This window comes from Chiloscyllium punctatum, chromosome 16, assembly GCF_047496795.1.
Source record: "Chiloscyllium punctatum isolate Juve2018m chromosome 16, sChiPun1.3, whole genome shotgun sequence".
Taxonomy (NCBI): Eukaryota; Metazoa; Chordata; class Chondrichthyes; order Orectolobiformes; family Hemiscylliidae; genus Chiloscyllium; species Chiloscyllium punctatum.
The window spans coordinates 75,145,828-75,217,916 of NC_092754.1; the positions used below are offsets into that span (position 1 = coordinate 75,145,828).

The 72,089-nt window shown below is 41.3% G+C and overlaps 1 long non-coding RNA gene across 1 annotated transcript; it reads left to right on the top strand.

The window, feature by feature from the left end:
• The first annotated feature begins 33,376 nt into the window (after positions 1-33,376).
• LOC140486872 (uncharacterized) lies at positions 33,377-51,086 on the top strand. Its single transcript, XR_011962656.1, has 3 exons — positions 33,377-33,762; positions 50,478-50,547; positions 50,971-51,086. It is a non-coding gene; the product is annotated as an uncharacterized lncRNA (long non-coding RNA).
• Positions 51,087-72,089: the final 21,003 nt, after the last annotated feature.

Consider the following 72,089-nt stretch of genomic DNA (forward strand, 5'->3'; position numbering starts at 1 on the left):
CCAATATGAAATTCTCACTGACTCTGATGGAACTGCTATCTTTGCTGTTTTCTAATGTCAGGAATTCAGATTCAATTTAAGATTTTCGTAAGGAACAACAAATCTCTTTTCACTGACTGGAAATCAACATTGGGAAATAGCGGTGAGAGAGCTGAATTTCAACCCTTTCTTCATCAGCTTCCTTCTTCTTTCTATTAAATGGTTTAGATTCCAATACAGACAAAAGGTGCAGGTTGCGGAAGTCACGTGTTTGTACTTTCACTGACACTCTGTCTCGCCGGGAACTGCAGACCTCCTCCACACTGATTCAGACTGCACTGTCCTTCCTGTGACATGTCCCATGGGGAATGGAAGGACAGGCATTAATAAACCACATTTGGCAATGGAGCGACGCTTTTAAAACATTTACACTGCCCCAGCGAGAAATCGAGTTCCTATCTCCCGCATAACATGCGACGACATTAACCACTATACTAACGAGGACAACAGTTTCCAAGGAGACCCTTCAGCCAGTTGTGGCTCCATTTGTCAAAAACAACTGCTTAACGACCAGAATCGATTGGCCCATAGCCTTATAGGTATTGGCAGAACATATTCACATGTGAATATTTCTTCAGGTTATAAGGGCTCCCACCTCTCTGACGCTTACAGATAGTGTGTTTCTAATTCCAACACTCGCCGGCTTATAACACTTTTGCACACATCTACTTAAACCTTTCTTTCTCATTAAATTTCTGGCCCCATGTGATCGATCTCTCCATCGATGGAAACGCTTCTTTCAGTCTACCTTATCCCTTATTTTGTACATCTGAACCATGCCTTCTCACAAACTCCTCTGCATGGTGACAAACAACCCTGTCTCTCTTCATGATGGAAACTCTTTCACCCAGACACTATCCGAGTGAATCTCTCCTGCACCTTTCCCAGTGCGATCACATCCCTGGAGACATGTGAATTGCAGACAATCGTTTAGGTAGAGCCGGATAACCCTTTCTACATTCTGCAGCTTTTGTTGCCTTGCGGTCTGGAGTCACATGGAGGCCAGACCAGATAAGGTCTGCAGTTTCCTTCCCTCAAGGACGTCAGTAAAACAGGTGGGTTTTTTCAGACAACGGATTTAGCATGTTTTAATTCTAAGTATTTATTGTATTCACATTCTATCATCGTGGTGGTGGGGTTGGGATCGACCCCATCTCCCCAGAATATCACCTGGTTTTCTGTCTTAACAATCCAGCAATAAGACCACGAGGCTATCGCAGAAAGCCAGCGAAGCTGAACATTTCTAATCGTCTCTTTTCCTCTGTGCCCTTTTATTGAGCCTCACACTTCAATAATCTCTGCTCCATGTCAGTAAAAGCTTCTAAAAGAGGATTGATCTCACAGCCACGATATCCAAACAGAGCAAAAGATTTGAAGATGCCAATGAAGAGATTGGGACAAGGTCATCCAGCAACAGTGAGTGCAATGGCACAGACTGGACGGTATCAAAGCGTATGTTAGACTGTGCTGTGCCTCAGTCAAATGGAACGAGAGACGGAAAAGAGAATGAGGGAGAGTGGGAGGGAGAGACATCTTCAAGAACTTTTGGGTTTAAATCCTGATACATGAAACACAGAAATGTCAAAGAAGGAAATTCGATGGAAAACAAAACATCACTTCGAAGAATATTATCATGTAAAAATAATTAACTTATTACCATGTTTAAAGAAAGTGAAACGTTGAGAGAACTGACCGCCATGATGAGGATTCGAGCCGAGGTCGCTGCAATTACAACGCAGAATATGAACTACTAAACTGTTCCAGCATCCCACAGACCACGCTTGCAAATTGCAACCAGTGTGGTAGCAGAGGAAATGTCAGGGTGAATGTACAATATCAGGACTTAGCGACAGGCATGTGGAAACGCAGAATGGGCTGAATCTTTAACTTTTACTTCCTCAGAGACTGTGAAGATTCCATGAATGAGAGTATTGGAGAATGGGATTAATGAAACTCTCCAAACTCATGGGACAGTGCAGGATATTGTTCAAGCGTATGCTTCAACAGCATTATAGTTTAACATCGTCTACTTCATCACTTTGCCTACACAAGGCAGTACCAACTGCTGCAGGAAATTACACATAATTCCAGTTCCAGACCTGGATCAGAGAAACTGTGTGAAGGAGCCACGAAGAACCAATTGGAAATTGGGATGGAATAACAGGAGAGAGACGCGTGTATTTCCGAGGTTGAGATTGCTCCTGGTCAAAAGCAGGGCGGAAGCGAATACTTGCCAACATTTATTATATTATAGCCATAAGCAGTACATGTTGCTGAGACAGCCGATTGGCGTATCGAAAGCGTGTTGACTTTTGTGTGGCAAGGTTCGAAATTTCATTTTCCTGTTTGGATCAGTGTTTTTGACATTGGCAGTAGCAGCTGCTTTTGCTTGCATCAGCTCAGAATCAGTTTCTTGTTCCCAGTAAATGCTGCAACCTAGCGAAGGTGGTGTTGTGGTTAATAATAAACGAGTCATCCTTGGGGACTCAGACACGTAACTGGTAATGTTAAAGTTTGACGAATAAAACCTGGAATGAAAGCCTGACCTCAGGTACAGAGAACATGCCTTTAATTTCCTGAAATCCCATTCATGCATGTCCCCTATGCAGTGGATGCTAACATCTTTGCCCAATCCTGCCTACTTCTGACTCCAGGACAGGAACAACATAGCTGACCTTTAATCCGAGAATGGCGACCGTGATGGGAAGCAGGCCATCTGGCCCTTGCAGGCGACACCATCCCTCTGAAGCACATTTTATCAGACCCATACTCCATACCTATTCCATTCCCCTTCATTTCCCATGACTGATCCCAGTAACCCGCACACCTTCAGTCTGTGGGAGGAAACTCACACAAACAAAGAGAGAATGTGCAAACTGCACAAAGTCACACGAGACTGGGATCGAATCCATGTCTCTCGACCAGAGAGACAGCAGCGAATCAGGATGAACAACAAATGCTGTCCGGACCAGCGACATCCACACCCTGTGGTTATATTAGGAAGAATAAAAACACATTCACAACATGGACAACGGGATTGGCATCTGCGTGGACATAATGTGAACCCATCGTTCATCCTGGGTAGATACAAGGACACAGATATCACAGAGAAACCAGGGCAATGCGGGATTCAATTATCTGCTGAAGTGGAACTCATTTACTCAGTCAAACTGGGGACAGACTGTTAAACAGTCCCGTGTGTGGGAAGGGCTCAATGAGCAAAATAACCTCGAGAGTAACCAACAAGATTATATATCCCAGAAGGAGATCAATTAAACTGTCACTGCTGCTGTTAATCCCAACCAGCTGCCTGTTCCAGAGCGTCAAAGTCATAGACTCAAACAGCATGAAAACAGGCATTTCACTCCAACCAGCTCATGCTCAACATAATGCCAAACTAAGCGAGCCGCATCCGACGGCTCCTGTAACTGTTGAGTGTTAATAATGACATTGTGATATCATTACTGCATTGTTAATATGAATGCCCAGATATAACTCTGTGGACTCGGGTTCAAATCCTGCCATGGCTCATGCTGGAATTTTATTTCAATAAATACCTAGACTTGAAGAGTCTAATGATGATGTTGAATCAGTTGTTATAGATATGATTCACTAATGCCTGATAGGGAAGGAAACTGCCATACTTATCTGGTCTGGCTGCATGTGACTTCAGATCCTTAATATCGTGGTTGATTCTGAACTTTCCCCTGGGCAATAAATAATGGACTAGGCATGAATGAATAGCTTTTTAAAATCCCACCGAAACTTTCCAATTCATTTATCGATCCAAATATCCTGTAAATAGTGTAAATTGCACACATAAGCCATCCTCTGTTACAAAAGCCTCTCATGTCTTATTTTAAATCGCTCTTTTCACCTAAAACATTTGCCTTCTCTTCTTGTAGTTACCCCTCCTTGGAGAAAAGACGGTTACAGTTAACTCTATCCGAACTCACAATAATTTATAAATTTCTATCAGGTAGCCTATCAACCTTCAGTGCTCGAGTGAAAATATTCTCAGCCTATCCAGCCTTTCGTTATAACTCAAACATTCCCCACTAGCAATACGCTGGTATATCTCTTCTAAACCTACTCCAGCTAAATAATTTCCTTGCTATTACTGGACGGCAAGAACTGGACGAAGTATTCCAGAAGAGGCCTCACCCAATGTCCTATCAATTTCAACATAACGTACCAACTCCTACGCTCAACGGACTGAGCAACGAAGGCAATATGACAACTTTTTTTTAACAATTCTGTCTATATTTGGAGCAAACAAAAAAATAATTATGTACCTGCATCCCTGGCCTCTGTGTTCCACAACACTACGCAACGCCCTATCACTAATTGTATAAGCCCCACTCATATTTGATGTAGCAAAATGCAATACCATCCATTTATCCAGATTGATCTCCATGTGACATTTTTCAGCCCAAAGGCGCATTGGATTAAGATCCTTCTGATATCTTGGATCACCTTCTTTACCGTCTCTAATTCTGTTGTCCTCTGAAAGCTTATGAATCATGGCTTCTATGAGTTCCATTGTTTTCTCATATAGGTCCATGATTTATACTTATTTGTGTGGCCATCATTTAGCAGGTAGCAAATCATGTAACAAGTACTCATGTAGTTAACCATGAGGAAGAAAGCCATAGACTGAAGGGAGATTGGAAACAATTAGCAAGAAAAAGTGCTGAAAAGAATTGAATCCAGTGAAATGGGTGATAATGAATTTGGGGAGGAACAATGATAAAAGTTTGAATACTGACTGGTTTACAGTAATAAAAGAGAAATTGGAGTCGGCATTCACGAATGTTTGAAGGTGATTGGACAAGGGATCAAGTGGTCTCGACGCTCTGGAGATATTTTCTGTTCTTCACTGCAGGTGGGAAGATAGAGCAGGGAAATAATGTGGAACTTTAGCAAATGCCTGTTCAGAGAAGAGTCAGAGGACCGGCCGCAAGTCAGGTCATTGCATTAATCATTTTTTCGGAAGAATGTTAAAATAGAAGAAGGAGGGCGGAAATAGACAATTTGGCCCACCAACTCTGAATCAGCACTCAATCAGATCTTCGCTGACAATGCTGCACATCAGACTGGCACGTTCCTTGGAGTGGAAGTTTCAGATGGAGGTCATTTGATGCATAAGTCCGTAAGACAATAGAGCAGAAATTAAACCATTCAGGGCAGTGTGTCTGTTCTGCCATTAAATCATGGCAGACATCTTTCCAAACCCAATTCTCCTGCTTTCGGCCCAATGGGCGGCACGGTGGCACAGTGGTTAGCACTGCTGTCTCACAGTACCAGAGACCCGGGCTCAATTCCTGCCTCAGGCGACTGACTGTGTGGAGTTTGTACGTTCTCCCCGTGTCTGCGTGGGTTTGCTCCGGTTTCCTCCCACAGTCCAAAGATGTGTGGGTCAGGTGAATTAGCCATCCTAAATTGCCTGTAGTGTAGGTAAGGGGTAGATGTAGGGGTATGGGTGAGTTGCACTTCGGCGGGGTGGTGTGGACTTGTTGGGCTGAAGGGCCTTTTCCACTCTGAAAGTAATCTAATCTAAAAAACCTTGATCCTTTTGACAACCACGCTGCTACATATCTCAGTCTTACATTCAATCAAAGACCTGGCTTTCACAGCCTTGTCTGGCAATGAATTCCATACATTCACCACTCTCTGGCTGAATAAGTGTATCTTATTACTTTTCTCAAATGTCTTCCCTTTTCTCCAAGGCTTTGACTTGTGGTTGTAATCTCTACTAAAAATGGAAACACCTTCCCAGCATCCACTCTGTCCAGACCATGCACGATTCTATAAGTACCATTTAGATTTCCTCTTATCCTTCTAAACCTCGTCTAATATAGACCCCGAGTAGTCAAACGTTCCTCATGTGTCAAGCTTTGCATTCCTGGGACCATAATCGTGAATAACCTCTGAACACACCCCAGGACCAGTGCATCCTTCCTGAAATTTGAGCACCAAACGTACGCACAGTAATCCAGATGTGGTCTGACCAGACCCTTATAGAGTCACGGAAGTGCATCCCTGCTTTTATATTCAAGTTTTCCAAAAATAAATGTCATCATTGCAAATGCCTTCCTAACTACAGATTCGACCTGCAAGTTCATCATGAGAGAATCCTGGGCAAAACACTCCAGTATCTTTGCACAACAGACATGTGAAATTTCGCCCATTTAGACAATAGTCTGCATCTTTATTCTTTCTACAAAAGTGCATCACCTCACTTTTCCACACTATGCTCCATTTGCCATTTTGTTTCTGACGCTCCCTACATGTCCATATCCTTCTGCAGCATCCCCGCCTCCTCAATGCTACCTGTCCTTCTGCCTTTGCATTGTCTGAAAATTGACACACATTGCCCTCAGGTACTTTATCTCAATCGCTACTGGAGAAAATGAAATGTTGTGCTCCCAACACAGCCTTGAGGAACGCCACGTGTCACAGCTGCCATCCTGAGAAGGATCCTTTTGCTCCCAATCACTGGTTTCTGTCCTGCGAGCGCACCTTGCCTCTGAAACCATGGGCCCTTATCTTATTCAGTAGCCTCCTATGCGACAAATATCAAAGGCCTTCAAGAAGTCCAGGCACATAACATCCATTTGCTCTCCTTAGTCTACCTTCCTCATTACTTCCTCTCGGAGGAATTCTTGCAGATTTGTCAAGCACTGTCTCCCCTTGGGGAAACCATACGGATTTTGCGTTATTTTGACATACACTTACAAGTATTCAGAAATTTCTTCCAACGCAATGGATTCCAGGACATTATCCACAACCAAGATTCGGCTGATTGGTTTGTAATTTGCCAGCTATTGTGTTGTTTCTTTTTTAAACTGGGTGTCATGATTGTGATTTTTCAGTCCTGTAGTCCCGTTCCTGATTCTATCGATTCCTGAAATTTCTCTACCATAGAACTATGGGGGGTAATCCATCTGATCCAGATGATTTATCCACTTTCAGGCCATTCAGTGTTTCTTGCAACTTCTCAGTGATGGCCACTCGACTTACGTCTGTTCCCCTATTCTTTGTAGGTTTGGGTATAACTCATGTCTTCCACCGTGAAGACTGGCACAAAATAATTTTTCAGTTGCCCCATTATTTCTTCGTTCCATGCTACTATCTGTCAAGTGTCATTTTCCAGTGGCCCATTGTCCACGTCTACCTCTTTTTTGCGTTTATATCAATAAAGAAACAACTGCAGCCTTCCTTTATATGAGTAGTTACTTTAGATTTAGTCTTCTCCCTCCTCATTGGTTTTGTTGTTGCCCTTTGTGGGTCTTTGTGAGCCTCCCAATCTTCTGATTATTCACTGCCCTTCGCCACATTATATATTTTCTCTTTTGCTTTTATGCTATCGATGACTTCCTCAGTCAGCCATGGTTGCCTCATCCTCCCTGCACCATGTCTCATTTTCCACAGGATGTGTCTCTGATGTGTCTACCGAATTACGCTCGGACACTTCTGCCATTGCATTTCCACTTTCCTGCATTCTGGCGAGGTTCCTCTCCTCACCAATTTCATCCCGCTCCTCCCTCATGCCTCTGTAATTCTCTTTATTCAACTTTAAAACCGTTACCTCTGATTGTATATTCTCCCTCTCAAATTGCAGGGTAAATTTAATCATGTTATCATTACCGCCTCCTAAGGGTTCCTTCATCTTCAACTCCGTTGACACGTCTGCCTGATTGCACAACTCTAACTCCAGTATTGCCTGTTACCTACTTGGCTCCACCACAAGCTGCTCCAAAAATCCATCTCGTCGACGTTTCACAATTGAATTGAATTGAATTTAATGTCACTTGTTCTGAGGCACAGTGAAAAGCTTTGTCTTGTGATCAATACAAGCAGATCGCAGTGTTAAGTAGCATCGATGTAAACATATAATAGGTTGGCCTTTGTGATTGTCCGGGCCGAGTTCACCACTCGCTGTGTCTCCAAACTTGAATGGTACAGATGCCATACCAGGTCGTGATACATCGAGATAGATTGCTCTCAATGGCGCCCCCATAACAATTTTGGCAAATATATTCACAGTGGTGCTTCAAGTGATCATCATTTCTGAAAAAAAAAATTCCACCACCTCTCGCAAGATGTGATCATCACACATATATCCCTCTCCCATCCTGTCCGCCATCCACAGGGACCATTCCCTAGAGGAAACCTTGTTGCACTTTATCTTCACTCCCAACACCTTCCGCAACTCGCCCCATGGAGTCTTCCCACTGCATCGTTCCTTTTGTGACACATAATTGCATAGAACCTAAAAACCGAGCAGGAGTGGGCTGTTCGGCCCTTCAAGCCTGCTACGCTGTTCAATGACATCATTGCTGATCCTTCTAAAGACTCAAATCTGCTTACGTGCCCTCTCACTGTATCCCTTATTTCATTTATTGTTCAAAAGAAGTATCGCTTTTAGCTATAAAAACCTTTATTGAACGAGCATCAACTTTTTCGCTGGGCAAGGTATTCCATATATTAACATCTGTCTGGGTGAAGAAGTTCCTTCTGAACTCAGTCCTAAATCTGCTCCCTCTAGTCCTGAGGCTATGCCCTCTTTTCCGAATTTCACCCGCAAGTGGAAGCATTATTTTCAATTCTACCTAATCTATTCCGTTCAAAGTAAGATTCCCCGCTCATTCTTCAAAATTCCAAAAGAAAGTAATTCCTAATCTACGCAGAAATTATAGGCGAACCCCCTCAACTTCGGAATCAATCTCGTAAACATTCTCTCCACCGCCACCCCCCACCCCGCCCAGTGCCAGTATATCCGTTCTCAAGTAAGGGGATCAAGAGTGCACGCAATACACCAAGGATAGCCTCACAAGCACCTTTTACAGCTGCAACGTAACATCTCTGCTTGAACCTTCATGAACCTACGTTGAATCTGTCCAACTTGTATTGAGGAGGCCCGCTATTTCTTCCTTGATAATAGACTCAAGCATCTTCCCCACTGCAGAAATTAAGCTAATTTATCAATAATTCCCAATCTTTTATCCACCTCCCTTTTTAAACAGTGGTGTCACACTAGCTGTTTTCCAAAATGGTGGGACTGCCACGCAGTCAAGTGAATTTGAAAATTGCCACTAGTGCACTTGCTGTTTCTCCCGCCATCTCCTTTCATACCCTGAGATGCATTCCCTCACGGCCAAGAGTCTTGTCCATCCTCAGTTCCATTAGATTTCCTAACACTACCTCTCCTGTAATAATGTTCGTTTCCAGGTCCTCACCTGCATTTGTCTCTTTGCCACTTCCTGGCATGTTATTAGCATCCTCCACTGTGATGACTGACACAAAATACCTGTTCAATGTCCCTTCTCATCTTCGAAACGACCAACCTTTATATAACCACTTTTTTTTTGGTTTTATATTTTTATAGAAACTTTTGCTATCCATCTTTGTGTTCTGTACTAATTTGTTATCCCCTCATGTTTATCTTTAAAGTTTTCTCAATATTCCAGTTTCATGCTGTTCTTGGCCACTTGGTATGCCTTCTCTTTCACTTTGATAGCCTCCCATATTTCCTAAGACACACAGGGCAGATTATCCCTTTTCTAACAGACCTTCCTTTTCAGGTGAATATACTTTTGATGAGCACGTCTACAAAAACATCGTTTTTGGAAGTCGTCCACTGCTCGATATCTGTCCCACTATATAACCTTTGCTTCCAGTCTACTTTAGCCAAGTGCACTCTCGTTCAATTGTTGTGCCTCCTGTACATGCACAGGACCCTGGTATTGGATCTTCTCTTAACACTCCCCATCTGAATTCTAAGTTCTGCCATACTGTGATCACTCGTTCCAAGAGGATCCCTAACTGTGAGATCATGAATTATTATTGTTCCTTTGCACAGTACCAGATCGAGGGTTGCTTTCTCCCGCGTCGGTTCCATTGCATATTGTTCAAGAAGACTATCACGGGTACTCTCATCAAACTCCTCCTCAAAGGTACTGTGACTGAGCTGGTTTGACCAAGCTACATGTAGGTTAATATCCCTAATAATAAAAGCGACCCACTTTTACAGGGATTGCTTATTTATTTGTTTATTGCATTCACCAGTGTGATGTTATTGTTTGTTGGCCTATAGAGTGCACCTATCAGTGACATTTTTTTCTTAGAATTTCTACTTTCCACGCAAATTAATTCAAACCCATTCTCCGTAGAACATATATTGTCTTTTCACACTGCCCTGATGTCGGCCTTGAATAACAGAGACACGCCACCTTCTTTAAACTGCTGTCTGACCTTCCAAATAGCTTCCTACTCCTGGATATTTTACTCACATTCGTGGCCATCCTTCAACCGTGTCTCTCTAATGGCTTTTAAATCATTTTCATTCGTGTTGATTTGTGCCATTAACTCTTCAACCATTTTATAAATGTGACGAGCATTCAGGTGAAGTGTTTTTTTTGTTAGATTTCTTGTCCTCATGATTTCTCTAATAATATCACCTTTTGCTTCTTGTCTGTCCTCACCTGTCCATTAACATCTTCCCTCCTTTGATTCCATTGGCTCAAACAGACCTTCCAGTCGAAGAAAAACATGAACTGCACTTCACGCAATCCACTCTGCTACAATCATTACTCGCAAAATGGCTTCCACTATCTTGGGAAACGAAGTATGGACTGGGTGACCAAACTGCAGAACATCCAAGGTCTGTCTTCAAGAAGTGTTCCAGCGAATCACAGAGGAATGCATATCAGGCCCTAGTCGGAAGGGCCAGGACGAAATACAATCCCTAGGGAAACGGGACTCTGCCCAGAATGGGTTAATGTGGGCCTTTGGGATCCCACCTCCTTAGGGAGATCTCAAGAGGCCCCACACAGACACAGCCACACATGGGAACCCTCCTCCCTTTCTCCCAGGAAACTGAACCTTTAGACCCCACCGCTGACCAATCGCCCAAACCAAATCCTATGAATCCTGTATTTACCCGGCGTCAAACAGCTGACGGTCACATGACACACGCAACACCCATTGCAACCACACAGCTGTTGGGCAGCAACAGAAAGGGGACTCTCCTTGATTCCACCTCAGACCCTGATACTTTTTTGAATGGGAACCTCCGGCAATCTGACATTCCCGGACTGGACACTGAGGAACAAACCAAATTAATCATCATGTGCCTTAATCCAGCGGACCAGTCAGTCCTACCTGAGGGCCAGCAGCGAGGGAGGGGGCCCCTTGATGAGATGAAGACAGTGGTCCTCATTGTTGTAGGGCAGGATAAGGCAGGCTCCAGCGAGGTGCTACACAACTGAGGAACAACAACAAGGGGTATACCCTATCAGTTTCTCCTGGCGACTCTGTGTCCAGTTTTTTTATGCGATTTCGGGGACATGACACACACTCTCTTAGCAATGAGAAACTGGTTCCGATGCCTTGTCTCCCATGTCTCAGAAAGAGGGAAGGACACATGTCTGGCATTTAAATCCTCCGACCCCTCATAAAATGAACTTAATCCTCCACAAATTAATCGCTGCATGGGAAAAGGAGTTAAGCAGTCGAGGCTTCTTATAGCCCCCACTTCAACCTGGAGGACCAAATGAAGGGGCAGGAATAGAGCACGGAGCCCAGCCAGACTCATTCTCCATACATGTCTCCTGCCCCCCAAGACGAAGATAATTCCCACACATGATCTGCAAAATCAAACTGTACCATGTAACCAATCCCAACATTTCATTTCTGACAGCTGGATACTTTAATTTCCCACCAAGTACCGGGAAGTGCAGGAAAGAGGGCAGCCCCTAGGGTACCATCATGGCAGTAAAAGCTGGAGTGGAACAAGCCTGCAACATTTTCAGTAAGGATGACCGGGACAACCCCGTAATGCAAATAGCCTTAAAGCTCTCCAGTGACATGCGTGCACAAGCCGCCACGTGACAACCAAATCAGGAACAGCTCTTGTCTTTGGGAAACATCGATATACACCCTGGGGGTTATCCCAGCCCTCTCCAGCACATCCTCCACACGGGGCCGACTTATTGTACTCTGCAAGGAAGGGGACTGCGGCCTGGAATGAGTGACAATTAGATTATTTGATTTTTTTAATGCTATGTAGAACACAATGTCAGATAGTGGATGAAGATATTTATAGAAACTACTCTTGTTCTCTGTTTCGCCAGTACACTGGAGCGGCTATCACAAGGTGACCTTCTGGAGTGTTTATTATGTGTTGTGTATGAGTTTTATAATAACTCTATGGAAAGGTGTGGCACAGGCCGAAGGTGGAAGAATTTACCCAGCATCCCTGCGGTATGACTCACCAGGCAGAGCGGTGTGCGTTGGTGGGACCCTCTAGGTCCACTCTGCGGAATCAGTGGGATTTAGGTGGAACTATCACCCTGTGGTGTACAGAAAACCCCATGGGATTCCCACATTGAGTTACAGGAGAATGAAAATCAAAGGCAATCCTTGGGGATTCCCTGAGAATGGGTCCATGGCGCTAGCATGCAGCCCAGACAAAGGGTCAGAGTTCAGACAACGATATCCTGGGAAGGCCCGCCAGGAAGAAGTCCTTGGGAACAAAATTATAATCCGGTTGAGATGAGGAGTGAAGTCTCGTCCCCCAGCTTGTCCCACATACACCCGGCCCTCGCATTGGACTCATCTTTAAACTCCCAGGTAAAATCCTGCTCAATAACATTCACCACAGACTAATACCAATCGTAATCATAACATCAGGGTTACAGTTACTGGAGTGGGGTCCATCCCCATTAAAATAATTTCATTCCCACCTGAGCCACACGATAACGGAATGTCAGACAGGGAAATATGAGGGAATATCCAGACCAGCAGCTAACAGACGAATTATCTGGCCACGGTACACGGGGCAAGAGTGTTACCAGTCAATGGCCTTGACTTGGCGAATTTGGAAAATAAACTCAGGATCCTGACCCAACAAGTTATCCGAGCCCTAGAACGACTGAACACAGACAATCAACAAGAGACCATAGGACAGCCCATGGAGAATTCGGCTAGAAATCACTTAGTCACCATCCTGGAGGGTTACTCCAAGAAAATTAACCAGTGTGTCAGTGTGCACTCAATGGGCTGAATGGCCTGCCTCCACACTGAAGGGATTCGATGATACATTTCTATGATTCTATGATATCCCTTCTCAGGTGAATGACGAGTGGTTTGACCAATGTACCGATAGGATTTTGTACAAACACCTGGCTGCCCTGACAACAAGCCGAACCAAGTTTTACAATTTGGTTTGAACCACATTTGCATCAACGTCTTTCCATTCAACAAGGGGAACAAGTAGCAGCCTACTGGCTGTTAAAACACGTAAAGATGGTCAACTTTCGCAAGGAATTCTGGGTATATTGGCCAAGAAAAACTCCCAAGTCAGAAAACCCAGACACACTGCGAAAACAGCAGCCAGGTGGTAATGACACCAGTATAATGTGAAAGGTAATAGTTATCCTGGACAGGCACATCTCCAACAAATTGGAGGTGTGGTGGATACCGAAGAATGTTATGTCAGATTACAACGAGGTCTTGATCAGATGGCGCAATGGGCAGAGGAGTAGCAGATGGAGTTCAATTTAGATAAATATGAAGTGCTGCATTTTGATAAAGCAAAGCACAGCAGGACTTATACACTTAATGATAATGTCCCATGAGTGTTTCTGAACAAAGAGACCTTTGTGTGCAGTTTCATAGCTGCTTAAAAGTGGAGTCGTAGGTAGATAGGATTGTGAAGAAGGCATTTGGAATGCTTTCCTTCATTGGTCAGAGTATTGGGTTTATGGGTTGGGAGGTCAGATTGTGGCTGTACAGGATGTTGGTTAAACCACTTTTGGAATACTGAGTACATTTCTGGTCTCCTTCCTATCAGAAGAATGTTGTGAAACATGAAAGGGTTCAGAAAGGATTTACAAAGATGTTGCAAGGATTGGAGATTTGAGATACAGGGAGAGGCTGAATAAGCTGAGATTGTTTTCAATGGAGTGTTGGAGGCTGAGGGGTGATATTATTGCTGTTTATTAAACCAAGAGAGGCATGGACAGGGTAAATAGACAAGGTCTTTTCCCTAGAATGGGTGAGACCAGAACTTGAGGGCATAACTTCTGGGTGAGGGAGAAAGATATAAAAGAGACCTACGGGGAATCTCTTCCACTCAGAAGGTGGTATGTGGATGGAAAGAGCTGCCAGAAGAAGTGATGGAGGCTGATACAATTCCAAAATTTATAAGGCATCTGGATGGTTATGTGAATAGAAACGGTTGAGAGGGACATAGACCACATGCTGGGAAAAGGGACTACATTAGGTTGGAATATCAGGTCAGCATGGACGAGTTGGACCAAACCGTCTGCTTCTGTCTACATCTCGATGACACTGTAACTTACCCAGCAAACAGAGGAGGGCCCAGACTGAAAGGCACTGGGTCCTATTACACAAAGACACAAACAGTAGCAGGCCGTCCAAATGATTGGCAATGCTTCAAACTAGTATCCGATTCGACTGATTTGCCAGAATTACAGAAAGTTCCAAAAAAAAAACAATAAGCAGGGTTCACTTGCAGATCGTTTCTTGAGTCTTCTGGAGGCCACTTGAGGAGACCAGCACAGCAAGTGGCAGAGACCAGATGATCACCTAGAGAGAGAGGGAGAGAGGGGGGATATCCGGCAGAGAGAGATAGAGAGAGAGAGTGAATGGGGAAGAGAATGAGAGAAGGTGAGTGGGAGAGGGAGAGAGAGAGGGTGAGAGAGGAGGGTAGGGAGAGAGAGAGAGGGAGGTAGAGAGGGAGAGTGAGAGAGGGAGGTGGAGAGACAGAGAGAGAGAGAGACAGAGGAAGGGGATAGAGATCGAGGGTGGGGAAGAGGGGGAGAGAGAGGGAGAGAGAGAGAAAGCAGCTTCACAGACCCAGAGAGAGAGAGAGAGAGAGAGAGAGAGTCAGAGCGAGGGAGAAAGCGAAAGAGCAACTATGTAAACTTACAACTGATTCGGGAAGTATTGTCAGCTTAAGGAGCCCAATAGGATTATACGTGGTATGTCCACTATTAAAGGGTATTGTAATAATACAATAATGAAGAAGGGACTGGTTCTATTGGTATCTGCTTATTTCAGACTGATTTGACCTTTTCAGTATTGTGTGACACCTGGGCACATTCATGAAGAACATTCGATAATTCATCGAACATGTTTGAAGGAGGAATTGGATTACACCTACGTCTCTGGAATTATCTCATAACCTTCCACTGAACCACCTCCAATGCAATTACGTCCCTTCGCAAGTAAGGAGACAGATATTGTTTGCAATACTCCAGCTGAGGTTGCACTAATGCCTTGTACCCTATCAACTACACTTTCCAACGTTTATACTGTATTCCTTTCGTAATAATGATCAAAATTCCATCTGCCTTCCTTGTTAGCTGCTGAAGCTGCAATGGAAGACTGTTTTCAGTGATGTTAGTCGATAGGCAGTTACAATAAATGTGAGGTTCGTGTTGTATCAGAATGTACAGGGACAACAAGGGTGAGGTTAATAATGTATTTGTATGGACAGGAAAGCCAGTGTGTTTGCCTCACTTGGTCCTTCATGTGACTCCGGATTCTGGGAAGTAGGGAATGGTGAATAAATGCTGACCTCAGCAACAATGCACACATTCAGTGTGTGGGAAGAATCACATTTCAATAAGTGAGTGAATTGTTCTTGTTTAAAGAAGGCAGCTCCTAACCTAGAATGCAGAAGGACAGTGCTGGAACATATTTTCATACTTGGAGTAAACAGACCCGATGCAGAATTGAAATAATTTGTGATCGGGTTCACGGCGTTTAAGTGGACAGTATTATTGACAGCAGGTTCCAGATTAAATTTTTGTTTTTTTCTGTATGACGTACTGAACATCAACACTCCTTTATAATTGGGATTAAACTTATTATTGTAATTCGTTTGTTCTTTGACACAAATTTGAAGAACAGCAACAAAGGTGAGCAATGCTGTCACCTCAATCTCCCCAAGGAGCTTCCACATAGAAGAAAGGCAGCGTCTCTGGGAATGCAGTAGCTCAGAGTCTCAAAGAAGGAGCTTGTCAGCTGCCTGACCACCTCACATAGAAAGATGCATCTACTAATTGATCAAGTGGATGAGGTGTTCAATACCATCCTCGCTTTTATTGGCGTCCCTGGTATGGCATTATGAAATTTGCAGTTGTTTTTGTCTGCTGCTGATCTGCTCTCTGGTTTTATCTTTTGAACACTAACGTCTCCAGCTCACTGACTTGTCAGACTTATCCAGACACCAGGTCAGTGACAGCAATTCACTGAGCATTATTCTCGGTACAAATCTCTACTGACAGAGGCTCCCAACGTTACTGCTGCTGCAGCATTCTTTGATCTCAGTGTTCTGTCATCTGTTCTTGTTTCATACATTGTGAAGGTATGAGGAGAGTTCAGGCAACTTAGTTCTGAAGAAGGATCATTGGTTCCTCAATATTAACTGTGCTTTCTCTCCGACAGATGCTGCCAGTCCTGCTGAGCTATTTCTGTTTTTGTAATACAAATGAGGCCTGTTATTTCCAGAATTGTAAAAGGTTAAGTTATGAGCTGAGCGGTGTCCTACAAGAAAATGGAAAAACTGAACGATTGTAATTTGATTGGGAATTGTGAGCAATGGATCAAAATCTCTTCTCCTCACTATCACTGGTCAGTGGATTAAAGCCTTGACAGATTTCCCTCCTGCTTCCTGCACAATGAGATATTTGTGATGTACGGATGTGTAGAATAACAGTGTAAATATCACAACAGTCTGAACATTCACACATTGTCACTAAGGGAGCCCTGCATGCTCTGTTATGCTGCACTTGTGTAAGTCACACAGTGTAGATTTATTTGAAATCTTACAATGGTTCTTATGACCTGTTTCCTGGTTCTGTTGAGGCTATGATCAGGGTTTTGTCCAATGCTCAGAGCAGGGTCTGAACTGATCCACGTGGAAGGGAAGAGTTTGGATTTTTGAGTGCCCAATAAACATTCCAATGATGCAGTTGGGGTCAATGTTTATAACTTGGTTCTGTATTTGCTAGAATTGGAGCTGAGAACTGTAAGAATCTATTATCATTCCCATCGTTAACTTGCAAGCAAATGAAATCACAGACTTCCTTGTGGTCTCCTTGGAGGGGCCATGAGCTCAGTTTCTGTCAAAGTGCCATAGTCTCTGCAGTGATTGGGCGAGAGGGTAATCTGGAGTGGGTGTGAAAGTCTTAAAATCCAACCACTGGCAGGCACAGAGTAGATAGGGGTTTGTTCGTAAAATCTTTATTGTTGCTCTCTGCACTAGGAAGGGGGTATTTCTGATCAGGGGGAAATTAACTACTTCTTTTCCTATTTGGCTTCCACAGTTAATTTTCTGGCGATTGTTATCCATTCCCAGGGAAGGTGTGGCGTTTCCCCTTGTACTACTCGGTACCTGGTGGTTATGGGTGCTGCTGATCTGATGGTCATTATGACTGAAATTATACTGTGGAGATTTCGCCGTTATTATTACCCACAGTGTTTCCTGGACATCACTCCTGTGTGTAGTGTTACTGTGGTCCTGTGTCGTGCAGCCAGGGACTGCTCTGTCTGGTTCACTGTCACTTTCTCCTTTGACCGATTTGTGACCGTTTGTTGTCAGAAGCTGAAAACAAAATAGTGCACTGAGAAAACTGCGACTGTAGTTCTAGCAACAACCTGCACCCTACTCTGTTCAAAGAACATCCCCTTCTATTTTCAATGTGAGACTCGGAGTATAATCAACAATGTGCCATTCTACTGTCGAACAAAGTCAAGCTACTTTACTGGGACTTGGTGGGTGGCATTTGATTGGTTTGATACAGTTTTGACCCGTTTACTACGAGTCTCACGTTGAAAATAGAAGGGGATGTTCTTTGATCAGAGTAGGGTGCAGGTTGTTGCTAGAACTACAGTCGCAGTTTTCTCAGTGCACTATTTTGTTTTCAGCTTTGATTCTGTTGCTCAATGCTCTGACAGTTAGGCACATTTTAGTGACCAGCCGAGTCCGGAAGAGGCTGAAGGGTGAGAGTAAAGGAGAGAATCACAGAGACGCAGAGATGGAGAGCAGAAGAAAATCTGTGATTTTACTGTTGACCATCTCTGGGAGTTTCATTCTCCTGTGATTAACCTTTGTTGTAGATATCTTATATTATGTAATTCAAGGAATCAATCCTGCTGAATACTCACCTTTTCTAATTAACTTCAGTGCTGTTGGGTTGATGTTGCGGAATCTAAGTTGTTGCACAAACACATTTATTTATGCAGCAACATTGTCCCGGTTCAGAGCGAAGATCAGTAATGCATTAAAATACCTGTTTACATGGATTCCTTGTGTATTCAGAAAATAAATCTCCTCAGTGAACCCCGCAGGAAGGGGCCTCTTGTTTCCAGACATTTCTTTTTATTCACTGGTGGGATCGGGGACATCACTGGCTGGGTCAGCATTTTTTACCCGTTCTTAGTTGCCCCTTGAAAAGGTTAGAGAGAGTTGCCTTCTTGAACCACTGCAAACCCACAATGCCCTTAAGGACGGAATTCCAGGAGGTGGACCACGCAACCCTGAAGGAACGGTGATATATTTCGAAGTCAGAATGGTGAGATGCTTTGGAAGGAAATTTATTCTGGTGTATCTGCTGCTGTTGTCGTTCAAGATGCAAGTGATAGTGGCATTGAAAGGTGCTGTCTAAGGATCTTTGGTGAATTTCTGCAGTGCATCGGATAAATAGCATAGAGTACTATGTGGAGGTGGGGGGCAGTGTGGATGTGTAGATGTGGTGCCAATCAATCAGCTGCTATGTCCTGGATGCTGTTGAGCTTCTGTACTGTTGGAGCTGCACCCATCCAGGCAAGTGGGGAGTGTTCCATCACACTCCTGAAAGAGTCCTATCCCAGTTCAGGGAGCATGGAATTGCAGATTCCCTAGCAGGGCAGAATCTAAAGGAATTATTCAGAGAATTTGAATTTCCGACTGAATATTTCCAATCAGCTTGGAACTCTCTTTATGTCTGTATCAAAATCAAATCCTTCAGAGGTTTCTGCTGAAAATTAATAGAATAGTTGTTCAGAAAATGTTCCACTATTAAATACATGGTCTCTGCACAATTCAATATACCCCATACCAATGTCACAAGCAGCGACCTATGAACTGTTTCAACGTGAGAAATTGTGGCAGGCAATTACATGACACTATTAGAACTCAGCTACTAAAAAACTAATTTCTGCAACAAAATTGTCTCAATGCAGAGCAAAGTTCAGGTTGAAAGTAAAATGCCTAGTTGCACGAATTCCTTGTATTATGAAGAAATAGAACTTATTACAAATGCCTGGGATTCCTATTTTCCAGCATTAACCTTCCTAATTCCAATGAGCTGCTCCCTCAATACATTCCCAAAACAGAAATTTCCCCTCGTGGAGTGAAGAGTCGAAAAAGTGTAACATAACTCCATTGAGTTGAAAGTGGCGCAATGCCACCCTCTGCTGGCTACACTACGCCATTGCGGAGGTTTTGTTGGAGGTTGAAAGCCCTCAAGGATTCAATCACTGAGGGAGAGAGAGGGCAGCTCCTCAGAACACCAAGAAAATTGACAGACCCAACAACACACCCACTATCTCTCACACACACACACAAACACATATTCACAAGAGGCTGGTGTGGATGGGGTTGCAATTCGACTGAGAAATGAGGTAATGAGGAAATGATTTTTCTTTGAGCAGCATTCATGACATTATACACATCAAATAGAATGTCTCCACTGCAGTTGTATCCAGGCATTTCCGAGTGAATCATTTCATGAGGAGACAGGCTGAATTCTCCAGCATCGTTTGAAGCTGACATTCTCTTTCACTGATCCCAAATGTTAAAGATTAGATTCCCTACAGTGTTGAAACAGGCCTGTGGCCCAACCAGTCCACACCGACCCTCCGAACAGTAACCTACCCAGGTACGTTTCCCTTTAACTAATGCACTTAACACGACTCACAATTTAGCAAGGCCAATTCACCTGACCTACACATCTTTGCACTGTAGGAGGAAAGCGGACCACCCGGGAGAAACCCACTCAGACACGGGGAAAATCCACACAGATAGTCGTTCCAAGCTGGAATCGAACCTGGGACCCTGGTGCTGTGAAGCAGCAGTGCTAACTGCAGAGCAACCGGATCGAAAATACTCGATCCAAAGCATTCAAATGCAAGGGTTGAAAGTGAATGATATCAGCACTGGGCATGTTCTGCTCCTTTTCATATCTAGGGACAACTTCACAAAGGATCAGGCAAAGCTACCGTGTGTTTCCAATGGCATTTTTTGAAGAATGAAATCGATATGCAATGTTAGCGATTCACACACTTTAACATTTTTCTGCCCCAAAATCTTCTGGTTGTGCAGTGGAAAGGGGACTTCAGCATAGGGCAGCATTCTATCACTTTGAACACAAGAGACAGTTAAACACAGTTGGCAATAGCAGATATAAAATAGTAACTGAGCTAAAATACACTCATTAGAGACAGTGGAAGGGAGGCAATGGCAATGTGATAATCAGGATCTGTAGAGATGAGACAGAGATTCAGACCAACAGAAAGGTGCCATCGCAGTTTCAGAGGCATGCAACATTACACATGGAACAGAGCACAGAACAAAAAGAATGACATTGTGAATGAAAGCTCAAGAAGTTGTAATTTTCCGTTGAAAAACAGAGATGTTACAGGTGGAGCCTGCAATTGGAAAGCTATTCGAACTCTGGTGTCAGAAAAACACCTGAAATCTGATGGAATGCCCGGGATGATGTGATGTCACTGTGTCTCTGTCACTGTGTGATATCACCCAGAGGGACACAGAGCATCTGGGTCTGTGCAAACTGGAGATACTCAACACACTGGGAAGGATGGCAGAGTTCCTGACCGGGGACCCAGGAGATTTACCAGGATGGTTTAGAGAATGATAGATTGCAATGATTAGGTTAGGGTGTAGAAATCGCCATGAAGGGGACATTTGACAGAGTGGGAGCAGTAGTTTCTGATTGGTTGGCAAATGGTAAATAAAGTGAAGCTGTTTCCATGAGCAGACCATAAAAGGATTAGAGGAGAGTTCCATCAATTTGGGGATGTTCCACAGGGAGAGGATGAGGAAGAATTTTTATATAAAGAATGTTAAAGACCTTGGACTCAATGCTGACCCATAAACACCAATAATGCTGAGATCCTGATACATTGATGGAGGGTCTTGTGTAAAAAAAACACATCGGCCTGATCAATGGTGGAATCTGAATTAAATCAATACTAGCATTGATCTGACAGAATTAATGTGGAGTGTCTCTCAATGGATTTAGACCAGACAATTCCAGGACAGAGAGCACATCACCTTCTCACAGAATACTGGTTGCTTCTGGAGAAATCTTCAGCTGAGTCTGGAAATCTTTCCATCGACTGATGTGAGACGTTGCCGATGCATAAAGGTCCAACTCTCGGAAGGACTTTTCTAGAAATACGCAACAGATCGGGCAGCTGGAAATGTACACAGTGAATACTTTAGCTCAACGAAATTTCATCAACATCTTTTTGAAGTAGGAATATTCGGCGGTAAGTAGACAAAGTAATTGTATGGGAGCAATTGTATGAGAGTGCAAACTAGAGTCGAAATCACAAAGTAAAATATTGTGGATGCTGCAGGAAGTGGTGTGGCGACTGTAGAGACACACAGAGCATGAAAGTTTGGACTTCACAATCACTGAGAGTCAGCTGAACTTGAAATGATAAATCTGCTTCTCTTTTCAGAGAGGGTATGTTCGGTTTAGGAAGACAGACTAAAACAATGGGCCGACTGTAAGAACCGAATATGGAGGGCAATCCTTTATTGAGTACACTGAATTGGTAACATTTAGTGTGGAATGCTCTACAATTCGGGAAATTGCACTCAGATCATGTGGCTTTTTATGTGTTAATCAGCGCCTGGTTAATACGTCTGCATACCTTTGCAATTGCATTTCATATTACTCTTCAACAGACATATACATATATGACAAATGTGTGAGTGTGTATACACACACGCACATTTGTCTATTGGAAACAATACAACCTTACAATTTGTGGATAACAATCAAAGGAAAGTTTTAACTCCAAACAAAAGTTTGAGACAAGTCCTGTGCTATATCCCTGCTTGCGGTTTCCTGATCTGCTCTCGACACTGAGAGCATAGTGATGCAGTCCAGGGAAATAAAATCTCTTCAGAATTTTCCCTGGTCTCCATTACAATGACAGATCTTCTGAACAATACAACAACCATGGCACTTTCTAATTTCCAGTCTATATTTTCGATGAGGTTGCTGCACACCATTCCTGTAAATACATTCACTTCTCTCTTCATTTATTTAGCAACTGGCAGTTCCAGCTGGTTGATGGTCACTTGCTCCATATCCCTCCATTCCTTGCACATCCATCTGCTTATAGGGCTAAAAGCTCCTGAAACACCACTATCATATCTGCCTCCATTACCACCCCTGACATTACGTTCCAGACACCTACCACTCTCTTTAGAAAAAAAACGTTGACCCCACATCTCCTTTGAACGTTCTCACTTTCATCTTAAATGTTTTAGACATTTCAGTTCTAGGAGAGAGATTCTGACTATCAACTCTGTTGATGCAACTCATAATTCAATGGATTCTCCCCTCAGCCTCCGCTGCTCCAAGGACAACAACCTGAGTTTTTTCCAGAATCTCCTCATAGCTCATACCCTCTAATAAAAGCAGCATCCTGGTAAACCACTTCTGCATCCTCCACGTCCTCTCTATAATGTGGCGACCCGAATTAAATGCAACATCTAATAAGCCTATCTAAAGTCTAATAATGCTGCAACATGACACCCTCACTCTCCATTTTTTCTTGCACTTTGTGTCAAGTCCATGACCGTCTGTACTTTACCACACAGCTCCATCCTTTACAAACGTTACCTCACGACATTATCCATCCCATAGACCCAGCCCTACAGCGTCGCCATTCCAAACAAAACGCTACACTATCCGCACATCAAACCCTGGACAGTGAAAGTGACTCGCATTTCCAGAGTAACCCACGTACTTGTCTCCCCCATCTTTAATATGTTGACTTTCCCACCTCTTTCTCAATTCCTGTCCACTCTGCTCCAAGCAGGCTGTCCCCAGAGTCCAGAACTGACTTCCCCAACTTCACTGCTACTGCAGGGAACCCAGACCCCCTCCTTGAGAATTTCATCGAACTGGTCCTCAATGACAGGATCGGCGAGGGTCACCATAGATTAGTTAACGGGACTTCAGGATCGAAAAATCTACCAGAACATTTGGAGATTAATGAGTAGTTTCTGTGGCCAACTATCTGGACTGTGGTGATACAAATTCCCTGATCCTGATTGTCGGCAACAATGTCAAAGTCCCTGACGCACTGTCCCAGAATCCCCTGACAGAATCCTGACTCCCTTGCCCTGACTGAGAACTCGTTCCCTGAGGCTTTGAGACGTAACCATTTGGTTGAAGTACTTGTGCAGTGGAAAGGGGACTTCAGCATAGGGCAGCATGGGGTACTGTTGCAGGTTTATTCTCCTTACATGAGAAAGGGTGTATTGACACTAGAGGAATGCAGAGAAGATTCACCAGCTTCATTTCAGAGTTGAGTGGATTGTCTTATATGGAGAGACTGAGTAGACTGGAATTACAGAAGGAGGGAGAATAGGAGAGTGATAGTGAGATAGGTGAAAGCAACTAACAGGAGATTCTGTGGTCATGAGCAGGACTCCCAGGCGCCAGGTTCAGTAAAGTCTAGGATCAGGTGGACAGGATTCTTAAGGGGAGGGAAAGCAGCCACAGGTCGTGGTACACATCAGTGCCAATGACATAGATAGGAATGAGATGAATACCTGAAAAGGGAATATAGGGAGTTAGGTAACTGAAATGCAGGACGAACAGAGTAGTAACCTCAGGATTGTTATCGGGATCAAGGGCCAGTGAGGCTTGGAAGAGATAGTGAGTGCAGCTGAACATATGGCTGCAGGGCTGGTGTAGGAGAGAAGGCTACAGATATGTGGATCATTCTGGGGAAGGTGTGAACTGTACAAGGAAGACAGACTGCACCTGATCTGGAGGCATAACAATATCCTGAGTGGGAGTTTTGATAGACTTCATCGGAGGGTTTAAACTAGTTTGGCAGGGGTAGTCGAATCCAGATCTTCAGATCTGAGGATGGAGTAGCAAGTAAACTGCCAAACACAGCATGCAGAGAGTCTGTGGAGAGAGATAGGCACATGATAGGGCAAAGTTTCAGTTAGTGTGATGGTTTTGAGTGTTTCTATTTTAATGCAAGAAGTATCAGCAATAAGGGTGACGAACATGGATCAGTACTTGGAACTATGATGTTGTGGATATTACGGAGAATTGGATATCACAGGGGCAGGAATAGTTGTGGGATGTCCAAGGTTTAGACGTTTCAGAAGAAATGAGAGAGAGGTAAAAGAGGTGGGGGAGTGTCATTGGCAATCAGAGATTGTATCACAGCTGCAGAAAGGGGGAATTGTCATGTTTGTCTAAAGAGTCATTATAAGAAGAAGTGAGAAATTGGAAATGGGCAGTCACTTTATTGGAAGATTTCTACAGGGCCCTCAGTAACACCAGAGACACAGAGGAGTCGATTGGGAGGAAGTAACAGGGTTGATGTCATGGATGACTTTAATTTCTCCAATGTTAATTGGAATGTCCTGAGCTGAAGTCGTTATGATGGAGCAACTTTTATCATGTACATCCAAGAACAATATGTAGATGACTCAACATGTAGATGGGCTGACCAGAGTGGGAGGGGTGGGGGCATACTGGATTGGGGCTTGGCAATAAACCAGGCCAGGTGTCAGATCTCTCGGTGGGAGACGATTTGGATGATCGTGATCACAACTCCCTGACCTATATTCATGGGGAGAGATAGGAACAGACAGCATGGGAAAGTTCTTTTCCACCTGTCCACTCCATCCTCCTCCCCTGACCTATCACCTTCGTCCCCTCCCCCACTCACCTATTGTACTCTATGCTACTTTCTCCTCATCCCCACCCTGCTCTCACTTATCTCTCCATCCTTCAGGTTCTCTGAGAGTATTCCTGATGAAGGGCTTTTACCCGAAACGTCGATGTTACTGCTCCTCGGATTCTGCCTGAACTGCTGTGCTCTTCCAGCACCACTAATCCAAAGTATGGGAAAGTAGTTAATTGGGGAAGGGGAATTTCATTGCTATTCGGCCTGAACTGGGGCACATACATTGGGAGAAGATGTTCTTAGGGAAATGCACGGCAGAAATGTGGAGGTTGATTAGGGTGCACTTGCTGATAGTGCTGGACAGGTTTGTCCCACTGAGGCAAGGAAGGGATGTCAGCGTGAAGGAACCTTGGATGACAAGGGATGTAGAACAACAATTCAAGATGAAGAAGGACAAATACTTTAGTTTGAGGAAGCAAGGATCAGAGAGGGGTCTACAGCGTTACAATGTCGTCAGCGTGGAACTGAGGAATGGGCGTAGGAGAGCCAGAAGGGGGCGTGAAAAAGCCTTTGAGGGTAGGATTAAGGAAAATCCTAAGGCAATCTACACCTATGTGAGGAACAAGAGAATGGCCAAAGTGAGGGTCGGGCCGAGCAGGTTAGATCTCCTCTACACGCTCGCTAATGCTTCCATCTTTCCTTTCATGAGGCGATCAGAACTGAACAGAATATTCCAGGTGTGATTTTACCAGGGCACTAGAGAGTTGCTGCATAACCTCGTGGCTCTTAAATTCAATCCCCCTGCCAGTGAAAACCTAAACACCACGCGCCATCTTAACACCTCTGGCAAGCTGGGTGGCAACTTTGAGTGATCTACGGAATTTGACCCCAAAATCCCTCTGTTCCTTCACACTACTAAGAATCCTACCTTTAACTGCATTAAAATTCTACCTTCCGAAATGAATCACCACACTCTTCCCATTTGAACTCCATCTGCCCTCCAATAGCCCGCCACACTACCCACAACTCCACCAGCCTTTGTGCCATCAGCAAAGTTACTAACCTTCTACTTCCATATCCAAGTAATTTTAAACAATCAAAAAGAGCAGAGGTCCAAGAACAGACCCCTACAGAACACAAGTTGTCACCAAGCGGTTAACCACCACTTTCTCCAAGACAAGTAAAGGTGGCCAATAAATACTGGTCTGGGCAGCAAAGGCAACCCCCAGTGAATAAAACCTAGCAGTGAGCTCTCTGAGCTGACTTGCTGTGAAGTTAAAAATCTCTCTGGAAATGGAGTGGGCAGAGAAGAGAAACAGTGACATTTCACAGCTGCCCTCAGAGAGACCTCACCCTTGGAAGTACTCAGAGCTGGGGATCAGCTCAGTGAGTTTCGGTCTCTTCAAATATCAATCTTAGTCGGTTTTATTTTATTAAATCTACAATAGTGAGTCAGGTGAGGATTTCTTTTTAATTTCTTAGGGTCTCTTGATTAAATGTTTAAGATATGAAACGTAAGCATTAAGTTATTCTCGGGCAGTATTTTTCGAGCAGTCAGGCTGTGCCTTTGTTTTGGTCTGTAGATTGTTAAGGCGGAGAGATTGCCTGTTATAGAGTGGCTTCTAACATAATGTGAGATATATCCAGATCCACACGATCGATAGTGATAGGGGACTCTCTAGTCAGGGGCACAGTCTGCTGTTTTTGCAGCTGACAGTGAGACATCAGAATGGGGTGGTGCTGCCCTGGTGCCAGTGTCAAGGATGTCTGACATAGGGAGCAGAATATTCTCAAAAGGGAAAATAACCAGTGGGAGGTCATTGTACATTGGAACCAATGGCATAGGAAGGGGAAAGCCTGGGGTCCTGACGAGCAGGGAGATTTGCTCGTGCCACTCGGGAGGCATTAATCCAGTGAGGGAGTCGGGGTAATCCTAAAGAGATAGTGAGAAAAGAGGTGAGTCTGATGCTGGTACTGTTCACCAGTCAGACTGTCAAGGCAGGCAAGAGCAAGGCACAGAGTGAGGTGTGACGGACCAGTTGCACTGCATTTATTTCATTGCAAGAGGCCTGAAAGGTCAGGCAGGTGGGCTCAGGGTATGGTTTTGAACATGGCACTGGGATATTACAGCAATTACAGAGGCATCACTCAGGGATGGATAGGACTAACAGCTTAATGTTCCAGGGTATAGATGCTATAGCTAGGATAGAAAGGGGCCAACAGAGCAGGGAGAGAGGTGTTTTTGATTAGAAATAACATTACGGCTGGGCTTCGGGAGGATATTCCTGGGAGTACATCCAGGCAAGTTGTTTGGTTGGCACTGAGAAATAAGAAAGGGATGACCATCTTACTGGGATTGTATTATAGACTCTCCAAAATCTGCCGTGATGCGAATATGTGAGGTATGGTCAGTAGGTTTACAGAAGACACCAAAATTGGAGATGTAGTGGAAAGTGAAGAAGGTTAGGTCAGAATACCACAGGATCTTGATCAGATGGGCCATTGGAGCAAGGAATGGCAGACGGAGTTCAATTTAGATTAATGCGAGCTGTTGTATTTTGGAAAGGCAAATCAGGGCAGGACTTATACACTTAATGGTAAAGTCCTGGGGAACATTGCTGAACAAAGGGACCTTGGAATGGCAGGTTCATAGTTCCTTGAAAGTAGAGTCACAGGTAGGCGGAGGAGTGAATGCAGCATTTGGTACGGTCCCCGTTATTGGTCAATGTATTGAATGCAGCTGTTGTGATGTCATATTGTGGCTGTACAGGGCGCTGATGACAGCTCTTCTGGAATTCTGCTTTCAATTCCAATCTCCCTGTTCTTGGAATAATGTTGAGAAAGTTGAAAGGGTTCAGAAAACATTTCCAGGGACTTTGCCAGGATTGGACGGTTTGAGCTATTGGGAAAGGCTGAATAGGCTGGGACTATTTTCCCTGGAGAGTTGGAGGCTGAGAGGTGATCTCATAAAATCATGAAGGGCATGGATAAGGTGAGCAGTCAGGGACTTTTTCCCAAGTTTGGTGGGTCCAGAACTAGAGGGTACAGGCTTAAGGTGAGAGGGAAAAGATTGAAAAGGGATCTAAGGGGCATCTTGTTCATGTTGAGGGCATTGCAAGTATGGAGTGAACTGCCAGAGGAACGGGTGGAGGCTAGTATAATTGCAGCATTTAAAAGGCATCTGATTGGGTACATGAAGAGGAAGGATTTAGAGGGATAAGGGTGAACCGCTGGCAAATGGGACTCCATTAACACTCTCCGTTATTGGTCAATGCATTGAATACAGAAGCTGGGATGTCATATTGTGGCTGGACAGGACATTGATTAAGCCACTTCTGGAATTCTGTTTTCAGTTTGAATTTTCCTGTTCTGGGAAGGATGTTGTGAAACTTGAAAAGGTTTGGACAAGATTTACAAAAACGTTGCCAGGATTGGAGTATTTGGCCTACAGGGAGAGGCTGAATGAGCTGGGGTTATTTTCTCTGTAGAGTCAAAGACTGAGAGGTGACTTCATGGAAATTTATAAAATCACGAGGGGTGTGAATAAGGTGAGCAGCCGGGGTCCTATTTCCTCAGGTTAGGTGGGTCCAAAACTAGAGGACCTGGGTTTAAGTTGAGAGGGGAAACATTTAAAAGGGATCGAAATGGCAACGTTTTCAAGCTGAGTGTGGTGTGTGTATGGGAGGGGCTACCAGATGAAGTAGTGAAGGCTGATAAAATCACAACATTTAAAAGGCTTCCAATTGGGTACATGAGTAGGAAGGGTTTTGATGGATACAGGCCAATAGCTGGTAAATGGGAATCCATTAGTTTAGGACTCCTTGTTGGCACGGACGAATTGGACCGAAGGTCTGTTTCTTTGATCTTAATAAATTAAGATGCATTCCTCTCTTTTGTGGAGAGCTCGCTGAAGCACAGATAATTATCCTTGGAGCTGAGAAGGTGAAGCAGTGATTTCGACCTGGTGCAGATTTGGTTCCAAGGTCTTGAATTTGCAGAGAGAGAGAGAGAGGAATTGTTCACACTGTCACAATTTTTAGTAACTACTTTCAAGTAATTGGCAAATAATACAAGGTGAAGATGTGAACACTATTTTATTCAGTAAGTTCTGAGCATCTGGAACAGTCTGAACGACACAGATTCAGCAGGTATTCTGAAACAGACTTAGAATTTTACTTTTTAAGGAAAGATTTGAGGGGCTTTGGGCACATGGGAGGGGACTTGGGACAGATTTGCAGCATCTTCAGAGGGAGAGAATACAGCCCCAATGGGCTGAATAGCCCTCAGGCCCTGTGCTCTGTGATACTGCCCCATTCACTGTGAATGATGAAGCTCATCCCAGGGCAGAGAGAGTGATCAGCCCTCCACTCTCATCACAATGGGGCCCGGCTGATTGACGGCAGCTCCAGACCAATGGGAGGAGAATCTGTGTGGTCCTGCAGCCAATGGGATTGAATGAGGGGTGTGACCAGCAAGACAACACCTGTCCATGAGCTGTGCAGGTGCCGTGTCACTGTTTGGGGTTGGGAGAGACAGCAGAGACTGGGACAGAGGCTGTGGGACCTGAATTACAAACTCCCGGTAAATTAAAACCAAAAGAACTGAGGAAGATGTAAATCAGAAACAACGGGATTGTTGTAAAGGAGTTCATTCTCGATCATGGATTGTAATCCATTGGCATTGTCCCGTCGGTTCCAGCCCCGCGGGGAAACACTGGAAATATGAGGAATGTAATGTAGGTTTCAGTTATTAAACTGTAAAAAGTGCAGAACAATTTACAAGGATGTTGCCAGGGCTCAGGGGTCTGAGTTATAGGGAGAGGTTGGAGAAGTGAGGATTTTATGTTAAAAGAAGAGGAGACTGAGGGGGTTCTTTTCTAGAAGGGTATAAGACCATGAGAGGCATGGATAAGGTGAATGCACTCAGTCTTTTTCCCAGGAACTCGAGGATTAGACGGCTTGATTGGATCAGTTTAAGGTTAGAGGAGAAAGAATAAAAGGGAAGCTGAGGGGCAACTGTTTTACACAGAGGGTGGTGTTTATATGGCATGAGCTGGCAGTGGAAGTGGTTCAGGCAGGAACACTCTCTACAGGTAAAAGACATTTGGACAAATACATGGATAGGAAAGGGTCAGAAGCAAATGAGCCAAGTGCAGGGAAATGGAGTTAGCGTGGATGGACTTTCTGATTGGCATGGGCCAGTTTGGGCCAAAGGGCCTGTCTCTGCTGTAGGATTCTATAACTCCTAAGTGCATTTGCTATTTCTCCCACTAACTCTGGTATCCTGGGATGTATTCCATCAGGGCAATGAGACTTATCTACCTTTAGCTCCATTAGCTTGCCCAGCTCTAACTCTTTCACGATAATGGTTATTATCTAGGTCTTCACCTTCCTCAGTTTCCTTATCAATTACTGGCATGTTCTTCGTATCCTCCACTGTGAAGACTGACTGCTGTGTGCTCATATTCCTGAATCCTGCTGGATAGGAATAACTGGGCACAGAACTCTGAGAGGTCTTCTTTGAGTCTTTATTGATGAAATATGGCAGTTGTATGAATAGTGTACATACAAAATACCTCCAGGCAGCATCAGGTAACTCCCCACCTGTCTGATGTACAGCTCCCATTCTTATACCTTTGTGGTTTGGGACTTTGAATAGAGACTGTCTCTCAGTATTATCTCCATGGCAACGGCAGTTAGAAAGTCTAGTTCAGTTCAGCACTTTGTGGTTAAACCACACACCCCTCCCCCACGCCCCTGTGGCTCCCTCAAGTATCTAACAGGCACTTCAGTTTCAGTGGGGCTGTCTATCGGGATTCTGATATGGAGAAGCCGGTGGTGGGGTGAACAAAGTTAAAAACCACACATCACCAGGTTATAGTCCAACAGGTTTATTTGGAAGTACAAGCTTTTGGGGTGTGCTGTGGTTTTTAACTTGATCAGGATTATCTCTATGGTAACAGTTAAGTGCTTCAACAATTACAGAGGCCATATGTTCCCCACACAATAGGTTCCCCTCTAGCAGGGTAAACTACTATTCTGGCCCTGGGGATAGCTACTCATCACTTTTCTCCCCCAATCCCATCTCGCTTTCTGTTGATCTTTGAAGTTTTCCTAATCTCCATGGTCTTTGCCAATCTGTGTGCATTCTATTTCAGTTTGATAAACTCCCTTATTTCCTGAGCCACCCACAGCAGATTACTCCTTTTCCTACCGTCCTTCCCTTTCCCTGATATATACTTTTGCTGAGAATTTCAAAAAATTGCTTTGATATTCCCCCAATGTGCGTCAACTTTCCCACCATAAAGTCTTTGCTTCCAGTCTACATTAGCCAACTCCTGCCTCATCCTATTGTATTCTCCTTTTGTTTTAAGCACTGGATCGTGGGAGTGGTTCTAATCTTTCAGCTTTCCATCTGTGTTCTAAGTTCAACCAGACTTCTCAGAATTCTTTTATCAGATTACGAGGTGAGACGATCTTTCCTGGGTGTTTTGGTTTTCATTGTCAGAGACCTTGTCTTTGTAATAAAGTGCAGGATAGATATTCACAACAGAGTATTCTGGACACTGCGAACGTACAACACAATCTAAAACCATAAATCACTGTCTCCCTTCAGTTTAAAATTGCAAAATCATTATCTCCTACACGCTTCCTCACTATCTAAGATTGGAATGCTAATCCACCTGACTATCTGTCATTTTCCGAAAATCTCCTTTGGTGAAGGAGGTGAATTTTGGATTCAGCTTTCCAGTTATTACCGTAAGAAGATAAGTACTGGGCACAGGAGAACCAGCCCCACCATGTAATACAGTGACGATTGAGCTCACCTCGGTCTCAGCTGGATTTTCCCACCTGCTCTCTCTCTCACCCTTCAACTCATTGCAAATTCAGCATCTGTATCTCTTCATTACATTCGCTCATTGTCCTGGCATCCACCGCATTTTGAATAGGGAATTCCACAGATTCACAACACATTGAGACAAGGACATTCTTCCACATGAGAATAGAATAGAGTCCCTATAGTGCAGAAACAGGGTATTCATCCATTGAGCCCACACCAACCCTATGATGAGCATCCCATTCAGACCCTGTAACATTGCATTTCCCGTGGCTAATTGTCTAACCGACACGTGCATGGACACTATCAGCAATTTAGCATGGGCAGTCCACCCAAACTGCACATCTTTGGACTGTGTGAGGAAACTGGAGAACTGCACGAAACCATGCAGACATGGGGAGAATGTGTAAACTCCACACAGTCGCCAAAGGTCCCTGACGCTGTGAGGCAGCAGTGCTAGCCACTGAGCCACCTCTGCTTAAAACCTACTGTGCCTTATTAACCTCCCTATCCCCCAATTGGCTGAATCTATGATCCTTACGTCAGAAATCAGGTTGTCTAAGCTGATGTCTCAGGAAATCCCAGTGACAGCCCACATGTCCCATGTGTCTGAATGGGGATCCTATAGAGAACATCCTCCATCCCACAGTTTTCATTCACGTTCCAGAGACAGGGCTCCAGTGGCTGCATGGGGACTGCAACTCCCAAATTCCGAGGCAGGGACCACACGTCTGTGGGCAAACCTGGCACTGCACAAGTACAGAATGTGGGTGAGTTTTGGAGCATGTGCTTTGGGGTAACTAGTGGAAAGTATTTCATATTCTGTCTGGAGGAGGAACGTATTTGCTTGTAGTATTGATCTGTTGGAGGGTCAAAGTGTCACCACACCCACATGGGACCAAGTTCCATTCCTAACTTGTCATAACACTGGAATCGACCAATGAGAAACAAGGAAGGATCTGACCCATTCTCCCAGACTGAAGGTTCCTCTTCTGTCCAGGATCTGCCACCTCCCTTTCTGTTTCCTTTTGTTTCATTCTGCTGTTACATTATTGACTTGCAGCAACTGAAGGGAAAGGAAGTGAACCCAGAAAGGGTGCAGACTTTAACTAGGGACGGCAAGTGGTGGCATAGACCTGTTTATCAGTAACTCCATGAGAATGGGGAGGGTGTACATTAGTAGGTAGTAGAGTTAGAATGGTGGGAGAGAGTAAGTGGGCTGGAGGGTTACAGCTTTGGGGGACGAAAGGGGGAAAAGATATTCCAGAGAAACTAGAATTGTCTGCTCTGAATTTCTTATCTGTACATATTCCTTTATACAGGGTGCTAGGTGGTGAAGATTTGCAGACTGAACTCTCAACATCATTTGCCGATCATGATAAAGTTAACCAGAATTAGAAGAACCAAAGATGGAGAATCACTGGGCCAGAATCCTGCAACTCTCTCTCCCTCCCATCATTGTCGGTCTATCTGCGCCAAATGGACGGCGAATTTTTCAAGACAGCAGCTCACGACCATCTTCTCAAGGGTAACGAGAGATGGGGAATAAATGCTGGCTGAGCCAGTGATGCCCATATCCTGGTAATGGGTTCTATCTCTAGTTGCTGAAACCCAATTGATGTTACTGCAGGATGATGAGGGATACTGAGTGTATCCTCCAGGAGGCAGCACCATCACATTACCCCTGCCTACACCCACACAACAACGTCACTGGAACAAAAGGCAGTGAAGCCCAAGGAGGACTGAAATATAGTTCTTCAAGGTAAAGTCATGAAAGGGGATTGGAACAGAGCAGGAACAGGAGACTGAGCTGGATGGTCAGCTGTTTCCCATTGAATGGTGGAGCAGGATTGAAAGGCTGAATGGTCTCCTGCTGCTATCTCCCAGGTATGTATATAACCATGGAAGAAGGGGGCAGGGATTCTCCAGGAGATTGCACCTCCACAACAGTTTTCAGTGAGGGATGGTTTGATGGATTTTATTTAACATTTATCTTTAACACAAGGTTTATGAATTTGGTTTTAAAATATTGTAGCTATTTATTCCTCAATAAATAAAACTAAAAGAAATGAAACTAATAGTTTTTAAAATTTTCAAACGCCCTGTAAAACAAAATCCTGTCTATTCCCGGACACCATCTCTTTCCAGTTACTCAAACTCCAGGGAAATATTCCCTCCCTGTCTGAACCTTTGGTTTGATTTAACTGCTTTTCAGTTCTCCTTCTTTGAGCTGTGAAGTGTTCATTTTCCCCCATTTCTCCGACCCAGACGTGTTATCACACACAGCTGAGCAACCTTCCCACGTTCATCATTTCACCATTTTAGGTTTTGTTAATATATAATCACAAGCAGTAAACCACCCGTGTAACCAATTGAATATTTACAAACAAAGCCCATTACGGGCAAAGCAAACCATTACAAATGACAGATTGGGAAGGGACCAAATCAAAGTAGAGTTAGGGGTGAGGGGGCAGCAGTGGAGATAAAGCACTGTATCCCCTGCGATGCCCACCTCTATCTAAAGGCATCAAGAGCATTGATACATACCACATGCTCCTCTCCAAGGACACGCTGCTTTATACTCAATCATCGAATAGCATCCCAACTGTGTGGCAGGAGAGCATTGGCCCATCAAACCACACCAACCATCCAAAGAGCATCCCACCTGGAGCACTCCACCTCTGTAACACTGCATTTCCCATGGCTGATCCACTGAGTCTGCACAATCCTGGAGACTGTGGACAAGTCCACACCGACCGCCGAAGCGCAACCCACCCATACCCCTACATTTACCCCTTACCTAACACTACGGGCACACACAGAAACACAAAAGGCAGCATGTGTACCTGAGTTGAATGAACCTGGACTTGTGATTGTTGTCACATTTTCCTAACTAGTTAGAATTACAGAATCCCTTAGGCGCACAAAGAGACTATTCGGTCCATCGAGTCTGCAATGATCTGCTGTCCCACCCTACCTCCATAACCCCACATTTAGCATGGCTAACCCAACCCATCTAACCTACACACTACAGGCCATGTTAGCACGGCCAATCCATCAAACTGGCACATCTGTGGGAGAGTCACATATTATATCTAAGTGCTCAGGATTGTGGATGAAGGCTCACAAATACTTGACTCTGACGCAAATCCTCTTTCTTTTTCAAAATAAAATCTGGGGGAAACTGCAGCCAGAAAGATTTCCCATTATCTCATGAGGAAGAGAATTCAAAACTCGTGCCCCTGACCCAGGGGCGCAGTGAAGTCACAGAGATCTGGGAACCATCAGAAATGTAACAGGTTGTGAGCAAGGTGGGAGTGAGACAAGGACAAAAAGACAGTCTGTCACACGGGGGAAGGCAGGAGAGATTGAATTGCAGAAATGGTAGTCCCTCAAGGCCATGGGGAATGGAGTTAGGGCTGGGAAAGAAACCAGGAAACAAGGTGAGCAGCTGTCAAAGAAATACATTGAAAAAACAGATTATAACCACATTGAGGGCAGAGTACACAGTCTGAAATTGTTGTTCTCATTGGTGAGTACAGAACGCTGTAAAGCCTGGGTCATTCTATTACAGCCAACACATGCAGGATAGGCCAAGTGGCCTCGATCTGTGCTGTAATTTTCTGATAAATTTATTCTGACATTTGGAATTCAGGTCGGATGATGTTCATAAATTCTCAAATTGGACTTGAGTTTAATATTCTGGAGAAATGTCAAATCAATCACAATGATCCCATTCTGCAGACTTTAGTCCACAGCCCTGCATGTTCCAGCATCTCAGTTACATCCATGTCCTTTTATTCTAATGTGATGCTGGTTACTGCCTCTGCCACTCCATCAATGAGTTCCTGCTCCCCACCATCTCTGAGTGAAATGAATTCTCCTCTCCCCTTCTTTCTGGGAATTAGTTTCAATCTAAATCCTCCAGTTTCTGACCTCTCAGTTAATGAATAGCTCCTTCCTATCCCCTCAATCTGGATTCCTCAGCATTTTATCACTTCAATTAAATCTCAGCTCATCCTCCTCGGAAATCATCCCCCAGTCTATCCAACCTTTCCTCAGAGCAGAAATTTTCCAATTGTAGAAACATTCTGATCAATCTCCTCTGTACCCTCTGGTGTGATCACATTAACCCTGGAATGTGGGGATCAGAAGTGTGTGCAGTACTTTAACCGCAGTCAAACGAGTGTTCCTGACATTTCCCATGTCACCTCCGTGTTCTTGTGGTTGTCGCTCACACAAGAAGTGTCCTGTTTTTCCCACTTGGAACTGGATGTGCACTCCATGGGGCTGGGATTCCCTACCATGTGTCTATTTGTTAACTAAACCTAAATTGACTTCAGATGAAAACAAGATTATCAGCTACCTACCAATCAACTTCTTCCGTTACACCCAAGTTACCTTACTTTTTAAAAATCTCTTTAAAATTATTACTATCTAAACACAACAGGCTTTAAGTTGCTGATCAAGTATTCAGATGTCTCCACTGTTACAATTACTTGAAGATTATCTTTACCTTCAGCTACATTTGGTGAATTGAACACTGATTGTAAATATATGAATGACAAACGGACTTGAGTTTGATGATCATTAATCCAGTCTGACATTCTTCTTGGTTAATATCTTGAAGAGAACTGTCCTCAGAACTCCAGCTGTGCTCTGACTTCATTCACAACTGGATTTGGTTGGACTGCAGATCTTAGATCTGTTCTGTTGTTTCCCGGATTGCTTCACTCTGTCTATCACTTGCTGCTTATGCTGTTTGTCACACAAGTAGTCCTCTTTGGGAACTTCATCAGGGTAACGCCTCATTTTTAGGTATTCATGCTGCTGTTCCTGGCATGCCCTCCTGAGTTCTCTCAGTTGAATGAGGATTGATCCTCTGGTTTGATGGTAAGAGGTAAATTGGGGAATATGCTGGGCCGTGATTCTGTAAGTTTTGTTGGAGTACAATTCTACTGCTGTTGTTGGAAGGAAATGGCTAAACTCTTACACTGTTGGCCCCATATACTACATGCAGTATCATGAACACTGATAGGCCAAGACATGAAATACGAGCAGCACTGTACAATGATGCAGGATCACAACTGCAGTAAGGAGAGTTTAAGATCCAACTTGACATAGGAGTAGGGAAAGAAGCAGCTGATCAGATTGTCTTATTCATAGTCACAAAGAGACTCTGTGAGATTATTGTACTGTTGGGGGTGAGGATGGAGGAGGTTGGGGAGATGGAGAGCCCTTCAAAAGAAACTAATCTGCCTGAGAGTTGTGAGAAAGAATTGATTGCCATGCATTTAACAGAAAGCTAATTGAAACTGTTTTTATCCCCAAAAGATAACAAGACAATAGAAACAAACCCTAGAATACATGGTTCAGAGATGGGTGTCAATAGCCAATTAACATCCAACTCCTGCAATCATTGAGCAAACGTATGTGTGATTACCCAGTTCTAATGAACTAGAAAATCCCTGTTCACTCTGTGCGGATGGACAGCGATGTGGGGAAGTATTGGTCTAGTGGTATTGTCGTGAGACAGTTAATCTAAAACCCCAGATAGTGTTCTGGAGACCTGGGTTCAAAGCCTGCTGCAGCAGATGGGGGGGATTTGAATTCAATTTAAAAAACTCTGGAATTTAAGAATCTAATGATGACCATTAATCGATTGTCAGAAAAGCCCATCTGGATCACTAATGGCCTTTCAGGAAGGAAGCTGCCATCCTTCCCTGGTGTGACCTACATTGTGACCTCAGACCCACAGCAATGTGGTTAACTCTTACCTGCCCTCTGGGCAATTAGGGATGGGCAGTAAATGCTGCCGGGCCAGCGACACCCTCATCCTGTGAATGAACAAAGGAAAATAAAAGTCTCTACCCAGTGTGAATCTGTACATGTTCAACAATGTTAACATTTCCAAAGCTAAGATCTCAATGTGCACAACTTTATGAGCTGCCAAAACCATTGATCATTACTTCGTGTGAATAAGAGAGAAAAAAAATCCTTCAACTGTGGCTATCAGTAAATTGACTGGTGTCTCAGCAGGGTGGATGCCTGAGTGAATCCCTCCTCCCCCCCCGCCCCCCCCCCCACCCCACCCCAAACACACACACACTCACACAAACACACAGCAGGTGAACAGCTTCTCCCCAGTCTGACTGGTTTGGCCAGTTTCCAGGTGGGATGGGTAAAGAATTCCCTTCTGGCATTCCCCACATTTCCAGCGTCGATCCCTAGTGTGGCTAAACTGATGTTTTGCCATTTCAGATAAGCTAGCAGACTGTTACACACACCGTTAGCCCCCCCCCCCCCCCACCCCCAAGAACCCAGTATAACGCAGTAAACATTACCTCCTGCTGTGGAGGGACAGCCTGTATTGGTCTGTGTAGGAACACTGAGCAGATTTACCTCAATGACAACTTAATCGGTGACCAGAGCAAGTTAAGCAAGTCCAAATATAATGCATTATAGCACAGAAAGAGGCCCATCAAATCCAAGCTGGCTCTCTGTAGCAGAATCCCATATTCTCATTCCCCCTACATACCCCAAACTCTGCAAGTTTAGTTCCCTCAGAACTGATCTAATTGTTTTTATCAATCATTGATCTTCTCTACTTGCACCACTGTAATAGGCAGCATGTTCTGCATATTTCCAGCCAATACAGTCAGCAGAAACACTTGATCATCTCCCGCTGTCTCAAAACCTTACATCTGACCTTAACTCTTGTGCCATCACCTATCAAACACACATATTTTTGTCTGCTATATCTAGGTCTGTTATAATCTTATGCGGCTTTTTCAAAAATAAATTTAACTTGTTTATTTCAAAGAAAGTAGCAATCTCTTCAAATGAATCCAGTGACTGTATTTTCCTCATCAGTGAACCATTCCAGTAAGTCTGTACCCCACATCCTGAAGATCACTCATATCCTTCCTTGTTAATGTCTGTTTTGTTCCACAAATCCAGGTGACACAAGTTTTCTGTACAACAGCAGTAGCTTTATTATTGGACAGCTGGAAAGAATTTCAAAGCATCTCTAAAGTAACCGAGTGTCTACTTGTACAGACTCATCTTCACGAATCTCTGCCTTACCCACAGAGACAGTATATTTAATAAGAATTAGACAAAGGCATATCAGTCACATGGGCGATTGCCATTACATAGTTTAAAGCTGGTAATTATGAATTTACAAAGCTTGATGAATGCCAATGTCCTGTGATAATGTGTGATGGATTACAGAAACTGATTATCGTATTGTCCATGATTGTGTGTTGATGGGAAGAGATGAAGGCAGAAGGGTTCTTCCTTCAGTAAATGGGAGATTCACTTACCTATGCTCATATGGAGGGGAGGTAAGACAATGGGAGCAGGAGGCAGTTTAACAGGGTTGTACCCAGGGCTCTCCGTCTTGTCTGGAAAGGGCAAATTGCTCTATCTGGGGTTATGGTGGAATCCACATGTGTGGCTCCAAGAGGTTCTATTTCGAAGATACAGTCTGCCTCACCCCTACTGAGGTGTTCAGTTTGTATTGGAAGAGTACAGGCCTTGTACTCTTACATTACGGCAGGAAGACCTTTGGCAGGAGAATGTTTAACCCTTGAGTCGCCAATGCATTCTGAAAGAGAAGCAAAGTATGGAACAGGCCCCTCTGTGGTATTTTAACTTCCTCATCCTGACCAGGAATCTGTTGACCACAATTGGATGCAATGATTGACTATGACCTAACTAGAACATTGTCAATGGTCAGCATCTTTTCCATGAGTATGTTATCATTCCCTGCATTAATGAAGCCCAGCATCCTATAAGTTTATTCAATACACTTTATGTTTTCTCTCCTTTAAGGATTTGTACACATTATCCCCCATTCCTGCTGTCCTGCTCTCTATGTCTGTGCCATTCAAATATATATTCCCTTTCGACATTGCTTCTCTCAAAATGCATCAACTTACTGTGTGTTCTAAAGAAGAGACATATTATACTCAAAATATTATCTCTCGCTCCACACATTCTCCCCTCTGGAAAACAGAACAGTACAGCACCGGAATAATCGGCCCACCATGTCTGTGTGGATCATGATTCCATCTGCCTCTAAATGATCCGTATCCCTGCCAACCCATACCTGCTTATCTGTCTGTCCAAATGCCTCTTAAACATTGTGATTGTTTCTGCTTTTACCATCTCTCAGGCAAGTACATTCTAGTCACTGACCACCTCCTGCAGAAGAAACTTGTCTGACACAACTCCCTTTAAACTTACACAGATGTTGTTGAAAATGCTCAGCAGGTCATGCAGCATCTGTGAAGGAAAATCCATTAAAGTTTCGGGTCCGGTCCCCCTTCCTCAGAAATGTTATCTAATTTCTCTTCACAGATGCTGCTAGAACTGCTGAGCTTTTTCAGAAACTTCTGTTTTTCTTTCTGGTTTACACCATCTGCTGTTCTTTCGGTTTTCATTTCCTTTAAACTTGCCCCCTCTCCCCTTAAATCTATGGCCTGTGGAATTGGTACTTTCCACTTGGAAAACGATTCAGATTATTCACTCTCTCTGTGCCTCTCGGATCACTCCACAGCCACTGACTTTCCAAAGACAACAATCCAAGATTTTCCAACCTCTCCCAATCCAGGCAACATCCTGGTAAACCCATTTCCACCCTCTCCAAAGCCTCCACATCCTCCTTATAATGCGGTGCCCAACACAGCCCACAATCCCCCAAAGGGGGGCCTAATGACAGTTTTATATTCAGTCCCCTGACAGAAGAAGGCAAGCCTGCCATCCACCTCCTTCACCACATTCAGGGAGCTGTGAACTTGCACCTGAAGATCCCTCTGTATATCAATGCTGCTCAGGGCACTTCCTTTTAGTGTATACATTCTTCTTACAATGAGCCGCCCAAAACGCATCACATCACACTTGTCTGAATTAATATCTATCTGCAATTTCTCCGCATAACCTTCCAACTGATCTCGTCCTTGATGTTTCCTTTGACAACATTCTTCACGATTCACAACTTCTTCACTTTGTGCCATCTACAAACTTGCTAATTAAATCTTTTACATTTTCAGGCTAATCATTTATATATATTACAAACAACAGTTGTCCCAGCTCTGACCCTTGTGGAACAGAGGCACTGCTCACAGACCTCCAGCCACCAACATACCCCTGCACAACTGTTACTGGGAGAAGTATCAAAGAGGAGCCTTGAGTTCTGTGCTGAGCAGCACGACCAATGTTTATTCAGAGCTCCTTCTCTGGAATTCTGTGGATCCCCCAGCCATGTCCAGCATTTGGATGTGTTTCTTTCATACATTCCACTCATATTTCCCCCCCTGACCCGATCTCCTGGGTTCGGGATGTCAGCTCGGATGTTTATGAGCTCCCTTTCCCAGTCTCTGATTCTCTGTCCGTCTGCAACTTCCCCTCTCAGCTCATGCAGTTGCTTTGTCAGTTCTTTCACAAATTGTTTCACCCTATCCCTGCCATTATACATCCCCTGCCCTCCCACTACCATAGTCCATCCGGTCACTAATTCAAAGGGGGATTGCTCAGTTCCCTTTGCTGGGGTTGATGTCAGTTTCATTAGGATTGTGGGGAGTACACTAACCCATCCCGGCCTGTCTCTGTCAGGGCCTTAGTCAGACGAGCTTTCAGTGTCTGCTTCATTCCTTCTCCTGTCCCTGAGCTCTGGGGGTGGTATGTGAGATGGTATTTCTGCTCAGTACCAAACAAGCCACAGAGCTGCTTAACTTCGATTCCTGTCGCATGTGTCCCTTGGTCAGAACCTGCAGGGGAATGTTTCCACCCACTGAGTAAACCTGTTTATTAAGACCCAGCAGGATTTCCTTCCCTGGGATTGGGATGGGGGTGTAGGTAAAATCCATCTGTAATTGTTCCCGTGAGCCCCAGGGTCCCTGCTGCTGCCTCCATTTTATCTTGATTGTTTTCCCTGGCTCACACTGTGTACAGACTACACCCCTTCGACAAAACCTTCTTGTTCCAGAACACCCCTGTAAGTGATCATCCAATATTGCATTTTATCCTGCTTAATATGGGCCATCCCATGATATGTTTTTCATAATGTTTGTCTGAAACAGTGGCACTGCTGGATGTCCTATTACTGCCCCACCCTTTTCCCATTCCTGTTTCTCCTGCTGTGGGACTGTTTCTGCAAATGTCTTTAAACTTTCCTTTCTCGCTTCTGTAGCTACTGCCACTGCATCCTCCTCAAATGTCTGCACTGTTTCAGTAAGTATGCTCACCCATGCTCACCAATTACCCCGTTGGTGTGGCGTTTCTACTTTCATGTGAGCTCTAATCTTCATTATTGCTGCTTCACTGGGAAAGTTAGCTGCTTCCACTAACTCTCTGCCCTGTTCTTTATGCTCAATGTGGCCCACAGACAGGGTGATGTACCTTCACCCAGCCCAGTCATGAACTATACCAAAGGCATGCTGACTGTCCGTGTACATTTTGCCTCCCTCACCCCTGGTTAATGTCCGGGCTTCTGCCAGGGCTCCTGATGGTTCTCTATTTCTGGATAATTCCAAAACAAAATTCCCACAATAATTAAACAATCCTAAAGTTTGCCTGATGTGGGTAGATATTTTTATAACCATAGTTTTTGTTCCCGATGGGACTGTCCCCCCTCCCTTCCTGATTTGATCTCCCCAATATGATGTCCCAGTTCCGTCTCTCCCTACCTTCCCAGTTGCACTCTCTGTGCGTTAATTTTCAGCCTGGCCTGGCTAACCTGATCCAATACTCTGTATAATATCTGGATATTTTCTTTCTCACTGCTTGAGGTGATGAGGTCTTGGTAAGATCAGTGTGACTAAATCCATCAAACACACATCGGTGGGATATACTGGAATATTGCGGGATCCCTGAGGTAATATATCCTGGCGGACTGTTCTCCTCGGTCAGTAAACACCACTCTCTTCTGCCATTTAATGTCCACAGGTATGGACCAAGACTATTTCCAGTTTCTGTCAATCTGTCACTGTCACAATTACTGCCTCTTCAGCCCCAGCTTTGATGAGATCCCGTTTGTGTGGGGAGTGAGAGGGCCCTCAATCTCTACAGGGTCGATAGATAACAACCCACTTTCCTGTTTGAGTTACGCACACCGCTGAGTGGGTCTGAGCTATAACCCACCAGATGCTCTGACTCTCCCAGTCTCCCTGCAATGTAGCTACTCCGGAGAGGTTGCCTCTCCTTTTCCTTCTGTCCCAGTCCTGGCTGGAGCATCCCCATGTTTAAATTCGGGTGTTGACGTCAATAGTTGCCATTTTAGAATAAATAGGAGCAACTCCCAGAATGGTCCCTTCTTGAGTTTCACACCTCCATATCTGAATATATTTTGTCATACTCCTGGTCGACATCGGGGCAGGTTTGCTTCATCCACCTTCCCAGGTTCCCTCTCCGACTGCTCTCATTTTAGTAATTGAGGGGGTGAGGGGTAAATGCTTATCGGTAACTGACAAAGATGCTCTGGTGTTAGAGTCATGCAAGTGTTGGCCCCTTAACAGCTCGTCAATGAATATTCATGGAATATGCATATACCTACATGAACACAGGCCACTTACAATATGAACAACCTCCCTCTCTGTGCCTCCGTTCCTTGTCTCTGTGCCCTTTCCTGCTTCCCTTGTAACATTGTGGGTCTGATTACCTTCCCTGTACTGCAGCTATTCCCCTGTGTTTCTGTGTTTGCCTCAGCTCTCATGGCCCAATTCAGAATGTGGTTAGAATTATCTCCCACTGAGAGTCCCATATTTATAATTACAGTTAAATAGGGTCCCATGTCATCTTTTAAATACATCAAACACATCATTAAAGTCATCATCACAGTTTGGGGTTTGGTGATCCCCGTGGTTGTTACACACTTCAGGCTTCCTCTCTGTATGATCCTCGATATTACCCTTGGCTCCCTGAGTCACCAAGGTTATTTTAGCCCATTCAGCCTGTCCCCTCCCCAGTGTGTCCCTGTAATATCTGTAAATGCCTGGAGCCACTGATCAGCTGTACTCTGGGGGGAACCGGCTCACACCCCATCCTCTCATTACAGGGACAGTTTCTGCTGTACACTTCAGGGCATCTTAGGCCGAGGGAGGGTCCGTGCATCATCTTCGGTGAGACTGTGTACCTCTACTAATTCATCCATATTGTCCCAATAAGGCCCATTATTGCCATTTCTCTATCAGGCTGGGTGTTCATTCACCAACATCTGTTATTCAGCGGGTGAACGGTTCAGGTTTGGTTTCTGTCAGTTCCCTTTGTTGCTCCCTACTGTCTAAGTTGAGCTTTGATGCCCAGTGGTGCCACAGACACGGCCTTCTGGACCTTATAGGGCGGTGGGTCATCCCACCCATTGCTGTCCCTCTGTCCATACGTGGGTGCTTCACCATCTAACCCGTTCCAGTCAGTGTCACCATCCTCACTGCCTTCTGAGGAGAGCGGGGCACTAGGTACCTCCCCCACTGTAACTACCGCCTGGCCTTTTGGCTTTAAGGCCTCACGTCTGAGAGCCACCACCTTCACTTGTTCCTGTTTCCCATAATAATGTAACACATCCTGTCATTCCTGGAATAAAACAGAGCAAAATGTGAATTTGGTTTTACTTGAAATATTAATAATTTGACATTCACTTTACATATTTATAGAGGTGAAAATTCCAGTTTGATTATTTAAGTGAATTTGACGTGATCAAATAATGAAAATAACAGATAATCAACGACAATGAATGAACTGAATAATATGTGATATTTTGTACAAGTTCTTGCAATGAAAATTCAATTTTATTTAATGTTTGTCACCCATTACACCATGGGCATTGTTTTTAGGGAATAAAGTAATGGAAGGGTATCAGAGAAAATAAATAGACTTTAATTTTAGCTTCACTGCAATAATGAACCAAAACAATATTTGGAAATATGGTTGAACTACATAACAAAGTTTCCAGTGTCATTATTGACATGAAAACTATCTTAGTTTGCAAGTTGTTTTGCTCTAAGAATAATTGGAAATTAATTGTGATTTGGAATACACCATTTAAAATATATTTTGAAGAGAATAATCAGATACATTTTTTGGAGGAAATTAGGAATGGAAATAAATACATATTTATTGATATTAATAGTTTTAAAATGTTGAGAAGTTTACTGGGATTATTTTAATTGAGAGAGGCTGCATGATTATAAATACTAATTCGCCATTTTCTTTGCACTGTTGGTTTCACTAGAATCTGTTGTGGTCTAAGCTCTTGTTGTGTGCAATGGTCTGTCACTAATAGCTTAATTAACCTGCGAGTTCCTGATCAGGTTTCCTTTGTCTGTAAGTCAGTCTGTAAGTGAGCAACACACCTCCTTTTGTGAGGAGAAATAAGTGGCAGTTCACACTGAGAATTGTTTCTAGCACACACCATCAGCAGGAAAGAGTTTTTTCTAAAGATTTCCAATCTCTATCTACAAATCTGATTTGTCAGTTTGTGGGGGATTCAGCCCCTTTGTTCTGAGCTGTTTTCATACAAGCAGTTGGTTCATTCTGGCTTTGCCAAGAATGTTGTTTACTTTTCCCTTTTACTGTGATTCTGCAGGTTCGCATATTCTGTGAGTCAATAATGTTCAGTAACTGAACATTGATTTTTTTCTCTAACAGAGCAGTGGCCTTGTTTTCAATTAAGTATTCACTTTCCATTTCCTGGTTGTATTGAATGTTCCAGAACCAGACTCTGAGCAATGTTTTCATTCACTTGTGTTGGATTCACTGCCAGCCACATGGTCAGTCAGTTTCAGCAGTTTGAATTCAATAATCATCTAGAATTATGAGTCTATTGATGAAATTATTCTCGATTGTCAGGAAAAACCCATCTCGGTCACTGATGTCCTTTAGGGAAGGAAGCTGCCATCCTTACCTGATCTAGTCTACATGTGACCCCTGACCCACAGCAATGTGGTTACTCTTACCTGCCCTCTGGGTAATAACTGCTGCCCATAGCCGGTGGCACCTACATCCAGTGAAGGAATTTTCAACAAAGCTCTTAGTCCTGTGTCATGTGAGAAAGAAGCAGTTTCAGCCCCTCAAGTCCACTCCATCATTCAATAAGGCCAGGCCTGATCTGTTAGTGATTTGTGTTCCATCTTCCCCCAACATCCCTTAACAAGAACCTATCAACCAGTGTCTTAAAAATATTCATTGAGCCCACCTTCTGGGGCAGAGAGTTCCAAAGTTGCACAGCCCTCTGAGAGGAAATAAATCTCCTCATCTCTGTCCTGAAAGGGTGAATCTAATTTTAAAGCAGTTCTCTCGAGTTCACGTATGACCCACAGGAGGAAACATCCTTTCCACGTCCTCCTTAACAAACCATTCAGGATCTTAGACACTTCAGTCATTTCACCCCTCACTCTCCCAAACTCCGGCTGAAACAAATCCAGCCTGTCCAACCAATCCACATTTTATTACTGTCACGCCGGGTTGAAATGTTGTGTTGTGTTTATTATGCAGTGAATGTGTTGTTCCACTGTGTGGGGTCTAAGAGTCAACGTAGCCATACTAGCTTTCCTGTCTCACTGTGTTCCATATATCTTACATCACTGTGTTGATCCAATCCCTCCCTACCTCATATAACCAAAAAGAATGGCAGAGAGAGATCAAGAAAAGTTGTTAGAAAATTTGTTGTTGCCTAAAAGGTACTTGGTCTGTTTGTAGAGATTGCATTGTAATTGAAGTAACCAGTTAATGAAAAGTTACTGACAAAATATTTGAAGCGGAGTTGCTGCTGGTGATGGCAATGCTGCTGGTTGGTATAAGAGAGGGCTGGGGGGAATACTGTACTGAGGAGAAAGTGGAGCAAGGTAACCTTTTATCATTGTCAATAAGAAGAGGTAGAGATTGTAGCTAGGACAGAGTTGGAGCTATTTTGATCTTGCAGACATTATTTTAATATTTATTTGATGTTATTTGGTTGTCACTGGCTGGGCCCAGCATTTCTTGCCTGTCCCTAGTTACCCTTGAGAAATTGGTGCTGAGATGTCTTCTTGAACCGCTGCAGTCTACCTGCTGTGGGTTGACCCACGATGCCATTGGGGTGGGGATTTCCAGGACATTCACCCACCGACAGTGAAGGAATGGCCATATATTCCCAAGTCAGGGTGCGTTAGTACCTTGGAGGGGAACTTGAAGGTAGTTGTATTTCCATCTAGCTGCTGCCTTTGTCCTTCGAGATGGAAGTGGCCATGTGTTCCTTGAGTGTTGTTAGGGCGGCACTAATCCAGGCAAGTGGGGAGTATTCCATCACACTCCTGACTTGTGCCTGGTAGCTGTTGGGTAAGCTTTCAGGAGCCAGGAGTTGAATTACTCTTGTAGCCACTGTGTTTGTGTAGTGAGACCAATTCAGTTTCTGATCAATGATTATCCCCAGGATAATGTTGATAGTGGGTGTTCAGTGATGGTAACAGCATTGAATGTCAAGTGATGGGGGTTAGGTCATTTCTTATACGTGATGGTCACAGCCTGCATTTGTGTGGGATGTATGTTACTTGCCCCTTGTCAGCCCAAACCTGGATATTGTCCAGATCTTGTTGTTCTTGGGGTTGGACTGCTTCAGTACCTGAGGAGTTAATTGGTTATCAATGTTCAATAATTACAAAATTATGCAAATTCCTTTTTCTATCAAATGTCATGGACTGTATCTTGTGGTCACTCTGATATTAAATTTCGTTATCTCCTTATTTTCTTCCTAATTCAGACACAAATGTTTGAACATCGATCAGGATAAAATTAAATAATTTAAAAACAAACGTTTCTACATGTAAACTAATTAAATGAAATGCATTACTTCTGTATTGTCTGCATTTTGAGCAAAAATCATTTCTTTTCAATAATTACTGAATGACTCATTTATTGTCCTCAATCCATCAATCCAGCTGTTAGATTTTAGTCTTCAATTTACCGAGCTTAATGATGTCTAATCAACATTAGAGCAAAGTGCTTTTAAAATGTTGAGTCAACTTATTTGTTCTGATTCCAACATTTATTATGAATTCATTATCTTTATAATAATTACAGAATAATTTGTTTGTCTTTCTAACATGTATAGTCAGATCCATATTTTAATTTAATGCATTGTAACAATACTATTGTTTTCAGGTCAAGTATCCCACAATGGAACCAATGATTTTGCACCCAACATGCTTTGAAAACTGACTTTTGCTCGTTTGAATAATCACAGTAATCTCAGCCTTATAAATTCAGAGAACTGTAATTACTTTTCACTGCAATGATTGCTGTTCATGTCTACACATTGCACAGTCACATAGCAACATTAAATATCTCCTTCTTTGAAGTGCACTGATATATTTTCAAAAATCTATGTGTTGCTAATGTGTAACTATTGTTCAGTTCAGTAAGGGGTATAAATGTGTAATAATAGCTCAGTACATGAACTGATGTGAATATATTGCAGTGTACAAACTCACAATCATTGTGAAAATCAATTTTTATTTTAACCATGGAAACACAGTTGAATTAATTCAATTCTATTTCACTTTAATGCTCGCATTCATTGTATTTCTAATCACAATAAGAGTGAACTATTTCATGTGACACAATTATTTAAAATTCATGTCACTTTTTTATGGAGACAAAACAGAATTAATACCCGTTTTTGCTTTCCTTTACCTATCACAGTCAAGTTTGAATTGTAGAAAGTTAGACTGATACAGCACGGAAACAGGTCATTCAGCCCAACTTGGCATTCCGGCCAGGTTTCCGAAACTAAACTAGTCCCATTTTCCTGTGTTTGTCCCATATCCCTCTGGATGTTTTCTATCCATGTAACTGTCCAAAAGTCTTTTAGATGTTGTAATCGTACCAGCCGCTGCCTTTCCTGTCACATCTCATCTCAGTATGCCAAACACGCATTGTGAAAAGAGTTGCCCCTCCGATGCCTTTTAAAACTTTCCCCCTTACCTTAATAACATTCATACTTTAATCAGTGACCTGAAGCAAATAAATTCAATATATTGTGACCATTATAATCAACAACAGATACAAGTTGAGAAAATGTTGGATTGAAAAGTAATTCAATTGACACTTAGATATTTTCTAATCAACTCTGAGGTGCTTTGACACATCTCTGTTTAAGGTAGGAATTGAATGCCTACCTCATGGTCTATTAGTACAGACTTTACCAGAACCCTCCATAATGTTCCCATGCAGAAAGGGCAGGACTATAATCATATACTTACTGTGGTTACTCACAGGGAAAACTGCTCAGATATTTATCGTGATAATTGGACTAGGATTGTATTAGACAGCTCCAGTGTGTAATGGATAAAAAGAATTCCTAATTTCTAATAATGATGGAACGAAGCGGCAATGATCTTAAATAAATATAATTCTCATGATAATCAAATAATTCAATATGTTTGAAGCAGTTATTCATATACATAAATTAACATTTACCTGCTTTGTAACGCACATGATTTGGAAATAAAGCATTCGCCATTCAACGTGATACTCAGCGAAAGACAACTTTCCTCAGTTTCACAAAATTGTGATTTCTATGAATTCAAGGTTTATTATAAAAGAATTGATCAAACATTTGTTAATCAGGTTTGTGTACACAAGAAAAACATGAAATTTAAATAATGTTTAATGTGAAAAATAGTTAGCTCTTTTGTAATAATCAGAAATATAGAAATGTTAGCATTGAAGTGAAATACAATCAGTACAAGAACGCAAAAAACTGTGGATGCTGGAACTCAGAAACAAAATCAGTAATTGCTGGAAAATAACACAGCAGGTCTGGCAGCATCTGTGGGAAGCATTCAGTGTTAATACTTTGCGTCCAGTGACCCTTCCTCAGAATGTATTTTTGCTCACAGCCAATTCAATCCAACTAAGCTTCCGCACTGAAAATTATTTTGCTAAGATTAAGAGATTGTAGAGTGCAATATTGTTTGTCAGTTGATGTATTGAGTCATTGTTCCACATCGACAGCTGGATATATTGCATTTAAACAATGATTACCAGTTAGACATTAGCAATAATTAGTTTTAAAATGGCTGCAACCAAATTTAAGGTTGATAAGAAAATCCTTATTGCAATGTAATTGTGCAGTATATCTGAAAAAACTGAAATATTGAAGTGAAAAATAATTAGCCATCTCTTAATTGATAAGGCTGATTAATAATCTTTCCATTAATATGAGAATTCAAATGAAAGGGAATGAGATAGTTACTATGAGTGTTGGGTGAGAAAACTCTGGTTGATTGCAGGTGTGTTGACCTGAAAAGAATGTTAATATTTCATTATGACACTGGCACAAAGAAATAATGGATTCAACTAAAATGTGAATCTCATGATGGTGTGAGAATTGAAATGACAATTAAATAATAATTAATGTTAGAACTCAACACTTAAAATGATTCAATATATTCAAAGCAGTTTGTACTGGATATTCATTAAGATCAGTAAACTGAGAATTAAAATATTGGGTTAATTTAAACAAAAATCACAACTTCAGAGATTATTCATCAGAATTGTTTTGTCATTGAAAAAAAACACATTTATTCAAGAAATTTCCCTCATTTTCTGTCTTTTTTCCACAGGGATCTGTACTGGAACCCTTCTGGTTACGATACAAATATATAGAAGTGACATGAATTAAAACCTAATTGGGTGAGTTAATAAGCTTGCAGATGATACAAAGTTCAGTGCAGTTGTGAATAATGTAGAAGGTTGTCAAAGAATGCAACAGGAAAAAGATAAACTGCAGCTATGGGCAGAGAAATTAAAGGTAAAGCTTAATCCATACAAGTGTGAGGTGTCACACTTTGGGAGCTCAAATATTAAGGAAAAGTAGATAGTTAATGGCAGGACCCTGAACAGCTTTGTTGTTCAAAGGGATCTTGGCATTCAAGACCATGGCTCCCTGAAAGTGTCCATGCAAGTAGATAGGGTGGTAAGGAAGGCAAATGGCATGCTTGCCTTTATTGGTCAGGGAACTGGTTACAAGAGTCAGGGTATCATTTTGCAACTTTGTAAGACTTTGGTTCAGGCATACTTAAAGTATTGTATTCACTTCTGTTCGCCACATTTCAGGAAGGGTATGGAGGCTTTGGAGATGGCACAGAGGGCGTTTACCCGGATGCTGCCTGGATTTGGAGAGGCTGCTTTTTTGTGGCGTGGCGGTGGCTGAGGGGAAGAATTGATTGAAGTCTATGCAATCAGGAGATACATAGGTAAGGTTGTCAGTCAGGAAGTTTCTTCCCAGAGTTGAAACGTCAAAACTATGAGGCATGCATTTAACGTTGTGGGGGGAAGTTCGAGGGGCATGTGAGGGGCATTTACTTTTTACACAGGGAGTGGTAGGTGTCTGGAATGAACTTCAAGGTTTGGTGGTGGAGGCAGATACATTAAGGCTATTTAATGTTCATTTCGATAATTTGGATGGATATGGATCAAGGATAGGCAGAAGGGATGAGTTTCTTTTGCATTATATTCAGCACAACGTTACGGGCCAAAGGACCCATTCCTGTGCTGCACAGATCTTTGAGAGAAAACTAATACCTCACTCATATGACATTTAATCTAATCAATATTTAGCCACTGGTGTCAGAAATAGTAAGAAAATAAGTAGAGAACGAACTTGACTATAATCTAAACATAGAGTCAATGACATTTACAGAGGTAATTTTTTGATTTTTTTTAAATTATAAGATTAATAACTTTGGAGATGTGTTGAAAATGTTTGCAGTTACTGATGTGCTGAGCCAAAATTACCCTTTTTGAATTGAAGATTGGACTACAAACCTGTTAGAAAACTTGAAAATATTCAGTAAGGTGTGATGCACATCATAATTTAATCCATTGATTATTACTGCCAATACTACAATAAAAAAAAATTCAGCTCTACACCAAAAAGCATCAATTTTCCATCCAATGCTCATTGGAAATATTGGAATACTACTCATTTCAACAATCAAAGTAATCGCAGCCCCATCGATTAAGAGATATATAATGACATTTTACCAATAATTACTATTTATTTCGACATATTGCTCGTTCAAACGGCAATGTGAAGTTTCTCATTAATATTCAGTTCACTGACAGCATATTAATAATTTAGTTATTGCTAATATCTAACCATTGATCAATCCAGTCAGGGATAGAAAAGTGGAAATATGGCTCAGTACATCAACTGATGGAAAGATATTGCAGTGTTCACTCTGCCAATTATTGTGAATATCGATGTATATTTTGATTTGATTATATTTTTCTTCAACACAAAGATTTATTGTAATTCTGATCACAGTAAGATTATTTAACTTTGTGACTTTTTTTGTAAACAAAAAAATAGAACTTACAGGTGTTTGCTCTTTCCTTTATCAATCAGAATACATTTGGAATTGTTGCAAGTTATACATTTGTGGAAGGAAGAGAAGATGTCTGCAGCTGAATAGTTACAGTGAATGACCTTTCCTTCCGATTCCGTCCGACTGCTAAACATTCTCATTATCTTTTTCTTGATAAGAAAAACTGCTTTAAACGTATTCAGCAGTTATATTTTTTATGAATTTACAATAAGCTCATGATATGCCGATTTATCTTTCTTCCCATTATTCTGATATTAATTTGAAAGTAAGAGCATATGTGCTTAGTACCACTATTATAGTGAATTACTATTTCATTCTCAGTCCATTACACAGAAACAGTCTAATTAATTCCCAGCCCAATTATCGGAATGAACACTGGTTAGTTTTCATTTGAGTAATCCCAATTGATTATAATCCCAACCTTCCTTGTTGGGACGATAATGAAAGGCACTTGTGTAGCTCTAGTAGTGTCTCTCCTAAGAGACCAGATAACCAGATGCAGAACCATAGCCTTGAAAGCTAGTCCTTCCAAATAAACATGTTGGACGATAACCTGGTGTCATGTGATTTTTAACTTTGTCCACCCTAGTCCAATACCGAGATCTCCACATTATTGTTGCACAAAGGTATTCTCGTAATTTTTAAAAGAAAATATTACTTTAATTAAGATCTTTAACACACGATTATTAATCCCTTCCTATATTCTTAAAATATAGTTGTAGTTGAAAAAGAATGCTCACTGAACACTGCACACACAGCTACACAAATGTCTTCATGGTCATCTAATTACTGCTCCAGAGAAAAACCTGAGTAAGTATCTTATTGTTTCTGAGAACAAAAACCACAATGAACATTTGGTGAGCTGTTCCATCCAATAAATGCACTTGATTTCTTACATTTCACTTCAGTAATTGCACACGACATATTTCGCTAAAACCAATAACAATGCTTTATTACAAATGAGCGAGGACGCTAACGTCAGCATACATAGCAGATTTCCAATCCAGTTGAAGTATCGCAAAATAAAATGTTGTATTTTGGCTCAGTACAACCTGTAGGTGAAAACATTTTGAGCTTGCACCTTTAAAATCTTTACCTGCTTATTCAGAGAAAATAATGAAAGATGGCACTGTCAATTTATTTTGACTTTCACTCATAAAAATACTCATGTGAATCGCTTCTCATTTTCTTCCGAGTTCTGATACAAATGTCGAAATATTTACGATAATAAAACTTTAGGAATAATAAGAGTGTTCTTTGCAAGAACGACATGAAGATGTTCCAGGTCCTTGAATTCCTGTTGAGTAGAATACCCCTCATTAGCGTCTTATTGTCTCGCCCCGATGTTTTTTGTGACTGGTGACTGATGTGTTTTCAAATCATGTACACTGCAGAAGGATTTTTTAATTTTCAATTTGTTATGAGCAAAAAAACTGCTTTGAACATGTTGATTTACTTTTTTTACTCCTAAGTTATTTATCAATGTACAATCATCACAAAATTATGGAAGTTCCTTGTATCTTACGTTCACTGTCATACGTACTTTCACTATCTACTTATTAACTTCCTACTTCTGACAGGAATATCGAAACATTGGTCATGATCAAAAGTATATAAATTAAAAGTACGTCTCAAGAAGCAAACCAATGGATGGAAACAAGTCATTCTTGTAATCCTGCATGTTTGACCCAAAAACAATTATGCTAAATAATAACTGATTTGCTCATTTTTGTGAATCCATAAAGCTAGCCATTATATTGTATTCCTCAGTTTACCGATCTTAATGAATAACCAATAATCATCACAGCAAAGTGCTTTTAGAATATTAAATCAATTTATTTTTTCAGATTATAATGTTATTTTTCCAGTCACTGCCATTACGATAATTGCACAATTATTGGAGTTAATCTTTCTAACAAATATAGTGAGAATCGCATTTTAATTGCATCAATTGTTTCTGAGTACGAACCCTACAATATAAAAATCAATTTACTGTTCAGCTGAACGCTCCCATAATGGAACCAATGACTTCCCATTCAATGCCTCATTGTAAATATTTGATGATTGCTCATTTGAATGATCACGCTAATCTCAGCCTGAAGTGTTCAGAAAACTGTAATTACTTTTCATTAGAATAATTCCTGGTCGTTTCTCCACATTGTTCAGTGAAATAATCAACAAAGATTTCTCAGTATTCTTAAATTAACTGATAGAATTTGGACAATCCAATTGCTGCTATTATCTAATCATTGTTCAATATAGTTCAGGGTATATCTGTGGAATTATGGCTCATGCATGATATAATGTAAAGATTTGCAGTGTGTGTTGTAAATATCTATTTTTGTTTTAACCCTAGCAAAAGTTGAATTGATTTAATTATGTTTCGCTTACATGTTAACATTTACTGTATTTATAAACACAATACAAGTTAATCATTTTTCATGGAACAAAATCATTTAAAATTCTTGTGACGTTTTGAAGTACAACAAAAGATATTTGCATCTCTATTGTTTCCTGAAATAGTCACAGTACATTTTGAACTTTGGGAATTTGAACATTTCTGGAAAGAAGAGAAGTTGTCTTCAGATGAATAGTCGCATTGTGTGACTAATTCATTTATTTTCCTATTCATTTATGTTGCAAAAGCATTTTAATTTTCTTTTTATTCTGTGAAAACTTGCTTTGACCATATGGAACTATTTGATTGATTTTTGTTCATCAGTGTACAATGATCAAATGATTAGGCATTTTTTCCTATCATGGATCTTCATGAGATTCATACTTAATTAAAGTCATTATTGCTTTGTTACATCATTACTGTAAATTATTAATTCATTTTGTCAATTCATTACACACAGGAAATATGTAATTAATTCCCATACAAATTATTACCTTTAACATCTGATTCGTTTTCATTTGTGTTGCCACAGTAAGCATGTGACTATGGTCCTACCCTTCCGGGGTGGGGACATTATGAAAGGTCCTTGTGGAGCTCTGACAGTGTCTCGACGACAAGATCAGGAGGAATGATTTCAATTCCCACCTTCAGCAGAGATGTGTCAGAGCAGCTCCAAATATTCATGAGAAAATACCTGAGCATAGATTGAACTGCTTTTCAAAACAACATGAAATATACTTCAATCTGCTGTGCATTTCAATCATCACCATATCTACTACTTATTTTCTTCAGGTCACTAATAAAACGATGCATCTAATTCTGCTGGTTCGACATTCCTTGGAAAAGTAGTTGAGAATGTTGAAATCTTAAAGTTGGAAGCGTCTAAGAAAAATGATACTCACTGTTTTTATTCTGTTTGAAAGAACCTAGTTCAGACATTTCAAGCACATAAATCCTTATTCTCCAGTGTTATAAAGATGACAAAATAAACAGTCGAAATTACTCTTCAGCAAAATAACCAAATGCAACTTCATATTATTCATTGTTCAGTTGATCACCTACAATTGTAACTAAATATTGCAATTCATCTAAATATTGTTATGTGCTTTGAACAAATTAAATTTCGTATAACTATTCATTCTTGTATTGTCAGGAATTTGTTTTTATTTTCCATAATTCATAAGATTGATATGCTTTCAAAATATCGACGTGTTCATTTGAACATTTAATTTGTCTCTCTCTCACTTATCTCACTTCATGCATGATAGCTTCAATGCATTTTGCTAATGAACTCTACGAAACTTAAAAATATTGTTGACTTTACTTCTTTTGTGTGCAAGAAAACAATGTAGGTACACCCATCTGTGCTTTAGCTCAAATAACGCTAAATTTTAAATTATTGAAAAGACTACACTGGGGGAAAAAGAACGATTCTTCATCTCAAATATCACATTAAATGACACTTTTTCAAATCATGTGACCTCTAAAATGATTTGTATTTTAATTTCATTATAAGAAAAAAAACTGCTTTGGAAATGTTAGAATCTGTTTCTTTTGCTTCCAGCATTAGTTGTCAATGAACAATAATCACGTAATTATCAGTCATTTTGTGCAAAATAATTTTCTGTACCAAATATCATTTATTTGACCTTTTGTTCACAATTGTACTCACTTTCCCGGTCTAATTATTTTCTTCCTTATTCTGACATAGATGTCTAAACATTTATCATGATAAAAATAAAAAAAAAATGACTCAACAAAAAAACCCAATGTTGAACTGTGTCAATTGTTGCTGAGTATTTTTTATAATTATTAAAGAGACTTTTTATATATTAATTTTCTGTTTGTCAATCTTAATTATGACGCAATCAATGTTAGAGCAACGTGCTTTCAAAATATTAAGTTAATTTATCTATCAATATTCTAGAAACAATTAACAATTACAATAATTACACAGCACTTTGTGCTTGTTACGACGTCTAAGTTAATGTGTTATTAATATTTTTTATATTTCTTATTGTGAATGCTACAGTATAAAATCCTGTTTGGTCGGGCCAATACACCCAGAAAAGACCAATAACTGCCCTTGCAACATCCTTTGTAAATATCTGACTTTTGCTCATTTGAAAGATCACAGTCATTGATATTCAGAGAACACCAGTTACTTTACACTGCAATATTTCTCTTCATTTCTGCACATTACTCAGTGGAATAGTAAGATGAGATACCTCATTATTCTTAAATTCATTAATAGTAGTTTTAAAATCAATTTGTTGCTAATATCAAATAATTGTTCAATTTGGCAAAGGATGTAAGTGTGGAATTATGGTTCCATGTAATACCTATTGCAAGGACTTAGCAATATAGAATCTCCCAATCATTGTGAATATTGCTTTTCATTTTAAACTTGGAAACACTTCTGAAATGATTTGATTGTAATTCACTTCAATGTTAACATTTATTGTGCTTCTAATCACAATAATAGTTGAATATTTTTCTTGCGCACAATTATTTAAATTCCGATGAATTTTTTTGAAGTACAGAAAAAAAAATTGAGATCTTTCTTGTTTCATTAAACACTCACGGGAAATGGTGACTTCTTAGAAACCAGACATTTTCAGAAACAATGAAAGTTGTCTTCAGCTGAATAGTCCCATTGACTGACCAAGTCATCATTTTGTTCCAATTTATGTTTAGAACAAACAAAATTTATGTTGCATTTTATAAAATGAGAAACTATTATGAACATGTAGAATGATTGTATTCATTTTTTTTTATCAATTTACAGTAATCACACAATTCTGTCAAGTTGTCATTCCACAAATTATCATAAAATCATATTTAAGTAAGACATCTGTTAACGCCCATCATTATTGTAAATTACTATTTAATTTTAAGTACAATATAAATAGGATCCATCCATTTAATTCCAATCTAATTATCACAATAAACATCTGATTATTTTTCACTTGAGTAACCACAGTGAGCATGTGATTATAGACCTGCCCAGCCTGGTTGGGAACATTATGAAGGAATGTTGTGCAGCTCTGATAGTGTCTCTGTTACCAGACCAGGAGGTATAGTTTCAATTCCCACCTTGCACAGAGTTGTGCCAGAGCAGCTCTGAATGTTGATTAGAAAATATCTAAGAATCAATTGAATTGCCTTTCAATTTAATATTAGATATGCTTCCATCTGTTGTTCATTCCAATAATCACAGTATTTGCTATTTATTTTTTTCAGGTCACTAATAACAGAATGTATCGAATTCCACTCAATCAATATTCGTTGGAAAATATTTGAGAATGTTGCAGTCATACAGATGAAATATACAAAGTAATGATATTAATTTATTTTCTTTTGTTCTGAAGAGCTGAGTTCAAACAGTACATAGAACTTGATGCTCCAGTGCTATAAAAATGAGGAGAAAAAATAAATTTCTTGTTCACTCAAATAAACAAATGCCAAATCCTTTTATTTATCAATTTTTAATTATTGATCTGTTTATGAATTGTGTGAAATTTGTTTTTCGTTTTCCACTCACCTATTTATATTGAATGTCAGATCGAACTGCTGTGAAAATATCCAAGTGCATTCATTTGAAATTTGACTTTGCATATTTATCACTGTGGGATATAGGTAAAGCAGTGTTACTTCTGCAATCATAATTGTTTATTCAAGGTAAATGAACTCGCACTAGTGTATAATTGTTTCAGCCAAGAGCTGAGTTAACAAGAATGAAAACTATATGAAGGAAATACATAATTGCTTTTGTATTAGCTAAAATGTGCATACAAGAATGAAATGCGCCTGCAAATAATGGTAGATGTTATAGCCAAATAGTTAAGGTGCTGTGAGGGGAGGGGTGTAGGTTAAGCTAGATATGCCTGTACAAATAGTTACAAGCATCTGTTTCCCGCTTCAGCAGGAACAAAAAAAAACCATCAAAAGGTCATAAGGCTCCATGTAAATAAAGAATAAAAGGAAATTATGCTTTGGTTAGCACGGAAACAGATGGCAGTGAAGAAGGATAAATAACAATAAGATCACAGAGGGAGGTGGTCAAACGGTCTTGTGAGGCCAGAGATAAACATTTTGTCAGGGACAAGGCTGGATGAGTTCAGAGATAAACAGCCGGTTTAGATCAGAAATAGATGTAAACAGGGGAGGAGCAATAGGAGGAAGGAAGAGAAACGAATTACATAAATATTGTGTACTCATTAAATTCAGTGTGTGTGTGTGCCTTGTAGACAGTGGACACCACACCCCTATTGCAACAGCGTAATAAACGATACTACTGATTCAGGTCTTGTTCCGGACTGAAGTTATTGAAGTGACTGAACTTCATTTCTCACAATCACTTATCTCATTTATTGTATGATGTCTGAAGTGTGTTTTGCTCAGCAATTCTATCAACTATTTAAAAAGTCTAATCTTAAATAAGATCCTTAACACCCAATTATCAATCTATTCCTAATTCATGTAAATATCTCAATTTACTTGAAGTCAATGTTCACACAAAACAGTGCACATAAAGCGACACAAAGATATTCATCATCAGCTGATTACTGTTCAGTGGAATAACCTGAGTATCTTATTGTTCCTGTGACTAATGACAACAGTAAGCATTTGTTTACTCGTCCATGCAGTAAGTGCATTTGATATCTAATATTTCAGTTCAGTCGTTAATGAAAATTTTTGTTGTTTAAACCAATAATTCTAATTTATCATGGATATTGACTGTAATACAATAACACTGGAAACATTTTTTAAAAATATTCTAACAATCTTTAAGCTCCTCTTCTGTTGTGTGTGTGCAAGAGACAATTCAAATTATCATAATTTTTGTTGCAAATTCAACAAACGCTACATTTTGAATTTATGAACTTCTTACAGTTTTGCAAAAAGGTTAGTCTTCACTGTATGTCACATTAAAAGACTGCTTTTTCCAATCATGCATGCTCCAAAATGATTATTGCTTTCATTGCATTGTATGAAAAGAAGTGTTGAATTTTTTTGTTGTTTCAATTCCAACATTATTCATCATTGTACAATAATGATGAAATTATTACAATCGGTTTATATACCACACTGCAGTGACTTCATTGTTTGTTTATTTTCATGCTCATTTTCATGATCTATTAATTCTCTTCCTAATTCTGACACTTTGATTATAATATTAATCAACATACCATCTCTACAAGGAATCCAGTGGAAAGAAATTCACAATTTCTATATTGCATATGTTTTTGAGTTCAGAAAAGAATTTTGTTCAATGATCACTGAATGTCTCATTTTTTTCTTTAATACGTAAAGCTAGCTACTATGTTTTATTCCTTAGTTTACTGATCTTAGTAAATACTCAATCGACATCACAGCAAAGTGCTTTTGAAATAGTGAATCATGTTAATTCTTCATATGTATTGCAGTGTACAATCTCTCATTCACTGTAACAATCAATATTTATTTTACCTGTTGAAACATAGTTGTACTAACGCAAATATATTTCACTTCAATGCTAACACTTAAGAGTTAAGCATTTTTCATGTAACAAAATCCAATGAAAAAACATCAGCATCTCTTTATTGTTTCATTCATCAATGAAAATAAATATTGAATTTTTGGAAGTTGAACATTTTTAGAAAGAAGGAATGTTGTCTTCAGTTGAATATTCGCATTTAATGACTTCTTCACAGTATCTGCTGTTTATTGTCTTCGGGTTCCCAAGAAAAGAAATTAACAAGTTCTGCTGGTTCTAAATTCCTGAAAAATATTTGAGAATGTTGCGGTCTTAAAGATGAAAAGCTAAGTGATTGTAAGTGATCAGTTTTTTGTTCGAAAGAGCTTGATTCAAACATTTCGGACATTCACATTGTTATTCTGCCGTGTTACAAGAGGGGATAACAAGTCGCTTTCTTCATCTGTAAAGTAAACATATGACACTTCCAATTATTTATTAGTCAGCTAATTACCTACATTTGTTATTGAAAATTGCAATTCATCTAAATATTGGAATGACCTTTGATCAAAGTAAATTTCTAATTATTTTTCATTCATGAATTGTTGGAGTTTTTTTTTTGTTTTCCATTCATCTATTCGTATTGAATGTAAATTTTACATGCTTTGACAATAGCGGAGGGTGTTTATTTGAAATTTGACTGTGCATATCTCTAACTGATTTTACTTATTGCATATAGTTGCACAGTCGCTCAGTCATTAGCAATGCTGCCTCACAGTGCCAGGGATCTCGGTTTGATCCCATCCTCGGTGACTGTCTTTGTGTACTTTACACATTCTCCCCAAGTCTATGTAACTTTGCTGTGGTTTCCTCCAACAATCCAAAGACGTGCAGGTTAGGTAAGCTGACCATGTGTATGTTAGTCAGCAGTAAATGTAGAGGAATATGGTTGGGAAAGTGTTTGGATGGGTTACTCTTTGGAGGGTCATTTTTTTTCAACGAAATGACCTGTTACCACACTGTGCTAACAGGGATTCTACAATAGTTTAATTGCGTTTCTCTAAGCAGTTCTAACTTTTTAAAAGTTGACTTTAGTTAATACCTTTAACACTTGATTATCAGTGTTCCGAAATCTTGTAAAATATCTCAATATTTTTTAAATCATTGCTCACACAAAACACTAAACACGAGGCCACACAAAGGTCTTCATGACCATCTAATTACTGTTCAGTGGAATAATCAGAGTAACTATCTGATTGTTCCTGAGATCAATCCCCACTGCCACAGTAAGGATCTGGTTATTATTCCCTCCAATAAATGCAGTAGTTGTCCTCTGGTATTTCAGTTCAATAATTACACACGATACTGCTTGTTCAAAGCAGTGGTTATTCTTTATTATGAATGGCAAAGGATTCTAACGGAAGAGGTGTTCATATGTCCTAATGTGTTCCATGATCACAAACAATTTTCAGTCCAAGTATTGCACAGAAAAGTGTAAATTTGGTTTTGTTCAACTGCCGAGGGTAACATTGTCAGTTCATGTCCATTACAAATATTTGGAGAAAGTGAGGAAAGCAGATGCTGGAGATCAGAATCAAGAATGTGGTGCTGGAATAGCACAGAATGTCAGGCAGCATCTGAGGAGCAGGAGAAACCACGTTTCAGGAATAAGCCTTCATCGGGAATCTCCGGCTCCATGGATGCTTCCTGGTCTGCTGTGCTTTTCCACCACCACACTTTCGACATAAAAAATATTTGCTTATTTGGAGCAAATACTCTCTATTTCGTCTGTAATTTAAATTTACTGTGCTTTCTATTCACTCAAGTTCTCATTTTAATAGCTCTTCATTTTCTTCTTAATCTGATACAAATCTCAAAACTCCGGGCACAATAAAAGCGATATGAATTAATAAATTAGTATCTGGACAAGAGAACCAATGAACAGCTACGTAGACCTCTTGAACAACAAAGATATTAGAATGAAAACGCAATGCCTTCCAAAAAAACCTCTGTTCGTCTGTATCCTTTTTCAATTCATTAATCCTGCAAATAGCTTATAATTGTCAGTTGATCTCTCTTAATGACTATCTAATCAATGTCCTTGTAAACCACTGATAAAATTGAAACATTTTATTTGTTAAAATGCAAAGATTCATTCTCAATTCGTTATTACAATACTAAGTGAACCATATTTTCTCTGTCCGCTAAGGTCAAGTGACCTGTGGCCCATAACTGAACATTCTAAATATTCCTACAGCTGGGGAAAGCAGAGCTAAAAAGATCAAACGAAAGGAAACAGTAGACAAAGTAACCAGCTCCAGAAAACAGTGGAAAGCCCGGTCAAAGAGCTCACAAAGGTTCGGGAGATCCTGTAACAACCAGCCCAAGAGCTGTGTTTTGGAGAGGTTGAAGCAGACTTCCTGGCACCTTGACTTCCAGCCAGTGCCTGAGCATTAGACACCTCACTTGAGAATGACGACAAGTGAAGGGTGTTTGCACGAAACACATTGAATGCTTAGAATCCAGAATTTTGATAAAATGTTGTGAAATATTTCCCAGATAATGGATATCAGCTCAACATTATTGAAATCAAAGTACTTGAAATGGTCTTCAAGACCACCTAATTACTGTTCGGTGAAAAACACTTTGTACGTGTCTTATTGTTCTCAGGATGAATAATCATAGCAAACATCACAGTGTCACCAGATCCAAACATATGTAAGATACACCTTATTATAATTTACACACTACATCTTTCCTAGATCCATGATGACACCTTATTACTTATGAGTGGGGATACTACGTGTAACATGTATCGAGATGAAGCAAGTCCTGAATATATGATTTTTATTCTGATAGATTTCCAATCCAAAAATTATGATAAAAATGATACATTTGTGATACAAATGTGGTTCATTACATTGTCAACAGATCCCCATTAAACGTATTTATCCGTTTATTCAGAGACAATATTGAAACAAATACGTTGATAAATGCTGTTGACTGTATGCTTCTGTGAAAATAAATCTTCCTTATTGACTTATGTTCATTATAGTTCTGATTCAAATGTCTAAATATTGATGATATGAAAAATTGCATGAATTAAATACAATGCAGAATTTGTTCTTATTATATATTATATTTCTCCAGAAGAAAAGTAGAGAAACCAAGTATAGAAATCCTGAAGATCTGAGAATATTTAATGACAAACCATTTCTGATCAACGTTTACTGAATATCTAATGTCTTTCCATGTCATCATGCCAGAATTTGCATTCTCAACTGACGGATTAAGAAATATCTAGCTAACATCAGAGCAAATCCATTTGGAAATATTGAATCATTTACTTTGCCAAATTTCTAAAATTAATTATCAATTCATTGCCATTCCAAAAATCACACAGTAGTTCAGTTTAGGTTTTGTAACAAACATCGTCAAATTCACATTTTAATTTAATCTGTATTAATTAATTTAATTAATTAATTTAATCCATTATTTCTTAGTGTCAATATTAAAAGAAGAATAATAGTTCTCTTATTCCAGGATAACACAAACATAAACTAATTAATGATTCCCTATCCAACACTCACAGATAATATCTGTTCCGTTCTCATTTGAACATTCACAGAAATCATTGGATTAATATTCTGCCTTTCATATTAAGAGACGTCTGATTATTTTACACTCCAATAAATGCTCTTCATTTTTACACATGATGGGCAGCTATATGAGATTTCTAATCATTTTTAAGTTTGCTATGAAATGTTTTTAAGATTAATTGTTGCTTATATCTAATATTTAAGAATTGATCAAATCCAGTATATCAAGCTTTAAGTGTGAAATTCAGGCTCAGTAACGTAAACATATTGCATTGTACAGAAACCAATGATAGCGAATGGTGATTTTTATTTCAATACTTGAATCTTAGTTGATTTGCTATTCTGGGCATGGCCTACCCCCACCTGGAATAGAATGGTCCATATTGGCTCATACAAAATGGCTGACAATCAAAAATAGGTAGCCTACCTTAGAACTAAAACACAAGGTGTCAGGGGGTGATAAACTAGATTAACATTCTGTTGCAGCCTTAAATTAAAAGAAATCACACTACCACTGGACCTACTCCAAAGCCAGGACTACTGCATTCCTGACATTTCTTGATAAGAGCATGCTGACATGCAGACAAATGACCAATCCTGATCTTCATAAATGAAAGGATAATTGTCCCGGTAAATGAATAAACAGCAGCTCTAGGGTGCAGCCCAGTTAACTCACTAAGCAGCTATCATGACAACAGAAGAGTTCATTTGTCAGATATGGTTATTATTTTACAGTTTCTCAGAATATTAAACATAGGTTCTAATTACAGATTATTGAGTATAATAGGGGAAATTTGCAACATAAGTTTGATACATACAATCAATGCCTCATAAAAACATTTTAGAAAAGCATTTAGATTGAGATTTGAAGTTAGCTAATTTTAGGAATTAACTTCACGGTATGATGTTGACTGCTCATTAATTATAAAGTCCTGACAGAAAGAGTAGCTGTGTAGTTTTACACAATATAACGAACTTTATAACACAAGTCATATTACTAATCTTATAGCAGTAAGCTAGAATTGACTGTTTTTTCTATTTCTTTGGACATACATAATCAAGACAGTGAACGATATGAGGAGTAATTGGCTTTGATAAAGTAAAATATAATGAATAGAAGAATTCAAAATGAACCAACTGCTAAGGTATCCTGAGCTGTCCGAGGGTGTTCAGGAATAACTTTGGAATCTAAGTCAATAAGAGGCATGGTAAGATCCCAATAGGAATCTGGTCGATGTCCATTAGAATAGGAATCTGGGGATGTCCATTGAATCTCATAATCTGCGATTATGAGATTCAATTGGGTGGCTGGATGAGGAGGGAAGGGCTGTAATCACATTGCACGTGGCCATTGTGACGCCGAAAGTGCATAAAAATGCTGCTTTTTACTGTACATGTTACAGTGTGTCATGGATCTCCCTTCCGAGATTGGCCTCGGGGGACGATCCCGTCATTAACTAGTTGCTGCATGAGTAAACATCTTCCACATGCCTGAGCTCAGATTGCCTCCTGAGTCCTCATGCCCTGCCAGGGCAAAACACTTCTGCAGCTTTGATGACATTTCAATTCAATACAAACATTTATTGTGTGTGAAATGATTACATTCAGAGCGATATAATTTTCATGATAAAATTGCTTTACATTTACTTTTTTTGGTGTCCAAGAAAACATTTTGATTATGTTCTTTTGTTCAACCAACACTAAGTTTTAAATTATTGTGAAGTCCACAATGGGGGAAACGGGAATGAGTCTTCAGCTCAAATGTCATATGAAATGACTATTTCCTTTTTTCAAACAAATTGCCCTCCAAAATGATTTTTATTTTCATTTCATTATAAGAAAAAAATTGCTTGGAAATGTTGACAATTCTCCTTTTCCTCGCATATTAGATGTCAGTGAATAATAATTACACAATTATGAGATTTCCTTTCCGTATCAAATGTCAGTGACCCTGTGTTTTGTTCACAATAATAGTCACTTTTATGGCCTAATTCTTTACCTCCTAATTCTGAAATAAATATCGAAACATTTATTGTGGTAAAAATTACATCAACAAAATTGACTTGACTCTTCATGAAAACTATTGGAACTATATAAATCTTGCATTGCCTGCATTTTTAAACAAAATCATTTTTTTTTCAATTGCTGCTGAATGATTTTTTTCACATCATACAGCTAAGTTTTATGCTTTAATTTTCAGTTTTATGCTTTAATTTTCAGCTTCTTAATCTTAATGAATATCCAATCAACATCAGAGCAAAGTGTTTTCAAAATATTAAGTCAATTTATCTGTCAGGATTCCAAAAGCAATTATCAATTACAATAATTGCACAGCAATTTAACATAGACTTTGTAAAAATGTAGTGTTTTTTTAAATTTCATTCATTCTTTCTTATTGTCAATGCTACTATATTAATATATATTGTTCAGGCCCATGCACATACCAAACGACCAATAATATCCCTTGCAAAATTCTTTGAATATGTCTGATTTTTTCTCAGGTGAAGTATAACAATTATCTCAGCCTTTGAAATTCAGAGAGCTCCAATTCTTTTCCCCTGCAATATTATTCTTCATTTCTACATATCACTAAGTCATTTGAAAGTTCAATTTGCATATCTCTCACTTATCCCATTGAGTACATGATGGTTTAAGAACGTTTCACTCAGCAATCCTCGAAAAAATCAAAAACTGTCTGATTTTAAATCAGATTATTCACACCCAATTATCAATCTGTTCCTAATTCATGCAAATATCTCAATTTTATCGAACCCAATGTTAACACTATACAATACACACAAAGCAACACAAAGACTTCCATCACCATCTCATTATTGCTCAGTAGAATAACCTGAGTAAGTACCTTATTGCTCCTGAAACCAATGACAACAGTAAGCATTTGTTTACTATTCCATGCAACAAGTGCAATTGATATCTTCTATTTCAGTTCAGTAGTTAAAGATGATTTATGATGCTTAATACAATGCTTCCACTTTATCACAGATATTAACGGTAATACAATCATGCAAACAACAAACGTTCTGTATTCTAAAAATCTTCAAGTTTACTTATTTTACATTTGTGTGCAAGAGATAATATAAATTCCAACCATTTTTGTTGTATAATTCAGCAAACCTAAATTTTGAATTTGGGAAAGTCTCCAATTTTGCAAAAGTTTTCACTTTATATGACTCAGTAAATGACTGTTTTTTTCCAAATCACGCACTCTGCAAAATGATTATTGGTATCATTTAATTGTAACCAATTAAGAACTGTTTTGAACATGTTAATTCTTTTTGTCTTTTCTATTCCAACATTATTCATCACTGTACAATAATGACACAATTATTATAATTGCTTTATGTACCAAATGTCATTGACTGCATCATTTGTTCACTTTCATGCCCACATTCATTATCTATTAACTTTCTTCCAAATTCTGACACAAATGTCTAAACTCTGATCATAATATTAATCATCTAAATTAAAATAACATGCCTCTATGATGAAACCATTTGATAGAAATTCATATTTCTTCTGTTACCTGCATTTTTTAGTAAAGAAAGAAAGAAATTTTCTATAATCATTAATGGCTCATTTTTTCTTCAATTCATAAAGCTAGTTACTATATTTTATTCCACAATTTACCAATTTTAATAAATATCCAATCAACATAACAGCAAAGTATTTTTGAAATATTGAATCATCTTCATTGCTCGTATAACAACATTATCAAGTCATTGTCATGATAATAATTGCACAATTATTTAAGAAAGTCTTTTGAACAAGTAAAGTGAGATTCACATTTTAATTTAACCAATTGTTTCTGAGTACCAACACTGCAATATGAAACTTTATTTTCAGGTCAAGTTTCCCACAATGGATCCAATGACTTCCCATCCAACATTAATTGTGAATGCCTAATGTTTGCTTATTTGAATGAACTCCGTAACCATAGACTTTAATTCACAGACCTGCAATTACATTTCATTGGAATAATTCCTGTTTGTTTGCACATATTCCTCAGTCACATAGCAAAACGAGATTTCTCACTATTTCTAAATTCATTGATCGAATTGTATAATTCAGTTGTTGCTCATACTTAATAATTATTCAATAAAGTAAGTACTGTGAATATAGAGCATAGAAAAATACAACGCAGTACAGGTCCTTTGGCCCTCGATGTTGCGCCGATCCAAGCCCACCTAACCTACACTAGCCTGCTATCCTCTATATGCCTATCCAATGCCCGTTTAAATGCCCATAAAGAGGGAGAGTCCACCACTGCTACTGGCAGGGCATTCCATGAACTCACGACTCGCTGAGTAAAGAATCTACCCCTAACATCTGTCCTATACCTACCACCCCTTAATTTAAAGCTATGCCCCCTCGTAATGGCAGACTCCGTAATGTGGAATTACAGCTCTTTACATGAATAACTATTGTAGTGTGCAATCTCTCAATCATTGTTAATATTAATTCTTATTTTACCTGCGGAAACATAGTTGAATTCATTTAAATATATTTCACTTTGATGCGAACATTTACTGTATTTCTAATCATAAAAAGGTTTAAGTATTTTTCATGACACAAAATCATGTAAAATTCCTGCGTTTTGTTAAGTCAAATGAAAAAGAATTAACAGCTCTGGATTGTTTCATTAAACAATGACAATACATTTTGAATTTTTTGAAGTTGAGCATTTTTGCAAAGAAGGGATGTTGTCTTCAGCTGAATTATCACATTGAATGACTAATCCACAGAATCTGCAGTTTATTCTCTTCGAGTTCCCAAGCAACCAAATTAATTAATTCTGCTGATTCTAAATTCCTGGAAAGTATTTGATATTGTTGCAGTCTTAAAGATGAAGACGTCAATGTGATTTTACTGATTTTTTTTATTGGAAAGAGCTTAATTCAAACATTTCAGGCACATAAATTGCTATTCTGCAGTGTTACAAAGATGAAAAGCAAATCAATTTCTTCATCAGTAAAATAAACAAATGTCACTTCTCGTTATTCATTTGTTAGCTCATTACCAAATTTGTAATTAAACAATGCAATTCACCTGAATATTGTTGTGCCCTTTGATCATATTAATTTTCTAATTATTGTTCATTCATGATTAGCCAAATGTTAGCATTCTCTGTCCTCTGCACTCTTCCCCCGCCTGTTCCCCTCTCTGTCCCCCTCTCTGTCCCGACTCTCTCTATCCCTCTCTCTCTCCCCCCGTTCCCCCCTTTCTGTCCGCCTCTCTCTGTCTCCCTCTCTGTCCCAGTCTCTCTTCCCCCCTCCCTGTACCCCCTCTCTCTGTTCCCCTCGTCCCCTTCTCTCTCTGTAACCCTCTCTCTGTTCACTCTCTCTCTGTCCCCTCTCTCCGTCCCCCCTCTTTCTGTACACCCCTTTGTCCACCCCTTTCTCTGTCCCCCCCCTCTCTGTCCCCTGTCTCTCTCTGTTGCTCCTCTTTCTCTGTCCCCGCCCCCATCGCCCCCTCTATCTCCCCTCTCTGTCCGCATCTCTCTGTTCCCCTCTCTCTCTGTTACCCTATCAGTCGCCCGTCTCTATGTCGCCCGTCTCTCTACCCCCTCTCTCTGTTTCCCCACTTCCTGACCTCTTCTGTCTCCCCCTCTTTCTGTTCCCCTCTCTCTGTCTCCCGTTCTCTTGCCCCACCTCTGTTCCCCTCTCTCTATCCCCCCTCTCTCTGTGCACCCCTCTCTGTCCACACTTCTCTGTCCGCCTCACTGTCCCACCTCTCTCTCCCACGCTGTCTGTCCCCAATCTCTGTCCCCATCTCTGTCCCCCCTCTCCCTCTCCCCCTCTCTGTTCCCATCCCCATCTCAATGTCCCCCTATCTCTCTCACCCTTTCTCTGTCACCCCTCTCTGTCCCCTGTCTGTCTGTTCTCCCCATCCCCCCTCTCTGTACCGCTCTCTCAGTTCACTCTCTCCTTACCCCTCTCTCTGTCCCCCATCTCTCTGTTCCCCCTCTCTCTGTCCATCCCTTTCTCTGCCCCCGTCTCTGTCCCCCGTCTCTCTGTCCCCGTCTCTCTGTCGTCCCTCTCTCTGCACCCCCGCCCCCCTCTCTATCACCCCTCTGTTTCCCCCTCTCTGTCCCCATCTCTCTGACCCCTCCGTCTCCCCTTTCTCTGTTCCCCTCTCCCTCTGTTCCCCTCTCTCTGTCGCCCTTCTCGCTGTGTCCCCCTCTCTCTGTCGCCCGTCTCTATGTCACCCCTCTCTCTGACCCCCCTCACTGTCCTCCCACTCCCGGACCTCTTCTCTCTCTCTGTCGCACTTCTCTCTCTGCCCCCTGCCCTCGTCTGTCGCCCCCGCTGACCCCCCTTTCTGCCCCATCTCTCTGTTCCCCCTCTCTCTGTTCTCCTCTGTCTCTGTTCCCCTGTCTCTGTCGCCCTTCTCACTGTGTCCCCCTCTCTCTGTCGCCCGTCTCTACGTCGCCCCCTCTCTGTGACCCCCCTCTCTCTGTCCCCCCACTCCCTGACCTCTATTATATCCCCCCTCTCTGTTCCACTCTCTCTTTCCCCGACTCTCCCCTCCCTCTGTTCCCCTCTCTGTGTCCCCCTCACTGTGCCGCCCTCTCTGTCCACACCTCTCTGTCCCCCCTCTGTCCCGCCTCTCTCTCTCCCCCTCTCACTGTCCTCAATCTTTGTCCCCGCTCTCTGTCCCCCTCTCTCTCTCCCCGTCTCTCTGTTCCCTTCTCCATGTCCCCCCACTCTGACTCCCTCTCTCTGTCCTCCTCTCTCTGTCCCCCGCTCTCTGTCCCCAATCTCTGTCCTCCACTATCTGTCCTCCTCTGTCTCTGTCACCCCCCTCTCTGTCCCTTCCTTCTCTGTCCCCCCGTCCCCCTCTCTCTGCCCCCCTCTCTGTCCTGTCTCTCTCTGACCACTCGCTTTCTGACCCCCTCTCTGTCACCCCCTTCTGTCGCCCTTTCTCTATCCCGCCCCTCTGTCCCCCTCTCTGCCCCCTCTCTGTCTGCCCCTTCTCTTTGTCCTCCCTCTCTCTCTGTGCCCCCTCTCTCTGTCCACACGCTCTATCTGTTCCCCCCTCTCTGTATCTCCTCTGTCTCTCTGCCCTCTCTCTCTCGCCAATCCCCACCTCTGTCAGCCTTTGCCTCCTTCGCCCCACTATCTATCCTCCCACTGTCTGTCCCCCCCACTCTCTGTCCCCCCCTCTCTGACCCCCTCTGCCCCGCTCTCTCTGACCACCTCTCTCTGATTCCCTCTATCGCCACCACTCTCTGTCCCCCCTCTCTGTCCCCTTCTCTCTCTCTGTCCCCTTTCTCTGTACCCCTCTCTCTTACCCCCTTTCTCTGTCCCCCTCTATCTGTCCCCCGCTTATTTTACCCCCTCTCTGACCCCTCTCTCTGTTCCCCCTCTTTCTTACCCCTTTCTCTGTTCCCATCTCTCTGTCCCCCGCTCACTGTTGCCTCGATCTGTGCCACCTCTTTGTTGCCCTTTCTCTGTCCCCCCCCTCACTGTCCCCCTTTATCTGTCCCCCACTCTCTGTCCAACCTCTCTCTGTCCTACTCTCTCTGCCCCCCCTGTCCTCCTCTCTCTGTCCCCCGCTCTCTGTTCCTCTCTCTGTCCCCACTCTGTCCCCGTTCTCTTACCCCTCTCTCATTATGTCCTCCCCTATTTCCCTCTCTCTCCCTCCCTCACCTTATCTCTGGCTTACCTCTCTCTTTCTCTCTCTCTCTCTCTCTCTCTCTCTCTCTCTCTCCCCGTCTCTCTCTGTCTCTCTCTGTCTCTCTCTCTCTCTCTGTCTCTCTCTCACTCTCGCCCTGCTCCTTCACTCTCTCTCCACCTTCTCTCACTCTCGATCCCCCTACCTCGGTCTGTCTTTCTCCCCACCTCGCTCTGTTTCTCTCTGACCAAATATCTCTCCCTCCTGCCCCTTCCTCTCTCTCTGACACAGTTTGTCTCTCTGACGTGTCCCTCTTCCTCTAATCCAGACGGGGTTTGCGGAAGGTTGGTGCTTTGGCTGCATGTGGTTGGAGGGGTGGTTGTGAGATGATGGAGAGATATGGGAGGTGGGAGGAGGGGGAAAATGGAGTAGAGACGGAATTGCGGGAGGGAGGCAGATGGCAGGAGAGAGTGAGTGCAGGAGAGGGGAGAGGAAAGAGTGGAGGCAGGTGGAGAAATCAGGGTTAGGGGTGTGAGAGAGAGAGAGGGTGGACGAGGGAGAGTTAAAGGGAGAGGCGGTGAGAAAGACAGAGTGTGCAGTGAGAGAGAGGGAGAGAAATGAGGAGAAAGAGTAGGGGAGAGGAAATGGGGAGGTCAGGTTGAAGTGGGTGGTACAGAGGAAGTTAAACCCAGCTCCTGAGCTCAGGACACTGTGCCCTCCCCTTCCCTGAGGCCCAGGACTTGGGGCTGAGTCTG